This window comes from Corythoichthys intestinalis, chromosome 2 (genome assembly GCF_030265065.1).
Source record: "Corythoichthys intestinalis isolate RoL2023-P3 chromosome 2, ASM3026506v1, whole genome shotgun sequence".
Classification (NCBI taxonomy): domain Eukaryota; kingdom Metazoa; phylum Chordata; class Actinopteri; order Syngnathiformes; family Syngnathidae; genus Corythoichthys; species Corythoichthys intestinalis.
In genome coordinates this window covers 9,466,839-9,538,927 of record NC_080396.1, presented here as the reverse complement: position 1 = coordinate 9,538,927, position 72,089 = coordinate 9,466,839, and the positions used below count along the sequence as shown (strand labels likewise).

Below are 72,089 nucleotides of genomic sequence, written 5' to 3'. Positions count from 1 at the left end.
ATGTGCCAGACAGTCTAACTTCATAATGTCTGCGGCTTGTCCTGGAAGTTGACCTGTGGAACCCAGGCCGGTTTAAACCGGTCTGAATTTCATCATGATTCAAACATATTTAAAGTAAAGTAATCAATACAATAATATCTCCTTATTGCAGTTAATCATAAAGCATTTTATTGTAGCAGTTAATCATCAATACCGGAACTTTAATGTAAGCATTCATTATATTGTAAGCATTCATTAGCAAGAGTAAATATTGAATAAACCTTTTTAATGATTATTTCAACAAACACCATACCCACTGTGAAGCATGGGGGTGGAAACATAATGCTTTGGGCTGTTTTTCTGCAAAGGGACCAGGACGACTGATCTGTGTAAAGGAAAGAATGACTGGGGCCATGTATCGAGAGATTTTGAGTGAAAATCTCCTTCCATCAGCAAGGATAAGACACATTTCTGGGACATGCCCTTCAATGAAATCACATTACTGATTCTGCCATTGACACGTACACGTTGAATTTTCCTCCTGAGGCAATTATGGAACTGGTAAACTGGGCTCTGAGTTCGATGGACGGAATATTCTCTACGATGCGGCCTAACTCTGGTCAACGTCCTTGCCCAGTGACCACCTTCACGTCTGGATATGTGGAGAACGCCTGGGGTAAATGGAGGCCGCTATGCCTAACGTCCCTCCTGATAGAGGATGCTGAGGATCTGTACATCTTCGGCACGCTGCTGGCTCTAGCCTTCCTGATGCTACTGGCTGCTCTCTGGGTTCGTCGCGTCTCGATCAGGATGAAGAACCAACTCCATGACACACTGATGGTTGTTCGACGCAACGGCGACGAGTTGGCACTGTTAATCAAGGAGCAGGCAATGCTAAGTGACGCCGCTGCACGACTGGCCACAAAAATTGAAGCTGAGCTGCGTGATCATGAGAGACTCGCTCGGGAAAACCGGGCCAGAGATGATGATGACTAAGTTTCCTAAACCGGGCAAGGGACGCTGACTAGAAATCTTCTACGGTGGATACAACACATGAGAGCCTCCAAAGCACCCCAGGCCTTCACCCTTCACCTACTTGGACATGAACTGATCCTATATACTTAAATTACTATATGTGAAATCTCCATGGCAATTAATGACTTTTGAACAAAATGTGTTAAACTGTCATTGGACTGATCCAGAGCATGCTGCTTGTGCGACCTTGGTGGCTGGGGGACGGGTCCCGATAAGCTTCTGCTTTTTTCCCGTCTCCTTTGTCATGTCTATTCTCATCTTCTTTGGATAAACAAACATACGCGATGATTTCCTTCTTTCTTTTTCTCTCTCCTTTCTTGTGACATTGATTCTAATGTTGATGATGATGAAGATGATGATGATGAAGATGATGATGATGATGATCATGATGGTGATGATGACAATGACAATAAATTCAATTCATTCATTAAAATTTAACTGTGCAAGGGCATTGAAGATGAGACATGGCTGGGTCTTTCAGCATGACAATGATCCCAAACACACAGCCAGGGCAACAAAGTAGTGGCTTCGTAAGAATTATTTCAAGGTCCTGGAGTGGCCTAGCCAGTCTCCAGATCTCAACCCCATAGAAAATCTGTAGAGGGAGTTGAAAGTCCGTGTTGCCCAACGACGCCCCAAAACATCACTGCTCTAGAGGAGATCTGCATGGAGGAATAGGCCAGAATACCAGCAACAGTGTGTGAAAAGCTTGTGAAGAGTTACAGAAAACGTTTGGCCTCCGGTATTGTCAACAAAGGGTACATAACAAAGCATTAAGATGAACTTTTGGTATTGACCAAATACTTATTTTCCATCATGATTTGCAAATAAATTCTTTAAAAATCAAACAATGTGATTTTCTGTTTTTTTCCCTACATTCTGTCTCTCATGGTTGAGGTTTACCCGCACAGCCAAACTCAACAAAAAAAAAAATGAAAGCTCCTGTAAGCTGCTTTAAGACCACATAAATAAAAGGTAAAATTGAGGAGAAGTGGGTGGAGCTCAGTTCACTACATTTCTCACAGTTAATTTAACGTTAACAGTAGAAAACATTACATTATAAGCAATGTCAAAGTATTCAGAAATTCAAATTGCTGTATAAACATCAGGTCTGGTCACGATATACAGAAAGAAGTCTTTACTAGTCTTGGGTGTATGCAGAAATATTACATGTTTTATGGATAATATTTTGTACATATGTAATAGTTACTCATGTATTATTAGTGATGTGTATGTATATGTGTGTATGTGTATATATATATATATATATATATATATATATATATATATATATATATATATTGGTGTTATTATGATTACTGCAACTATTATTATTATTATTATTATCAATGTAATCATTATGATTAGTACAGCTGTTGTAGGGAAGTGACTGCATTCCTATGGAATTTTTGGAGTGAAATGGGGGTGGGACTCAAAAAGCTCGGCTTCTTCCCACTCCTTTTCGAGCTACACGTGTATGTATTGTTATAATTTTTGTTACATTCATCATGACTGTTTAATTTCTTATTGTATTTTATTTTTTCCATACTTGTTGTTTTTTGTTGTTATTGCTCGAAATAAAATCAATCAATCAATCAATCAATCAATCAATCACATACAGGAGGAATCTTCTCTCTGAGCAGCGTCCTAATTGAGTTTTGCACGTGAGCAAGTTCAAACAGTTTAATCTTATGCTAACTCTGATGCAGGTCAGACATTCAGTAGCAAAAATTAGGGGTGTGTTCCCCACTTCCACAACATTGATGTATTTTTACATTTCTTACAGCGGCTGCTACTTGCTGAAAAAAAACTTCTAATATCCTTGATATCTAACGTGTGTGTGTGTTGGGGGGTCAAGTCATCAACCAATCAAATAAGCGTTTCGGAGGGGGGAAAATGAACCGGCACATTCAGCAACTGAAAAGAGCTACATGTCCCAGATAGCAGACTGTCATTAAAAAGATTTTGGATCAACATTCCGCTATCGATCTTATATCATTGAATCAACGTCCCTTTTGCACCCTCAATGTTTTTTCAACGTTGCAATCCTTATAGAACCTAAACGTCATTTCGATTATTAATAATATTGGAACAACGCTGAATCAATGTTATGTTTTCGATCTAAAAAAGCCCGCTCATCCATAATTCAATGACTTTCAATCATTTTCAATTTTCAGAATAGTGTCTGAAAAGCTTGTGAAGAGTTACAGAAAACGTTTGGCCTCTGTTATTGCCAACAAGCGGGACATAACAAAGTATTGAGATGAACTTTTGGTATTGACCAAATACTTATTTTCCACCATGATTTGCAAATAAATTCTTTAAAAATCAAACAATGTGATTTTCTGGGTTTTTTCCCACATTCTGTCTCTCATGGTTGAGGTTTACCCATGTTGACAATTACTGGCCTCTCTCGTATATTCAAGTGGGAGAACTTGCACAATTAGTGGTTGACTAAATACTTATTCGCCCCTCTGTAAGTAGCTTTTCTTCTACACAAATCTACTCAAGTAAAAGTAAAAAGTAAAGCAATTTTTCTCAAAAAGTTACTGGACTAAATGTAACAAAGTAAATGTAAGACGTTACAACCCACCTCTGACTCATAGTCTGCCATCTTCAATATCTCTATTGCAGACATGTAAGAGTGCAGATGGAAAATCAGTGCTTAAAGAGAAATGTCGCTCTCTGACTGATGGCAACAATCCAGAGTTGGCCTTCTTTATATTCAGAAAGCATCTCGTTTTAGTGTTGGACCAGAGAAGCATGCACTTAACGTGACATTTAGAGATACTAAGATGTTCTCTCTGGAGGCCAAAGAGAGGCGGGGGTGAGGAATAACACAACCAATGGTGTTGTTGCAGGCATATGTTTTAAATGCCAGGAGGTCTGCTTTTTTTGTCAAAGAGCTTTAGCTGCAAAGATAAGAGAATAACCTGGCCTCGGGTCTTACACCTCCAGCTCTGGTACTGGAGCTCAAGCTAAATCTCTGGCTGAAATGGACTCATTTTTTCATCAGAAATGATCTCTGAAGGTTTAGGGAACAATCTTCTTAGATTGTACATTAGGGTTTCACTTATCCTTGGAAAAAAAACAAAAAACATGTTCGGGTGTATTTTGAAAAGTCACAAAATGAGGCACATTGATTTCGGACCAAAATCTCCCAAAAGTCCCAAATTTGGGTAATTTCAGGTCAGTCGTCACATGTATTGTTTTTTATTTTTTTTATTTACATTTACAGTCCCTGACAAAAGGCTTGTCGCTTATCCATTTTGTAGAAACAGTTGCTAATAACCTGACTTTTAATTCTTCAATTGGTTTCAGAAATGGCTCATATGAAAGATAAGACCCTCCCAAATGATGTTGAACGTACAAAAATAATATTTGTTTCACTGAAAAAAGATTTATCATTTAATGAAGACATAAAGGTCAAATTTGGCGAGACAAAAGTTTTGTCGCCTACAGAAAGTAGTGTGAAAATTGAACAAAAAATGTACTTTAAATACAAAAATATGTTACATAACATAAGTGAATTAAGTAGTGGGGCTGTGAGATCCAAAATTAATATTTTGTATGACTTCCATGGGTTTCGGCAAGGATTCATACAATGTATTGATGAAGTCATTCGGAACATCAAAGAAAGCAGTCTTGTATGCCTCCCAGAGTTCATCAACATTCTTGGGTTTCATCTTCCATGCTTCCTCTTTCATCCTACCCCAGACATGCTCAATGATGTTCATGTCTGGTGACTGAGCTGGCCAGTCCTGGAGGATCTTGATCTTCCTTGCCTTGAGGAACTTTGAGGTAGAGATTGAAGTATGCGATGGAGCACCATCCTGCTGCAGAATTTGTCCCTTTTTATGGTTAGGAATGTAAGAGGCAGCTAAGATTTGTTGATATTTCAGACTATTTATCTCTCGGGGTGCAGACGATTAAAAAAACCGTGTGGCATTTGCCAAGGCCCACAGCCTGTCAAAGGGATAGACGCTGGAAAAGTGGTAAAAGGTGGATTTTTTCAGATGAATCTTCCATTGAATTACACCACAAGCGCGCAATTATTGCCGGAGCTTGTATGCTTTTGTTATGCTTGCATGAGAACATTGTAGCATAGAGATATTAACCTGTTTGAGTGTGCCTTCCCATAGACTGTATCACAATATGTCCAAATATGGACTGTTATGTTCCTGTTTTCCGATATGCCCTAAATGAATACAAGGGAGGACTGTGTTTTTTTAATTTTTTTTTTTTTAATCTTCGTTCTAACCGGGACCAGTGCTCAAGGTCTCAGCTCAAAGATGTTTTTGTATGGAAAAATACCCAGGTTTGTGAGATGATGAGATCGTTTCTCAGTAAGTTTCGTTTCACGGTGGGCTTCGGCATCGCCCTTTCAACAGTATAAATGTCCAGCCTCTCTTGAACTTCTTTGTACTTTCTGGGTGATCACAGCTCCTGGCAGGGTCACATCATTTTGTACCCCCCAAGAGCTCTTGTTCATAAAGCTTTCAAAGACAATCCTTGGTTGAATGTGATTCATTTCTCATCGAGCTATCGAGTTGACACTTGTCTTGGAGTTCAAAGTTGAACTTCCCTGACAGGGGGTGTGCGAGAGATTTGCAGGGTGGAAGGCAACATATATAGTCTGAAATATCAACTAATCTTAGCTGCCTCCTACATTCCTAACTAGAGATTTCCTGATTGATCGGCATCCCGATTGATCGGGTCCGATCACGTCATTTTCAAAGTATCGGAATCGGCTAAAAAATATTTGCCATGGCTTTTTTAAATATATATATATTTTTTAATTAAATCGTTTTCTAATTGTATTTAACGTTACAGACATAATATGTTACACTCATCCAGAGTCTTAAGTTTAGGCTTAAGGTAGGGTTATCAAATTTATCCCGATAATGGCGGTAATTAATTTAAAGAAAAGATCACGTTAAATATTTAATGCAATTAATGCTTGCGTTGCACGACCCACTCACGCATTGTCGCGCTCAATCTGTAATGGCGCCGTTTTACCTATTTAGAGAGATAAAAGGCAATGTATAATGAGTAGAGTGAATTTTGGCAGCCTTGGGAGCCTTTTTTAATAGGCTAAAGCCTTAAAATCCCTCTCACTACGATTAGAAATATCAGGGGAAACAATGTGGGGAAGCAAGGTAGCAATTGATCTTTTTCTTAGCACCTTATGGTATTTCCCAACGCAGAGAAGATATATTAATTGGTAGCACTACACACAGTTGTGGTTCCACTTCCCATCATGCACTTGGGTTGAATGGCTGCAGTATCATTTACTGAAAGCTCAACAAATACCCTAATTTTCGCACTATAAGGCGCACCCGACTATAAGACGCCACCCACAAAAATTGGCATAAAAACGGCATTGTTCATAGATAAGCCACACCGGACTATAAGCCGCAGCTGTCCTCACTGTATTATGGGATATTAACACTAAAAGATATTAACCGGTAATACTTCATTTGACAGCAAAATCAAATGATTTTCATAAGACCGAATGAACCCCCATGAAGCTTTGAACCACTTGGTTGCAAAGCTTCATTGCTTCAAGAAGCTCATTTGGTCATCACTGCTCCCTTGGGCGAGACAGTCAACCTTTGCTACCACCTGCGGTCAACACTGTTGTTGTCCAACATGCCTCCTAGCATGCATTGCAGCGCGACAGATGCAAATAACTGTCAAAATTCATGTTCTGTGCTAATTATTTCTTCAGTTACTGTTCCAGTTGTTTCATTATTGCTAGTTATGGTATTTGGTAACACTATATTTGACAGTGGTGCCATAAGACTGTCATTAGACAATGATAATTATGATATGACACTGTCATGAGCATTTATGAATGCTTATAACAGATGTCATTTAGTGTTATCTGGTAAATTATCTCACTTTTGAATGTAAAAATTCAAGCTGGACATAAATAGAGTTAGTGACATCATTTGCCAGATGACACTTAATGACATTAGCATTCAGTAATGCCCATGACAGTGTCATGTCATAATTATGATGGTCTTATGACAGTCTTATGACACCGCTGTCAAATAAAGTGTTCCATTTTAACCGAAATAATTCAACAAATAAGCCGCACTGTACTATTAGCCGCAGGATTCAAAATGAAGGAAAAAAGTAGCGGCTTATAGTCCGACAATTACGGTACACTAGATGGCAATATTTAGTCACAATATACAAAGTCACAAGTCTTTCTATCCGTGGATTCCTCTCACGGAAAGAATGTTAATAATGTAAATGGCATCTTGAGGATTTATTGTCATAATAAACAAATACAGTACTTATGTACTGTAAGTTGAATGTATATATTCGTCCGAGTTTTATTCATTTTTTAAATTTATTGCTAAAATGTATATGATCGGGAAAAATTATCGGGAATGATTGGAATTGAATCGGGAGCAAAAAACAATCGGATCGGGAAATATCGGGATCGGCAGATACTCAAACTAAAACGATCGGGATCGGATCAGGAGCAAAAAAACATGATCGGAACAACCCTATTCCTAACCATAAAAAGGGACACATTCTGCAGCAGGACGGTTCTCCATTGCATACTTGAATCTCTACTTCAAAGTTCCACTAAGGCAAAGAAGATCAAGATACTCCAGGACTGGCCAGCCCAGTCACCAGACATTAACAGGATGAAAGAGGAAGCATGGAAGACGAAACCCAAGAATGTTGATGAACTCTGGGAGGCATACAAGACTGCTTTCTTTGATGTTCCTGATGACTTCATCAATAAATTGTATGAATCCTTGCCGAAACACATGGATGCAGTCCTTCAAGCCCATGTTAGTCATACAAAATATTACATTTGGATCTCACACCCCCACTACTTAATTCACTTATATTATGTAACATATTTTTGTATTTGAATTACATTTTTTGTTTAATTTTCACACTACTTTCTGTAGGCGACAAAACTTTTGGCTTGCCAAAATTTGACCTTTATGTCTTCATTAAATGATAAATCTTTTTTCAGTGAAACAAATATATTTTTGTACATTCAACATCACTTGGGAGGGTCTTAGCTTTCATATGAGCCATTTCTGAAACCAATTAAATAATTAAAAGTCAGGTTATTAGCAATTGTTTCTACAAAATGGATGAGCGACAAGACTTTCGTCAGTGACTGTATATGCTGTCTTTGATGATGCAATGTCCATTTGTTCCATTCACAAAATGTATATTCAGACTTTTTGACAATGTCCTGCTTTTTCCTTCATCTCATCTGACAGCCTGCGTGAGTGCGTTCTTCATGTGAATGCAAAACGTCATTGGTGCAGCTGGTGTGGGTGTATATGTTTATGTGCAGAGTGAGAAAAAAAATGTGTTAAAAAATTATCACGTGCATATTGACGTAGTCCACCGCGCGGAATTACGTAAAGTCCTAAAATCACCGTATGAATAGTTTGCACATGTAAATGAACTACATGTTCTATAGACTCCAAATGTCCACACCAACTCTTGTAAGAATTCCTGCAACATTTGAACAGAATAAATTGCTGTCGGGAAGCACAGCGTGTTAACGGTTAGCGCATTTCCATTGGAGTTGAGAGGTTTAATAATATTCATCCAACCGAAAGAAGATTAATTTTTCACAGGTGTAAATTTGAGTGTGAATGGTAATTTTACTCACTACAACTACATTTTGAGACTGCTTTCACAGGAACTGGAAAATGAAGGAACAGGGAGCAGCGGCTCTCCCATATGGAGGACCAAAGCTGCCAAAATTAAAAATAATTAGTAAATAAATAAAAGTGAAAATAAAAACGACTATAAATACAATAAGGTTCAGATATTTAAAATAAATGTGGAAATACATAAATAAATACAAATAAAAATGAATATACGGAGGTAATCACCAATACACGCTTCAAAATTTGCGTTTTCAGTTATTTGCGGATTTTTGAAGTACTGTACTAGTCTTTCGAAGAAAAAAAAAAAAAAATAGCATGATGTGATAAAGTTCAATATTTTCCATAATGTAATTATAAAAAATTAAACTTTCATATATTTTAGAATTATTACACACAACTGAAGTAGATGAAGCCTTTCATTGTTTTTATTTTGATTATTTTGGCAAAAAAGTAAAGAAAAACCAAAAATCCTGATCTAAAAAAAATTGGAATATTTCATCCGACCAAAAAAAAAAAAAATATATATAGTGTTTTTAATGCAAAAAAGTCAACCTTCAAATACAGTGCCCCCCATAATTATTGGCACCCCTGAAAAAGATGTGTTTTTTAGCTTCTAATATATTGGGATAATGTTTTTTAATGCATTCGTTATATATTTTATTTGTATATTAAGCCGTTTTTTGTGGTAATATGAGTCTTAACCATTTGTTAAGAGCATTGGAAAAAAACGTTAGCATTTTATAGCATTTAAGCTTACGGACTTTTGCCAAGTAAGTTAGCCAATTGTTCTTTTGTTTTACATACAGTGCCCTCCATAATTATTGGCACCCCTGAAAAGGATGTGTTTTTTAGCTTCTAATCAGGGGTCGCGTTAACCGAATATTTTCCGTCGATGACCGGTTTTTTAAAACGGTGACGGAAAAAACTGAAGTCCATCCGTCATTTTGACAGGTTGCAATTCACACCCCAGACCACAGGGTGGCGAGTGAGCATATTAATTAGCTATTGTCTCTCTTGATGCATGACGTCGTTGGCCTTTTTACTCGGAAAAATGTCAATACAACTGAGTGTTTGCCTGGCACGGCCAGACTGTTCTCCCTGTATTTTTCAAACACTGAGAGAAAAGTCTGGGACACAGCCTCTCGAGATGGTACAAAATCAATCGACAAATCAGATTTGTTTATTTGCGTGACGTGTTCTTCACGAGCAACGTCACTCTTGCGCGCCGAAAGTCGTCTCTACAACAACATGTATGGCGGGAGAGCCGAGAATATGTTCCAATCCGCGGTAAATTCAGTTTTAAATGAGCTAAAACACATCGACACGAGACATTGACAACAGTCTGTCTCGCGCTAGCCATGTTGAATAAACTCCGTTCTCCTCGTATGTTTATTTCCGCGCGCAAGACCCTCGTCCTGTCCTCGTCGGTATGCTAACTGCACGTCTGCCCGTGTTGCGCCGAAAAATAGCCGCCCCGCGTGAAATGTCCCCCCTGACGGGAACGCTTGTTTATATCGCATTATTTGAGCGTTTATTTTATTTATTCATTTGTTTATTTATTTCATTATTGAGCGCCCACACGTCACTTGTACAAACAGCTTTTTCTTACCAATCGATGGACATGGAAACGATTTTCTTGTGCCGTGAATATGTATTATTTTACTCTGCTTGAACTAATAAATGTCATACCTGTGTGATTGTCATTAGGATATGGTCGTGAAAACCTGTAGACTAATACATTTCTGTTCAAAGATGGTTATGTGGCCCAATCCAAGATTTGTTACTAAAATACAGTACTAGTATTTTGTGTAATATATTTAAAACTGATTTTACAGACGTAAATCCATTACTGTAATGCATCCATGAAAACATTTGATGTTTTCACCTCAATGAAGCGTTATAAATAAGCGTTCCCGTCAGGGGGGGACATTTCACGCGGGGCGGCTATTTTTCGGCACAACACCTGTCGCTGATTGGTGCACTTCGCTGTCTGTTTGCCTCTTGTTAAGCTTGTTCGGACAGAATATTAATTAAAAATGAATGAAAACGGAATACTATTGAATATGTCATTATTATCATTTTAAAAATATAAGTGACGGGTAAAGATAGATTATGACCGGATTTTTATGACACTGTCAGTCAAAATGACAGACAACGAAAAAGTCTAGCGCAACCTCTGCTTCTAAAAGAGAAAAATCCAACCTTCAATTCAAGTGCATTCATTCAGTGGGGAAAAAATCCCACATAAAGAAAAAAATATTTGACATCAAATAATGTGTGTCACAATTACTAGCACCCCTGGTGTTAATACTTTGTACAACCCCCTTTTGCCAGCAAAACAAGGTCTGGGGACTGAGATGGCCATGGGAGGAGCTTGATTTTGTGTCTGGTGAACCATTTCTGTGTAGATTTGGCCATATGTTTAGGGTCATTGTCTTGCTGAAAAACCCAGTGACGACCCATCTTCAGCTTTTGGGCAGAGGGCAACAGATTTTGATTTAAAATGTCCTGGTATTTCAAAGCATTCATGATGCCATGCGCCCTAACAAGGTTCCCAGGGCCTTTGGAAGCGAAACAGCCCCACAGCATCACTGACCCACCACCATACTTCACAGTGGGTATGAGGTGCTTTTCAGCATGCGCATCTTTCGCAGCACGCCAGATCCACTTAGAGTGTTTGTTGCCAAAAAAGCTCAATCTTGGTCTCATCTGACCAAAGGACACGGTCCCAGTTAAAGCCTGGGACCGTGTGTATTTTTGTGTGACACACATTATTTGATGTCAAATATTTTTTTCTTTATGTGGGATTTTTTCCCCACTGAATGAATGCACATGTATTGAAGGTTGGATTTTTCTCTTTTTTTCCATTAAGGTCCCATATTATTTGAAAAAAAACAAAAAAAAAACATTATATATTAGAAGCTAAAAAACATCTCTTTCAGGGGCGCCAATAATTATGGAGCTCACTGTAAACTCATTCGTCTTCTGGCCAACACACACCCTTCCAATATGTTTGACAACTATGCGAGTCATAGTCTCCTAAATATAAAGTGAATTATAGTGAGATGGTATTTTGTATTTGTGCATGGCTATCGACAATCAAATCCTGGCTCAACAGCCGGCAAGGCACCAAAATACTCGATAACGACACAAATAGGACATGCCGGAGAAATCTGTCTTCAAGTGTGAGTCATACCCCTCTTGAGGCCAGTTCTTTGTAATTGGGGTAGCAAAAAGACAAAGCACAAAGTTAATGCTTTGATGCGGGCTAACTCTAATCAACGAAAACTTGAATAATAACCATATACAAGACAACACGAGCCACTACCTCGTTGGGATCCATCAGAGAGAACTTGTAAATTTTCAAATTGCACAGCTATCTCATTACCACCTCTATTTGCAGCACAAAACAATGCAGACTGACTCCCTTTGGGGAATGGCCTATTTGTGGAAAATGAGTCTTCTGCAAAATAGAATGGAAGACACTTGCAAAGAGGTGGATGGAGTAGCCAAAAAATTTTACTCAAGTAGGAGTACTGTAAACATCAAAATAATATTCCTCAAGTACAATTAAAAAATAAATGGTGAAAAGAATACTCAAATAATGTGTAAATGCTCAGAATGTCTAATTTTCTTTACAAGCAAGGTTACAAATGAGTTCAACACTGGAGACGTAACCCGAATTTCCGTGTAAATCGGAATTAACACTCTATGTACCCCAGAATGCCCCCTAAATCTCAAAATAACTATTCAAAAACATCTATTACACGTCATTGTACTGTCCGTGTCAATACGTTGGAGCTACAGTGGTATGAAAAAGTATCTGAACCTTTTGGAATTTCTCACATTTCTGCATAAAATCACCATAAAATATGATCTGATCTTTGGCAAAATCACACAGATGAAAAAACAGTGTCTGCTTTAACTAAAACCACCCAAACATTTATAGGTTTTCATATTTTAATGAGGATTGTATGCAAACAATGACAGAAGGGGGGAAATAAGTAAGTGAACCATCATATTTAAATTTTTGTGGCAGCAATAACTCAACCAGACTTTGTGGCTGCAAATCAGTCCGGCACATCCATCAGGACGAATCATCAATTTATCGTCAATATATTATGAAGTCTTTGATGGAGACGCTTAGAGTCGCCCAACTAAAATAGTTTTGAATTTTATTGATTTAATGGCAGTGAATGGAAACACAATCATGGACCTGAAAAGCTCCGAAGCATCCAGTTGAATGTGTCCTAGTACATGAATATGGGAATTTTGTATTCATGAAGGCAGATGTGGAACCAAGACAGTGCCACCACAAAGCAATAACAAGATCAAGGTTAATGCAACCAAGCAGGTTTAATGTTGAACAATATAAGATATATTCCTCGAAATTTGAATGAAAAATTCTAAGATTGGGCCAGTCTTGGATTAGTGGTCTGATGATGCTGTTGGCATTAAGATAAAAACATACATTTTGGCCTGTTTAAAAATATGCTGTCCATTGTTATCAGTAACGCATTACTTTTTTCAGTAATGAGTAATCTCACGCGTTCATTTTTCTACACCAGTAATCTGATTAAAGTTAGTTTCCTTAGTGTCTCTGCGTTACTATTTTTTCATTGCTTCATAACGTATGTAGAATGAAGAATATTGTAGTCATGTACGAAGGGCATTTTGAATAGAAAATGCTAAAACAAAAGGTTCCGGGTACGTGTTTCTATAACAACCTCTTAGCCATTTCCTGTTTTGGTCTCGCGTCACATGTGTTGTGGGATTGAGAAAGGCGTGGGCCAGGCAGGTGGACATTCGAGCCGAGTGTTGAGACGTTGCGAGGGAATGTTGATCTGTGGATATCCATGAATGAAGGTGAGTATTTTTCCTTCATTCTGGAGGGTATCAGCAAAAGGTTGGACCCCCTACATGCGCGGCCGTTTTGTAGCTTTGCCATAGCAACGACGGGCAGTCATCGCTCCAAGTTGGCAAGCTTTGTTTACATCATATGCGTGTTGCACATTTATGCCGTGAGGTGATGTGTTGTAAGTCCATTTGAGTGTAAAGTGCTTAGTTGCCAACACGTTTTGTGGCCAAATTGACAGCGTGTGTGTTGAGAGGAGTACTTCCGGGTTGTGCCCACGCATCCGCGCCCGCCACCACCTTCGTGTTTATTGCACTGTACAATCCACTTGTGTGTTGTTGATTATTGTGCAGTCAGTTTGCATTGTTTTACATTAGCACTGATATGCTGTTAACAATAACCCGAAATTCATAAGTTTTGACATTAGAATTAATCTTAGAGTTAGCAGGGTTTAATTGGTCGGTGGAGTTGATTTAAATAAATTCCAAGCAGTTTGTCAGATATTTGTTAGTTTCAGGGCTCCGGAGTGGCTAAACTAGCGCAAAATTCTTATATTCCCCTTTATATTCAATCATCGGAAAGTCAATTACATGTGATGACATTTTTCTGTTGTCATTCTTATGTTGAAGTGGATGACATTTTTCTGTTGTCATTCTTATGTTGAGGTGGCAAAAGGAGAAGAATGGGTAAAAAGTAACTGATAGATTACTTTTAAAGTAACTTAGTTACTTTGATAATGAAGTAATCAGTAAAGTAACTAGATTACTTTTTTGAGGCGTAATCAATAATCAGTAATTACTTTTTCAAGTAATCTGTGACAACACTGATGCTGTCTAAATGACACTGATGCTGTCTAAATGAGAAGAAATTTGAATGGAAATTCACTTGGGTTTTAGCTTGCTAGCTTAGATAAATCGATTTTGAATTTAGAAAAAAATATATATATATATATTATCATTCCAAAGGGTTCGGTACCTTTAGCAAGGTTAAGAACCACTGATCTAGTGTAAAATCTGAGAATTTTATAGCCATGATTACTGTAATTTCCCGAGTATAACGCACACTTTTTTTCCCCAAAATCAACTTGTAAAATCATGGTGCGCATTATAAACGGGTACTTGGATGGAGACAGAAATGTTGTGTTGAAGAAACGTATGCGGCGATCCGTTGCCGACCATTACGGTACGTGACGTCACTATTTTGTTTCGGTAATACTTCACTCTGATCGGCCGCACGATTTAGTCCGTGTTAAATTCTGCTTTTTTCACTCTTCATAAAGCACAGAATTTAGTTTCTTAAACTCATTTGAGTCAACATTTATTGCAGCACCGCAAATCGGACCATAACAAACGCAACAACACAGACTTCTTATGTCTGTCAACTATATCTGTTCCTCGGGAAACTCAAACCCAGATAACAATAGTTCCTATTGTTACTGTTGTATCGACAGCGATGAGCTCTCTCGGATTTCCGACTTACGTTTTCACTTTCATTTTACCGTATCAATCCATGGAGGAAACATTTATTCATCATGATGAAACAAGCAAGTTATACAGCAGCCTTCAAAAGAAAAGTCACATCTGTTTTGTTTTCTCCTAGATTCTGGTAAATTGGAGAAGTTGTCAAATCATATTATTACCGTAAATATTGTCAGTTTATGGTAATGTTTTGAACTATCACTGTGCTATGCTTGTGCTGTTTCACCAGTCAGTAAAATGACATTTCTGTATCTGTACACGAGCTCTGTTTTCTTGTATTCTTCTATTTATTGGTGCTAAAATTAGGGTGCGTGTAATAAACGGGTACAATAATTTCCCCTAGATTTTACAAGTACATTTTGGGTGCGCGTTATACACGGGTGCGCCTTATATTCGGGAAATTACGGTATAATCCTCTAAATTTGAATGAAAAATTCTAAGATTGGGCCAGTCTTGGATTAGTGGTCTGATGATGCTGTCTGCATTAAGATAAAAACATACATTTTGGCCTGTTTAAAAACATGCTGTCTAAATGAGAAAAAATTTGAATGGAAATTCACTTGGGTTTTAGCTTGCTAGCTTAAATAAATTGATTTTAAATTTGGAAAAAAAAAATTCTAATTCCAAAGGGTTCGGTATCTTTAGCAAGGTTAAGAACCACTGATCTAGTGTAAAATCTGAGAATTTTATAGCCATTGTAAGTTTTGTTATACTTTTTTTTTTTTTTTTAAACAGAAACTTGTATTTTAGTTTGATTATATATACTTTAAAGCTGTCTTAGGTTTAGGGACAACCCTGCTACCCACTTCTGCACTTGCATATAAAGTAAATGACGACTCAGGATGAAGAACAAAAATAATTGAATTTTTAATACATTATTTGGAGATTGCGTTCAGCAAATGTTACATCCTGTCATGTTCCATAACAAGTTCTTAATAACATGCTCTTTGCTATACCGTGTCTTCATATAAATGAGTTTGGGCACAAAGAGAGGTAGACCACTAAATCCAGATAAAACCAACGTCAGAGGGCTTGAATCCTGAAAGAGGAAGCACAAGAATACAAAGTGCTTTCTTGTTAAATCCCATGCTAATGCTGTATATGTGACGTGTATTATAGTGCACTTCTTGGTACTCAAAAGATACATAAGAGAAAAAAATAATGGGTGAATCTTTGGCAGAAGACTTAATGCATTAGATCAGTAGAAGCTTTACTCGATGATGCTCTGACTATGGATAAGTGCATGTCAGTCACGTGTTCATTATCCAATAGTGTCATGAACTCCCATGAACAAACTATTGATTCTTCATTGGAAACTCTCCATGTCACTGAACGGCTAAGGCTGCTATCTCTGCTTTTGTTTCCTATCTTATCTTTTCTTTATAATTTATGCCTAATAAAACAATGCATCATATTGTTTAAAGTAATGGGAAATGGAAGCCAATAAGAATTTGGATTTAAGGCTGTATTGGCACATTTTTGGAATATAAAATACAGTTTGTGCTTGCTGTGGTTCTAAGCCAATCAAATGATTGTGTTAAATGCTTGTGACTTGATATATTCACAACCGGTTTGGCAGCAAGACAGGGACAGATGGAGGATGTTGTATCCATATTCTACGCCATTACGCGTAGAACTTGAGGCAATTCAGCGCAAATAACGGCACGTGTGTTTAGTAATCTGGTAGATGAGTCTGTGTCACTATATTTATATTGTGTATATACTGTATATACATGTGGTGGAAAACACTCAGGTGACGAAGATCTGCTCTGAGACCCCCAATTTAGCCAACTTTCAAAATTGGCCGATATGCATGTGTGATACATCATTGGAAAGCTTAAAATCTCAATTTTCTGGGGGAAGAAAAATTTTGAACAGGAGGGAATAAAAAAAAAAAAAAAAAAAGAAAAAATTGAACAGCAAAACCCTATCTGTAGGTGAAAGCACGCAAGAGCAGAATTACAGACGCCATGACTTTAACGAGATATTATCGCGTACTTACCTTGTTTCGATCCAAAAACTCCATGTAGCTTGTATAACTGAGTGTCAAGACACAGCTGTGAATGGCCACAGCAGGATTTTTTGGGGATTTTATGGGTGAAACATGGTAATATAGCAAGGGTCGCAATGCAGAAATCACAGACATCAAGGAGTGGTTGAGATTTTCTTTTTCGGATATTTACCATTTAAAGGTTTTTTTTTTTTTTTTTCAAATTTTCTTTGTTTTGATTGATACTTTATCATCTAACATATTGGAGAAAATGCGACAGAAACAAACAAACAAAAAAAAAACAATTAAGCGATACTTATGAGGTAGATATCCGTGACTTTTTTATACAGACACCATTTTTTTCATTTTAACATAATTTTTTAAAAAGTTTAAAATATGTGATGGAATAATTTTTTAAAGTCGTTTTTTTTTTTTTTTTTTTTTTTTTTTAAAAGAAATATATGGCGGAAAACACTCAGGTGACTTGAAGTTCCGCTCTGAGACCCTCAATTTGGCCAACTTTCAAAATTGTCCGATATTCATGTGTGATACATCATTGGAAAGCTTAAAATCTCAATTTTCTGGGGGATGAAATATTTTGAACAGGAGGGCATTTTCTTAAAAAAAAAAAAAAAAAAAAAAAAACATTTAAAGAGCAAAACCCTATCTGGAGGTGAGAGCATGCGAGAGCAGAATTAAAGACGCCCCGACTTTAACGAGATATTATCGCGTACTTACCTTATTTCGATCCAAAAACTGCATGTAGCATGTATCAATGAGTGTCAAGACACAGCTGTGAATGGCCAGAGCTGGATTTTTGGGGGATTTTATGGGTGAAACATGGTCATATAACAAGGGTCGCGATGCAGAAATCGCAGACATGAAGGAGTGGTTGAGATTTTTTTTTTCCAGATATTTACCTTTTAAACATTTTTCTTCTTCTTCAAATTTTCTTTGTTTGGATTGATTATTTATCATCTAACATATCGGAGAAAATGCGACAGTAACATAAAAAAAAAAAAAAAAATACAATTAAGCGATAGTTATGAGGTAGATATCCGTGAATTTTTTACAGACGCCATTTTTTTCATTGTGACATAATTTGTTTAAAAGTTTAAAATATGTGATGGAATAATTTTTTAAAGTTTTTTTTTTTTTTTAAACAAAAAATGAGACATCAATTAATGATTCTAAGCGAAAAACGACGGACATTTTGAATAATAAATATCATTAATTACCTTCGTTTTATGGCAGGGTTGTAACAAAAGCGGTTGCGCGACGTCTGTAAGCGGGGGTTTTCAGGGTGAAACGAACAAATTAAAAAGATTTTTCAATCAAAAAATAAACTAGTAGCCCGCCATTGTTGATGTCAATAATTACTTACACAATGCTCATGGGTGCTGAAGCCTATAAAATCAGTCGCACCCAAGCGCCAGCAGAGGGCGGCAAAACTCCATAAAACACAATTAACAAGTGGGCATTTCACTCTACTGACATTTAAATCTGTCTGAGCGGGACATGTGCGTAAATTGCGTCAAAAATTTTAACGTGATTAATTTAAAAAATGAATTACCGCCCGTTAACGCGATAATTTTGACAGCCCGTATATATATATATATATATATATATATATATATATATATATATATATATATATATTAGGGCTGTCAAACGATTAAAATTTTTAATTGAGTTAATTACAGCTTAAAAATTAATTAATCGTAATTAATCGCAATTAATCGCAATTCAAACCATCTATAAAATATGCCATATTTTTCTGTAAATTATTGTTGGAATGGAAACATAAGACACAAGATGGATATATACATTCAACATACGGTACATAAGTACTGTATTTGTTTATTATAACAATAAATCAACAAGATGGCATTACCATTATTAACATTCTGTTAAAGCGATCCATGGATGGAAAGACTTGTAGTTCTTAAAAGAAAAATGTTAGTAAAAGTTATAGAAATGTTATATTAAAACCCCTCTTAATGTTTTCGTTTTAATAAAATTTGTAAAATTTCCAATCAAAAAATAAACTAGTAGCCCGCCATTGTTGATGTCAATAATTACTTACACAATGCTCATGGGTGCTGAAGCCTATAAAATCAGTCGCACCCAAGCGCCAGCAGAGGGCGACAAAACTCCGAAAAACACAACAAGTACAGATTTCACTGTGCTGTCATTTTAATCTGTTTGAGCGGGGCATTTGTGCGTCAATTGCGTCAAATATTTTAACGTGAGTAATTTAAAAAATGAATTACCGCCCGTTAACGCGATAATTTTGACAGCCCTAATGTATATATATATATATATATATATATATTTTTTTTTAATCACAATAAATAATGAAATTAACCCTGAACGGGCTGATTAGAGCATTTACTGTAATATGGTTATTAGAACCATATTTGCAAATCAATGCTAAATGAGAGCACTCCAATGCTGCAGTGTCTCTTAAATGCGAAAACAATCATGAAATGGTTTCACTTACGGATTTTACTTTGAAATTATTTCCAATCGGATGCTTGTACTGACCCACTTCCGCTTTACCGGCTCACACTTTCTGTGACAGTACTAATACATGTGCATATTCCATTTTCGTCAGTACTTGCGAGCGCAGTCGCACACAAACGTCACGCAGATGAGCGCATGAAATACTTAAATTGATGAAGTGGACGTAAAGAGAGCAATGTACGTGAAATTTCTTCTCAACGTGACACCGTCAAGTTTCACCAGCGAAGCTGCGCGAGTGTCGGCATCGCTCACCTGCTGGCGGGACTTCTGCTAACGTGACCGCCCAGCATGCCAGACGCTCGGGAGGAGGATTACGTCTCGCTTGTGTCCGAGGAGTGACAGTTCCACCATGGAGGAGAAGTTCAGTCGACTCATCTTCATCCCCATCGCGGCCGTGCTCTGCTTCATGATCGGCTACCAGTACGTGTGTCCCGCGGAGAGTAACACCTGCTACTTTCGACGTGAAGAGAGTCGCCTTTTCGAACAGTATCCATCCATCCTCCACACCGGAGAGCAGCCGGAGGAGGACCTCGCCGCCAAGACCCCGTTCAGATTTAACTTCACGGAGCGCGACCTGGACAGGCACGTGGACTTTGACATCCGAGGAGATGACGTGATGGCGTTCCTGCACATCCAAAAGACCGGAGGAACCACGTTCGGGCGACACCTGGTGAAGAACATCCAGCTGGAGCAGCCCTGCGAATGCACGCCCGGCCAGAGGAAATGCACGTGTCACCGGCCCGGGAAAAGCGAGTCGTGGCTCTTCTCACGCTTCTCCACTGGTTGGAGTTGCGGCTTGCACGCAGACTGGACGGAGCTAACTAGCTGCGTCCCAGTGGTGATGAACAAGCGGGATAAAAAGAGTTCACGAAAGAGAAAAAGGTGAGATGTGCCGATTTCACTGGATACTAGAGGTGGGCAAGGGCGTAGGTTTGCATAGGGACGGTAGGGACGTAACACTACCAGCTTTTCAGGACCCTCGAATTGTCCCCACCAAATTTTAAGCAACCTTATTAGCATTATATGAGTTCAGTCATAAAGGCCATTTAGATTGTGTTCCCATATGTTGTAAGCAGGGCTGAACGTTTCTAGAATTTCTTGCAGGAACTCCCTGACGTGAAGGTCGCCACGAAGCCAGAAATTGTTATTTATTTATTTATTAGGGGTGTGGGGGGGGGGGACCTACTGAAACTACTGAAATGCAAAGAAAACTGTTTTGGCACAATTATTTCTATAACACATACAAAAACTGATTTTCATTCAAAATTGTATTTTTTCAATGATTTGCAAAAAAGTTAACAAAAACAGCAATAACACCAAGCTCCATATCGTAATTTTTATTTTCCCTCATTTCCTCACATACTAAATGCCAAATCTCAATTTTAACTAAGAACATATGATGCATATTAAAATTGAAGTCAATGCAAACACTTTTGCTTTATTTATTATTTTTTTAAATAATACAAATATAAGTAATTCAGAAAAATACAAATGACTTATATTAAGCTGAGTGAAATGGAATATATTTTGAAGATCGTGCATTGATTTTTTTAAATCATTAGGAAATGACTAAGTAGCCTAACATAAATGAACAAATATAAGTCCAAAGTGCACATTGTCAGCTAAGATGTTCTGAACCTCCCCATAAGAGCAAATAAAACTAAATATGATAAATAAGCCTCCTCAACTCTTTCCTTGCTCTTAAAGATTTGATCCATTTTCTGTTGCATTTCCCTTTTTTTGTCGCATCAATTCAACAAACTTTTTTCTGTTTTGTTGCTATTCCAGAAAACATGCACAATTGAACCAATCAGAGCTAACTATCTTTGCTGATCACATGTCAGTATGTCAGCCAATTGCTGCGTGCATTGGCGCATTGACGTGACTCATCATCATCAGACTCAAATAACTGCAGCAGCTAGGGAAACCTCCATGCCGTCCGTGAAATAAAATAAATATCAGTGAAAACGGATTACGCTACACAAGCACTTGATTATGCTTGTTGTTAACACGTGGGTATGTAAATCTGATGTTGGTAGATTGTTTTATTCTTAGAGTTGAAATGCATGTGTGGCAGCTTAGCATTTTTTGTTTTGTTTTTTTACATAAGTTTTTTTTTTTTTTTTTACATAACGTTTTGACAGTTGCCGTCATATTTTTGGAATCAAAGCACCATGTACCGGAACAGCATTCCGGCCCTGAATCTTATACCGGAACTGCGTCCCTGCCCTGAATCTTATACCGGAACTGCGTTCCTGACTGTTCTGTCCCACTTTCACCCCCGCTTACAACCAGGGGTGATTCCAAAAATATGACGGCAAATGTAAAAATAAAAAAAGGCTAAGCTGCCACACATGCATTTCATCTCCAAGAAGAAAACAATCTACCAACATCAGATTGACATACACAAGTGTTAACAACTAGCATAATAAAGAGCTTGTGTAGCGTAATCCGTTTCCACCCATATTTATTATTCATTTTATTCCACGGACGGAATGGAGGTTTCCCCATCTGCTGCAGTTATCTGAGTCTGACGATGATGAGTCATGTCAATGTGCGAATGCAAAGCAAAATGCCTGGACTCATTTATCCGTTCAATTGGCTGACATAATGACATGTGATCAGCAGAAATAGTTAGCTGTGATTGGTTCAAATGTGCATGTTTTCTGAAACAGCAATTAAAAAAAAAAAAAAAAAAAAAAAAAGGGCAATGCGACAGAAAATGGATCAAATCTTTAAGAGCAAGGAAAGAGTTAAGGTGGCTTATTTATCATATTTAGTTTTATTTGCTCATATGGGTAGGTTTAGAACATCATACTGTCGATGTGCACTTTGGACTTATATTTGTTCATTTATGTTAGGCTACTTATTCATTTCCTTATGTTTTAAAAAAAAAAGTCAATGTTTGTGCGATTTTCAAAATATATTCCATTTCACTCCGCATAATATAAGTCATTTGTACTTATTTTTCTGAATGTATGTTACTTCAATATTTATTATTTTAAAAAAAAGAAAGCAAAAGTAAATGTTCACATTAACTTCAATTTTAAGATACATCATATGTTCTTAAGTAGTTAAAATAGAGATTTGGTATGTGAGGAAATGAGGGAAAATAAAAATTTGGAGATGGAGGTTGGGGTTACTGCTGTTTTGGTTACCTTTTATTTTGCAAATCATTTTAAAAATACAATTTTGAATGAAAATCAGTTTTTGTATGTGTTATAGAAATAACCGTACCAAAAACAGTTTCTTTGCATTTCAGTAGTTTTAGGAGGTTTGACCCCCCCAAAAAATGAAACTAAAATAAATTAAATAAATAAATAAAATTTCTGGCTCCGTGGCGAACTTCACGTTGGGGAGTTCTGGCAAGAAATTCTAGCCACTTTCACCCCTGGTTGTAATGATAGAACAGACCCTACCATTAGTAAGTGAATTATTTTCATTATGTTCAGACTTACATTTATCCCTTTTCATTTGCTGAATGGTCCACCCCCTGCCCCCCAAACGCACATTTGATTGGCTGATTACTTGACTAGAGGTGGGTAGAGTAGCCAAAAAATTCACAGGAAGAGTAGTGTTGCTTCTAAATAATATTACTCAAGCAAAAGTAGTCATCCAAAAAAATTATTCAAGTACAAGTAAAAAAAAGTGTTCGTTGAAAATAATACTCAAGTAACTAGAAACTGCAATTTCTGGAGAAATTACTCTGGATCTTTGCTCTATGGTGATACAGATCTTAACCCCGCCAGGTTGGCTTGGGGACATTTCAGGGACAATATCAGGTCACATCCTGTTGATTTGGGGACATTTTTTGTTTTTGCCATTGAAAATGAATGGGAAAAAATTTGGACGTCCATGGACGTCAATGGCAGCACCCTCCATAAGCGTCAATGGAATCGGGGACATTTGTGAGACACTCCGTATTGATATCTGGTCATTTCCTGTTTATCTGGGGATTTTTTTTTTTCTTTGATAATGAAAGGGAAGATTTTTGGACGTCCATGGACGTCAATGGTATCGACTTACAGAGGCGTCAATGGAATCCAAGTACATTAGCATCAATAGAATGAAAAAACATGATTAAATGTCATTGAAAATGAATGGGAAACAATTTGGACGTCCATGGACGTCAATGGCAGCACCCTCCATAAGCGTCAGTGATTTTGGGGACATTTGGGGGACACGTCCTGTTGATATCTGGTCATTCCCTGTTGATTTGGGGACATTTTTTTTTACCCATTGAAAATGAACAGGAAAAAAATTTGACGTCCATGGCCGTCAGTGACATCGACTTACAGATGCGTCAATGGAATCCAAGTACATTAGCATTAATAGATTTGATATACATGGCCGTCAATGGCAACAATGCAATGTAAATTCTTTTGGAAATCCCATTGAAAGTGAATGGGACATTTCCCATTAAAAATGAATGGAAACAGAAGTTTTTGGCAAATTTCCGGGGAATAATTCTGTGTATAACATTTATGCCCCTCACCGTCCTGAAATTTTTAATGGCCAGATTGTGTGATTTGGTCAAAAATTGTTGGACTAGATACATTTTGAAACTTTTTTTTTTCTCATTAAAAATGAATTGGCAAGTTTTTGTCAAATTTCTGGGGAACCATAAAATTTTTCCAAATTCTGTATACAGCTTTTATGCCCCTCACCATCCTGGATTTTGTGATACCTAAATTATGTAATGTGGTCAAAAATTGTAGGACTACATACATTTTGAAAATTGATTTTTTTTTTTTTTCTTTTTTCGGAAAATTGCCGTTTTCGGAGCAACGGATATTTTTCGGAGCCGTTTGAAAAATTCCCTGGGGCGCGCAAAAATTCCGGACGTGTCGATACTTGACCCTCAAGCGGGTCGTGCTGTGCGGCGTGCCGAAGAAATCCCATTCAAAAAAAAAAAAAAAACAGAATAACACTACCTGGGTCTTTTTTAAAGACTCAGATAATGAGTAACATTGTGAGTAACTGCTTACAATGTTTGTTTTGGTATATTTTTTTCCTCAGCACAATTTGATTGATATGAACTGTTATTATTACTATATTATATTATTATTATTATAAGCTATTACATGACCATATTAAGCCAAAATAATGACAAAAAAATCCTCCAATTCAGACCAGAACAACAATATGAAATAAAGAGCGCGAGTGCCCTCTAGTGGAGAAAAATACATTGTTAACTCTGATTGGTATAATGGAGTCATGTGCTTGTTTCGACATCTCACTGGTGAAACTGAGATGGCCACTGTTGGCATCTCTGGCAATAATAAAGTCAATATGTAGAATGAAGACGAAAAATGTAACGACTCTAGTGTAGGCCAAAGTAGTGGAGTAAGAGTAGTGTTTCTTTACAAACTTACTCAAGTAAAAAGTATTGTTTGGTAAAACTACTCTAACAATGACATTTTTCGAGAAGAAGTTAGTCAAGTAAATGTAACTGAGTAAATATAACGCGTTACTACCCACTCCTGGACTTGACACAACCTGCCTCCTCCACTCCCTTCGAAAACGAGGGATATTTGAAGTGTTTTTTCGGCGAGCAGCAGTGGCCAGCTTGCTGGCCGCTAATGTAAAAATGCGTCAATGTTTCGGAAGTGGGGGACACACCACTAATTTTACTAAAGAAAGTCTGACTAGCATCAGAGTTAGCATAACATTAAACTGTGTGGACATACTAATATGCAAAACTACTGCAGTCAGGCCAGCCTCCACAAAGAAAAACAAAGTCAAGCTAGTTGACCCTCATTTGGATCTTTGTTTGCATTAAGTGCATTACAATAATGCAACGCATTGGTTTCAGAGTGGAAGTCCCTTTATTTAAAAAAAAAAAAAAAAAAAAAATTGAAAATTAGTTTTTTTTTTTGTTCCCATCATTCTTGGGGGGAATTCTAAATCAGGCTGCTTAGGACAGCTATACTTTTCGCCAAGATCGTCGTCCATTGAATTTAGTACTCCCGGCGGTATCGTGCCAATGTATTTACCCTCGTCAAAAATTGATCCCCTGGTGGAGCCACTGCGCTTAACGTATTTGCTTGATTTCTATGTGTTGGTGATGTAGTTATCTATGAGGTTTTAAAATATGGCCCATTCATCCCCAAAAAACAAACAGAAAAAAACCCCACCTTTTTTTCTGTCGTATAACATAACATATGTACTGAACATAAAAAAAGGCAAGGTTTTACTGTTTTACTGTAGGATGACCTATAACTGTTATTACTGCAATTCAAGTCCTGTATAGAATTTCTCCAATCCAAAATATACAGTCCCTGACAAAAGTCTTGTGGCTTATCCATTTTGCAGAAACAATTGCTAATAACCTGACTTTTAATTATTCAATTGGTTTCAGAAATGGCTCATATGAAAGCTAAGACCCTCCCAAACGATGTTGAATGCACAAAAATAGATTTGTTTCACAGAAAAAAGATTTATCATTTAATGAAGACATAAAGATCAAATTTTGGCAAGACAAAAGTTTTGTCACCTACAGAAAGTAGTGTGAAAAGTGAACAAAAATGTACTTCAAATTCAAAAATTTGATACATAACATAAGCGAATTAAGTAGTGGTGCTGTGAGATCCAAATTTGGTACGTGTGCTTTTAGTACAAGTACCATAATTTTCACACTATAAGTTGCACCTGACTATAAGCCGCCACCCACTAAATTTGACACAAAAATGACATTTGTACATGGATCAGCCACACTGGACTATAAGCCGCAGCCATCCTCACGGTATTATGGGATATTTACACCAAATGATATTAACCGGTTGTGAGAGAATTTTATTCATGCTTAAAACACAACCATTATACATTATATTTTGTATGCTTTTGATGACTTGCATTAGAAGATTGAGCATCATTGTTACATTAATCTGTTGAGTGTAGCCTTGACTGAATCACAGTATGCCCAAATATGGACTGTTATTTTCCTGTTGTTTTCCAATATGCCCTGAATGAATACAATGTCGCAACTGTGGCTTATCAAACTTCATCCTGGCCACACTGACTGGTGATTCAAGGTTATAGTTTAAGGTGGTTTTCCCCTATGAGAGATGGTTTTCTGTAACTTGAGATGTTTTTACTAAGTTTTCGGTTTCGTTTCTATGGTGTCAACCCATAAATAGAGGCATGCCCTGTATTTCTCTTTTGTCCACATGCGGAGAGGCGCTTTGTGCACTACTCCGCGTCTGTACCCGAGAGCTCTTGTACATAAAGAAAATCAATCCATGGCTGGGGTCGTATTTATTTCTCTAATCTAGCTATCGAGGTAACACTTGTCTTGGAGTTCAAACTTGAGCTTCCCTGACACCGGTAACACTTTATTTGACAGCGGAATCATACGACTGTCAAAAGACCAAATGAACCACCATGACGCTTTGAACCAATTGGCTGCAAAGCTTCATTGCTTCAAGAAGCTTCATTTGGCCATCACTGCTCCCTTAGGGGGAGACATTCAGCCTCTGCTGCCACCTGCTGTCAACACTGTTGTTGTCCAACATGCCTCCTAGAATGCATTGCACCGCTACAGATGTAAATAACAATCAAAATTCATGTTCTGTGCTAATTATTTCTTCAGTTACTGTTCCAGTTGTTTCATTAATTGCTGTTTATGGTATTTGGCAACACTTTATTTGACAATGGACCAGAAGACTGTTGTCAGACAATCCTAATTATGACATGAGACAGTCATGAGCATTAACGAATGCCTATAACAGATGTCATTTAGTGTTATCCGGCAAATTATCTCACTTTTGAATGGATGTAAAAGATCCGAGCTGGACATAAATGGAGTCATTTTCAAAGTATCGGAATCGTCAAAAAAATATCGGACATGCCTTTTTTTAATATATATATATATATTTTTTAATCGTATTCTAATTGTATTTAACGTTACAGACATAATATGTTACACTCTTCCAGAGTCTTTAGTTTAAGCTTAAGGTTGGGTTATCAAATTTATCGCGTTAACGGCGAGAATGAATATTTTTTAAATTTATCACGTTACAATATTTAACGCAATTAACGCATGCACTGCACGACCCACTCACACATTGTCGCATTCAATCTATAATAGCGCCGTTTTACCCATACAGTATATAGAGCTAAAAGGCAGCGTAAAATGAGTAGAGAGAATTTTGACAGCCATTGGAGCCTTTTTTAAAATGGCTAAAGCCTTACTATCCCTCTCCCAACGATTAGAATAATCGTGGGAAGCAATGTGGAGAAGAAAGGTAGTAGTTGATCTTTTTCATAACACCCTATGTTATTTCCCAACACAGAGAAGATATATCAATTGGTACCACGACGCACGCGCACAGTCATGGTTGCACTTCCCATAATGCATTTGGGCAGAAGTTAAATGGCTACAGTATCATTTACTGAAAGCTCAACAAATACATTAGATGGCAATATTTAGTCACAATATACAAAGTCACATTTATCCTTTAAAAATTTCAAGTCTTTCTATCTGTGGATCCCTCTCACAGAAAGAATGTTAATAATGTAAATGCCATCATGAGGATTTATTGTCATAATAAACAAATACAGTACTTTTGTACTGTATGATGAATGTACGTATATATTAGTCCGAGTGTTATTCATTTTTTCTTAATGCATTGCCAAAATGTATATGATCAGGAAAAATTATCGGGAATAATTGGAATTGAATCGGGAGCAAAAAAAAAGCAATTGGATCGGGAAATATCGGGATCGGCAGATACTCAAACTAAAACGATCGGGATTGGATCGGGAGCAAAAAAACATGATCGGAACAACCCTATTAGTAACATAATTTGCTGGATGACACTTAATGACATCTGTCATAAGCATTCAGTAATGCCCATGATAGTGTCAGGTCATAATTATGACGGTCTTATGACGCCGCTGTTAATTAAAGTGTTACCTATTACCCAAATACATCAACATATAAGCTGCACTGGACTATAAGCCGGAGGATTCAAAATGAAGGAAAAAAGTAGCGGTTTATTGTCTGAAATTTACGGTACACATAAGTTCTCGTGTCTGTAGTATATGTAAACATTCTTGCATATGCATATCCTTGTCTTATTTCGGCAACTTCAGTTTACAAAGCCTTCAGACCTCTGGCAACCTGGACGAAGACAAAGAACGTAACTCATAATTAAACAAGGAACCCCAAAAATATTTTTTACGGGCTGACAATCGACTTTTAAAATGCGAAAATCTCGGTGTAACCAGAACCGTGTAAGAAGTATTTTAAAGAAAAATAATACGAAAATCAACATGATCCAGCTTATTCTTACTCTTAGCAAGCAGTGTTATACTAATGATGTATACTACCAACACATCACACCTTGCTGAGCTGGTTAAGATGCAGGACTAAGAAGCTTGCCACATTTCATATTGTCGAATAAATTACCCATAGGCTTCCGAGCAAAACTTTCAAGATGCCAGTTCATCAGTAGGTCTGTTTCAATTTGCTGTAATTACAGAAACCAAAGAGGTAAGCCCCACAAAGTTAATCACTTAAGCAGGGCTGGGTGCTCTGAGGTGTGCCGTCTGCACGTTAAAGGTTCAGAAAGTAAATCTCCATATGTTACTCGGAGCGTTAAAAAGGGGTCACAGAGGAGGTCGGTCTTTTCAAGGATACTTCCTTTCGAGAGTCCACTTAAATGAACCTTCAGGCGCCTAGATTGAATTGGACGCGCTTTGAATCAGCACGCCATCAGTCAATACATGTCAGTTTGACATAATGGACTCTAGAAAATCTGGCACTGTGTGTTTTCTAAATGGCAGTTGCCTCGCTAAGTGGTCAGCTTGGGAATCGCTCAAAGGAAAATCAGTATTCTCTAGTTTAAATGGCACCGCCTGCAGTATTGTAATGCACTGATTGTATCTGCAGTGTGATTTGTTACGCTTGGGTCTTTCAGTTGTTGAACAACGGAACCACAATTCCAGTGTTGCAGTTTACGATACATGATTTTAACAGACTTGATGGCATGTCAGATATAATATATCTATGTATAGTATTCACAGAGTATGTGTTGTTGTAGTTAGTAAAAAAAAAAAAAAAAATGTATATACAGTGGGGAGAACAAGTATTTGATACACTGCCAATGGGAAAACCCATTGGCAGTGTATAAAATACTTGTTCTTCCCACTGTGTTTGTATATATGTGTATATATATATACATATTAGGGCTGTTCAAACGATTAAAATGTTTAATCGAGTTAATTACAGCTTAAAAATTAATTTATCTTAATTAATCGCAATTCAAACCATCTATAATATCTGCCATATTTTTCTGTAAATTATTGTTGGAATGGAAAGATAAGACACAAGATGGATATATACATTCAACATACGGTACATAAGTACTGTATTTGTTTATTATAACAATAAATCAACAAAATGGCATTAACATTATTAACATTCTGTTAAAGCGATCCATGGATAGAAAGAATTGTAGTTCTTAAAAGATAAATGTGAGTACAAGTTATAGAAATTTTATATTAAAACCCCTCATAATGTTTACGTTTTAATAACATTTGTAAAATTTTCAAGCAAAAAAATAAACTAGTAGCTGGCCATTGTTGATTTCAATAATTACACAATGCTCATCGTTCTGAAACCCATAAAATCAGTCGCACACAAGAGCCAGCAGAGGGCGACAAAACACCAAAAAACACAAGTAACAAATGGTAATGACACTGTGCTGTCATTTTAATCTGTTTGAGCGGGGCATGTGCGTTAATTGCGTCAAATATTTTAACGTGATTAATTTAAAAAATTAATTACCGCCCGTTAACGTGATCATTTTGACAGCCCTAATATATACATATATATACTGTATGTATAAATTAAAAAAAACACTCATTGATGGCAATTGACATCGAATCTGTTTGGACTGTTGATTGGACTTCTATTGCCGTCAATGGCAGTAAAGTGTTAAGCTCTGCAGATGTTCGTTGAAGTTTGGTAAACTTGTTAGCATGTTCTTTATGCTATAGTAATATGAATAACTCTTCATGGCTATGGCCACGTTCGCGTTCTGCCTTTCGCAATGTGTGTTCGATTGTATTATTGACTTTTTCATATTGAAATGCATGCTTTAGTTTGTGACGCTTTCACGCCCACATGAGGGCGCACTCGCACTTGTTTACATGAAGAAAACCGCTCACACGCCAGAAGAAGAATGAAAGCTACTCAGCTTGAGTGAGTGGGCGAGTTAGCGAGAGAGAAACACGGCTGCGAACCTACGTTCATTGTTTATGCTTGTAAAATATCTCTACAGAGGCAACGCCTGTGTGTATCATCTTTTCTGTTGTTGTTGTGTGTTTTCCACCCGCAGTTGTGTGGTTATTTGAACGATGTGCTAATGCTAGCGAACGCATGCTATCTGTTTGTGTCATTGCTGTAACAGCAGCTAATTATCATTTATTTACGTTGATGCGAACCTGTTTGGTATCGAGGACGAAATTGATTCCGCAAATTACACGGACGTCAAGCATCGTCATTTGGGAGTTTAGCTCGCTGTAGAGCCAGGACCGAGCCGTAGCATCCTGGTGAGGACAGTATATTCGCATTTCATTGTTCATGCACTGTACACTTATTCAGCATGTTGTTCTCTGTTGTATTTTTATATTAAATTGCCTTTCAAGATGATAGATCTGTTCTATGTGTTGGATTTTATCAAGTAAATGTCCCCCAAAATGCGACTTATTTTTATTTTTTTTCTCTTCGTTGGGCATTTTATGGCTGGTGCGACTTATACTCAGGTGCGACTTGTAGTCCGAAAAATACGGTACTCGTGATTGTTCATTATGTGTTATTTATTAGGAGAAAGCAGCGAGCAGGAAGGGGTTATGGGTGGACAGGGAGGTACGGAAGCATACAGAAGAGGAAAAGAACAAACAACAACCGGAAATACAATACACGCTTATGCTACCTATGAACATAGTGGTGCTATCGTTAGCTTAAGCCTGTCGCAATATGCATTATGCAATAAGTCAATTTATCGCAAGGTCAATAAAAAAGGGGGTGGTAATTTTCCCAGTTGTGACTTATCACTGCGTCTGCGCGTACGTGCGTGAATGCATGCATTTGTTCGTGCGCGTTTACATGTGCTTCGTGCACTTGGCACACGTGCGTGTTGATTGCACGTGAGGCTTCAGTTCCTTTCACAGATGTTTATTGGTCATCAACACGCTGTAGAAGTAAACTTCAGACATACAAAAAAAGGAAACATCTATATTAAACCATAGACTTCATAATGTATTGATGGGACGCGGGGCCGATAAATAAGGGGCCTGCACTGTTGGCGAGGCCGTCAAAGCTGACCGAGTGGAATCACAGACAAAGAGCTTTTTTCGTTGAAAATTCTGTGAATAAATGCTTAAATCCCTGAATTCTTTATAGATACGGGCGTAAAACAGTCTCGATTCTTGGTTAAAAGCAAAAAAAAAAAACGTGCAGTCAGCATGTATTTTACGTAAATATGTCAAATTACAATGCTAGTCTGTTAGTGAATGTAGCTAGAGGCCGACTTATGTAAACAGAGCTTTTCCCATGCAAATTCTTGTGAATAAATGTGTAAATCCCCGAATTCTTTATAGATATGGACATAAGACAGTCTTGATTCTTGGTTAAAAGCAAAAAAACCATGTGCATTTATTTTACATAAATGTGTCGAAGTACAATGCTAGTCTGTTAGTGAATGTAGCTAGTCTTATGTAAACAGAGCTTTTCCGGTGAAAATTCTTGCGAATAAATGCTTAAATCGCCGAATTCCTTATAAATATGGACGTAAAACAGTCTTGATTCTTGATTAAAAGTAAAAAAAAAAAAAACTAGGGCTGTCAAAATTATCGCGTTAACGCGCGGTAATTAATTTTTTAAATTAATCACGTTAAAATATTTGACGCAATTAACGCACATGACCCGCTCAGACAGTATTCTGCCTTTTGGTAAGTTTTACAGCAAGGCTTTTTGTGCTGTCTAACAGCGAACTCTTGTGGTCGCTTTGCGACATGGTTTATTGTTTTCTTGCCAGTTCAATATGGCTGCACGACGTCTCGGGCTGATGCCTACGTTGTAATGTTGTGCAGAGCTTTTCCCGTGCAAATTCTTGTGAATAAATGTGTAAATCCCCGAATTCTTTATAGATATGGACATAAGGCAGTCTTGATTCTTGGTTAAAAGCAAAAAAAAACCTTGTGCATTTATTTTACATAAATATGTCGAAGTACAATGCTAGTCTGTTAGTGAATGTAGCTAGTCTTATGTAAACAGAGCTTTTCCAGTGAAAATTCTTGCGAATAAATGCTTAAATCCCCGAATTCCTCATAAATATGGACGTAAAACAGACTTGATTCTTGATTAAAAGTTAAAAAAAAAAAACTAGGGCTGTCAAAATTATCGCGTTAACGCGCGGTAATTAATTTTTTAAATTAATCACGTTAAAATATTTGACGCAATTAACGCACATGTCCCGCTCAGACAGTATTCTGCCTTTTGGTAAGTTTTACAGCAAGGCTTTTTGTGCTAACAGCGAACTCTTGTGGTCGCTTTGCGACATGGTTTATTGTTTTCTTGCCAGTTCAATATGGCTGCACGACGTCTCGGGCTGACGCCTACGTTGTAATGTTGTGCTTATTTGATCCTTGGACAAGATTTGTCCCTAAGTATGGTTGTTGTAAAGAATGTACATATTATGTTAGTAAGCGAAATGTTATATTTTTTGTATGAGACGCTTTTTGTTTTTGTTTAGTGAACCTGTATGGCGTGCTAAGCTAACGTAAAGCTTGTAATGCTAATGCAATGCTTGTGTACTTTTTTTTTTGTAGTTTTACGACGGTCTAAAGAGGACAATGGTTTGAGGCCATTTTATTAATAAATCAGATGAAAAAGGAAGAAGTCTGATTATTAAGTTGTCGTTCACTAGCTGTCTAGCTTTGGAAAAAGTAGACGCTTCGGAGTGAGGACAGCATAGACAGATTTAAATGACAGTAGAGTGAAATGCCCACTACAGTCCTTATGTACCGTATGTTGATTGTATATATCCATCTTGTGTCTTATCTTTCCATTCCAACAATTTATTTTACAGAATATATATATATATAATTTACAGAAAAATATGGCATATTTTATAGATGGTTTGAATTGCAATTAATTGCGATTAATTACGATTAATTAATTTTTAAGCTGTAATTAACTCGATTAAAAATTGTAATCGTTTGACAGCACTAAAAAAAAAACGTAAGTGTTTTACGGAAATATTGCGAAGTATGATGCCAATGCAGTAGCGGCTAATTTCTCCCATTGATTTGTTTCACAGCGTTTCAAAATACATGCATGGTACGAAAAATATAATAATTACTTTGAATCCTTGAACAAATCAATCCTGAGACATTTCTTACTTTCTCAACAGAAATCCGGCATTAGATCGCTGCGCGTGCGTGTTTGTGAATAGCTCCTCTTGATGTGGGCAGCCCCCCACTTGAAGGCGATGTGCAGTGCATGCCTGATCTGACCCATCAATACCATAATAAAGTCTATAATTAAACATTGTAAAACGTCAGCATTGCTACATTGAGACAAATGGAAAAAAGGCAATACACTAACCACTTTAACCTGCTATAAAACATTGGCAGTCATCTGTAAAACGCAAAATTGCAGTTAAAAGGTGACACTTTAAACATGAAAACTCACTGGTTTACAACATTTACAAACAATGCAAACAAAAAGAAAAAAACCTATTACTGACACCATGCATGACAAAAAAAAGTGCACTTTGTTTTTTAACGGAGTGTAAAGCATAGATGCATGGATTGGACGTCTGCCTCCGTAAATGGCAGACAATGAGTTAAGCAGTGTCTGACCAACCTTCAACTGAGCATGTAGAAATTTTGCAATAAATATTAAAGTATATATTTAAAAAAAATAATAAAATAAAAAATAAAAAAGCTGTATCGCTGCAGTATTGGCATTGGCCTGCCTGGTCTTGGAATTGGTATCGGGAGCCAAAAAACGGTATCAGAGCAACACTAACCACTAGGTAGAAAAATATTATAAATAAAGGAAATCTGGTGAAAGATCAGTTACAACCCTTCCAGTTCAATAACAGCCAAGGACTTAAAAAAAAAGGGATGTGAAAACTCACAGAAACTACGACTGTAATTGTTATGTACTTCCTCAATGCTTCTTGAGAATGACGGGTGTTCTACTTCTACTTATACTTGTTTAATTCTAATTTTGGTAAATTCCTAATACAGTATCAGCTATGTTTTTTGTATTGTAACCATACATTGGGTGAATTTAACAAGTTCATGAATAGAATGTATACTTTAAAAAGCAGCTGGATGCCTGTTCCTACATGCCATCAACTGCTCAATATGTTATATTGTGTTCTGTACAACACTGTCTTTTGAAGCATGAGAGTTGAACTCTTACTCACCGTTGTGTCAGAGGGAGTTTACAGCATATGTCGTTATTAGTCACCTTTTGTGGGTAGATAGGTGTACAGTAACTGACGCCACTGTTTATTTTTGGAAAACATGGACACAGGTACATTTGAGTGATTTTATAGCCAGAGGTCGGTAGACTAGCCCAAAACTGTACTCAAGTAAGAACAGTATTACTTCAAAATAATAGAATAATACTACAAAAGTAAACGTAGCCATTCAAAAATTTCACTCAAGTACAAAACACAAATAATATATGCATATGATACAAAAGTATTCAGTGAAAAAAATCCTCAATTAATGAGTAGCTACAATGTCAGATTTTTTTGTTTTTAAAATATGCTATATTTTTTCTCAGCACAACGTCATTTATATGACCAGCTACTTTAATATTGTGCTATAACCTTATATTACATCACATGACCGTATTAGGGCCAAAACATAAACAACAATAACTGAATTCCGACTAGAAAATGAGCATAAGTGCCTTCTGGAGAAAACATATTTCCTACCATGAAATTAAACATTTTTGATTTTTTTTTTATTTTCATGGTCAATAGCCCGACGTAATAATACGACTTATTCTTGTACTATTTTCCATCCATCCATCCATCCATCCATCCATCCATCCATCCATCCATCCATCCATCCATCCATCCATCCATCCATCCATCCATCCATCCATCCATCCATCCATCCATCCATCCATCCATCCATCCATCCATCCATCCATCCATCCATCATCTACTGCTTAATCTGGGGTCGGATCACGGGAACAGCAAAAGACAGACGTAATTTATTGTTTTACTTACCTTTTTGACTGGTTAGAGGACCAGCGAGGCACTCACCTATGCAACTCGGCACTTGTATTCCATCTGGTCGTACAGCCGCCTTTGCATGATATAGTTGTGTTGCAAATGTTGCACTGAGCGGACTGGCATAGGCGAATCTACTATTCAGGCGAAGTAGGCGATCGCCTTAGGCCCCCAACCAGCTGCCCTTGCACCAACGAGCAAGGGCTTGACCGGGGCCAGCAGCACCCCCAACTATTCGTCATGTATAATTATGTTAGCATACCAAACAAACAAAAAAAACAAAAAAGAAAGCCATTTGAATGCTGCATTTATATTCTCTCCCCCACACACACGCACCACAATGAACTGTTCCACAACGACGGACTGAGTATCAGTCGCTTAGCTTCATTTAGCACCGTTTAGCTTCGCTTAGCTCCGTTTAGCACCGCTTAGCTGTTCGTTAGCTTCACTTAGCTCTCCCGCGTTTTTCACGCCACTAAGCTCGCTATTTTTACAGCTCACTTGCTACTTTGCACGTCGGCTATCGTTTATTTTGAACACACGAGCAAACGTGCTCTCCATGAGAGCCAAAGTGCAGTGAGGGAGAAGTTGAGAACAGGCCGCTAATGCCTCTTTTAACTTTCTTCTTCTTCACACTGAACATAAAATACACGACAGCACACCCTGTGGTGAAACAATGCAGTACAGTTCCAATCAGTCATAGAATAACACTCAACAGCTGGTTAACAGCATTTGCTAACGAAAAAAAAAATCTATTAGTGACATCACAAGCAATGACGAAGAATGTTTTTTTAACGGAGTGTAAAGCTTTCGGTTAGCGGTTTGGCGAACGTACCTCCGGTGAACGTTTCAAAATAAAAGCACATATTGTTCGTCATATAAATAACGATTTCTGGAGTTAATCCCACAAACTTCAGAATTAATATTATAATATGTAGAGTAAATGCTACAGAATACAGATTCTACACTAGGAATAACTTTCAAATGACACTGTTTATGACAAATATGATTGGCAATGAATAATTATTATAATTATTATACTACTATTATATATCGTAGTATACTATAATAATAATGCTAGAATTTTTTTAAAGAATTGTTTTGAACAATGTTGGAAAGGCAAAGTCAGTGTTCTGAATCTGTTTACTTTCCATTCTTTTGCACTAGTAAATGCTATCAGCATTTAACCTCATTGTTTATTTGTGATTAATTATTGTTATTTACATGATTATTTGTACTTTAATAAAGAATTAAAGTGTTCCAAAATGGTTTTGTGAATTAATAAGCGTCAACAAAAATTTAATTGTTAAATTAGTTAAAAAAAACAAAACAAAAAGAACATTATTAGATTAGTCGACTAATCGTAAAACTAGTTGGCTGACTTATCAGGAGAAAATTTGTCGTTCAGGATAGCCCTAGTGTACTGGAACATATTTCCTCCACACCCTTCTCGCCTTTTTAATCCCTGACCCATGAAGAGGGCCCCTGGATATGTTCGCCTTAGGCCCCAAAATTTCCAAGTCCGCCACTGCGGACTGGTCTTTTTTTTTTTTCTTTTTGTAAAGTTGAGCCAAACGCCGCTGCATCGTGTCCATGGTTGTAATCAAATTGCAGTGCACAAACAAGCGCTTCTTGTGGCTTCTTCTTCAAGGTTTTCAGCAGCAATTTTTTCCGCTCGGCGGTCAGGGCATCGAAACATGGAATCGAAATTTAAAAATTGGAACGGTTCCGGGACCATCGGAGTGTTAGAACCGGTCCCATCGATGACCGATGCCTGACCCTAGTTACTACCCACCTCTGCCGATAGGTTTGCCAAAAGTATCGAAGTATTTGATTGTAAAAGTATTAATACTCAGTTATTTGATTTTGAACGGAGAAAATTGTTATCATGAGGTAAAAATGATTTTGCACGACTCATGGATGGATGGATGGGATGGATAGATGGATGGCATACCTGTCAACCTGAGGCCGTTGGCAATCTTACAAATAGTGAAGTATGCCCTTACATGATAGGGATTTCTTTGTGTCGATCGGAAACTATCAGTCAGAACGAACCAAATTCACGTGTGGAGTCCCTCAAGGGTCAATTCTTGGACCACTCTTATTTAACATCTATATGCTTCCGTTAGCTCAGATAATGGAACAGTATGACATCTCATATCACGCCTATGGAGATGACACACAACTGTACATTTCTGTGTCCCCACATGATTATAGTCCCTTAGTCTCCCTGAGCAAATGCATTCATCAAATCAATGAATGGATGTGCCAGAATTTTCTCCAGTTAAATGTGGAGAAGACAGAGGTGATCATTTTTGGGCCAAAAAAGGAAAGGTCAAAGATAAGCGGCCAACTTAGCACAATGTCACTTACAGCTACAAATCAAGTCAGAAACCTTGGCGTAATTATTGACTCAGACCTAAAATTTGATAGCCATCTAAAGTCCGTCACTAAATCCGCTGATTACCACCTAAAAAATATAACCAGAATTAAGGGGCTTCTGACTCAACAAGACATGGAAAAACTTATGCATGCATTCATTTTCAGCAGATTGGACTACTGCAACGGTATATTTACAGGTCTTGATAAAAAATCAGTCAGGAAGCTGCAGCTAGTACAGAATGCTGCAGCCAGAGTCCTCACAAATACAAGGAAGCTGGACCACATTACACCGGTTTTGAAATCGCTACACTGGCTTCCAGTGAGTCAAAGGATAGACTATAAAATACTACTGCTCGTCTACAAAACACTTAATGGCCTTGGACCAAAATACATGCTTGACTTGTTAGATTCCTATGAGACATCTAGACCCCTAAGGTCGTCTGGAACCGCTCTTCTCCATGTTCCAAGAACAAGAACCAAGCAGGGTGAGGCAGCATTTAGTTATTATGCTCCTCACCTCTGGAACAAGTTACCCGGACGTCTGAAGTATGCTCAAACTGTTAGCTCCTTTAAATCAGGGCTAAAAACGCTTTTGTTTAGCACTGCATATCCATAACTGTCTATATAATTCAATCTATCTGCTTTCGATTCCTCTTGTGCTTATCTCCATTGCTGATTTCAATTATTATTATTAGTAGTAGTTTTTGTTTTATTTTTATTTATTTATTTTTATTCTGTGATTAAATGCGATCTTTTGCCTTGGTTTTTACATTGTGTTGATTTAAATGTGATTTTTATGGTCTTCATGTGATGTAAAGCACTTTGAATTGCCTTGTGTTGAATTGTGCTATATAAATAAATTTGCCTTGCCTTGCCTTACAAATTGGTGACTAATCTTACAACGTCATATATACCGTGCAATATGAAACAAAAATAAAACTCAATTCTAAAATAATATGAATTTATTGGTAATATTGTAACAAATAATCTTGTGCAATCATTGTACAATCAATATCTTCAGCTACATCATGATTATTAAAATTTAACAGTGACTCTTGTTATAATCGTATGTAGCACTTTTGGCAATTTCTATCATGTCTTTTGATGGCTGCACTTCAGCTCGCAATTCAGTTTGACTTGAAGGTAGTTCGTTAGTGTGTCTAATTATAAATTAAAAAGGTCAGTTGATAAAATGAATTTACCAATGCAATCTTTGAGTCAGGGAACATTTCTTTTGCTAATTCTGAGAAGTGATCAGCAATAGTTGCGGGCAAATTGTGTTCGGCAACAAATAGGCAGAATAAAACTTCGCTTTCGTCACTTTTCATTCTCCAGACTTCATCTTTATGACCAGTGTTGTTAATCTTACTTTTAAAAAGTAATTAATTACGGTTACAAATTAATTCTCCCAAAAAGTAATTGAGTTAGTAAGAGTAATTAGGTACTTAGCAAAAAAACTGGTGTTACCGTTCCTGTTTTTTTTTTTTTCATTAAAAAAAAAAAAAACATAGTAACCTTTGCGATGTTTGGAAGTCATTTAATGTTGTGAATCAACCGTTGAAGTTGTTAAAATTGCTCCCATTTTTGCATTAGTTCCTTTCTGTCTACTTTCGACATGTGAAAGTTTTAAAACTGTTTCATCATTTAAAGACAGATTCAAGTCTAGATTTTGCAGATTTAGGAGTACTCAGGTTAGCTAGGAAGGTTCACTACAACAGAGCCTTTCTGAGAAGTCTACTGCTTTAAAATGGCGGCTGTTTACTAACGCCGCCAAGTCTGTCATTTTGTATGTAGCTCTATATGCATGGGATATCTAGGCGTAGATTGTATGCTATCGGCTACAGTCAGGAAATATTGGAGCCACCTAGCCTTGCATCGCGTTTGCTACAGCGTCACAACACTCTTCTCCTTGTCTCTGACTTTTCTCGCGTCATTCAACCAACGTAGTAACGCATAGTAACGCAGATTGTCTCGTTGCCGAAACGGTGACAAAATCCGAACGGAGAAAAAAAAACTGTAATGCACGAAAAACATACAGATTTTGAACGTACGACGTACACATTTAAAAATCAGTGCTCACTCGTACAAATTACGCCGAAACCGTACAACTTGACAGGTATGGGATGGATGGGGAACACCAAAGTTTTGTCGTAAATACACTTTATTTCCTCATTAAAAGAGGAGAAAAGAGCATCCTTAAAAGTCTTGTTTTTGCGAGTGGGACGAGAAGAGTCATAGTCCAATCAGCAAAGATCGTCCAATTCTCATGAGTGATAACATCTTTATTTATCTTGGGGGAAATTAGCAGTAAAATTTTAAAAAACTAAAATCTCGATCAAAAAATCTCCCTCAGGAAATGATGAATTACTGTCCAGATTTTATTGTTGTAAAGGGCAAATAAATGTTGCCATTTGTGATTGTAGCAAATGTAGAAAATGACATCATTAAGAGTGAATTCCATTCAGTTTTGCCCCAATATTTGTTGTAATTCTTCTGAATAATTGCTGGGGATTTGATTTGGGAAAATATCAAATAAAAATCATTGTTAAAGCTTATACAAAATCTATCCCTTGCATCCGGACCTTGTGACACTGAGCCGTGTCTTGAGTCGTTGTGAGAAATGTAAGATATTGAGAGGATCTTGGTAATCTCCACACTCCTTAGGGGGATTAGGGGCACTCCAAGTCAGATTTTATTATACAAGGAAAGAGGAAGGGGGCGATTAATCCGCAAATCCACTCGAGTAGATTGAAGTTTATAGTCTTTATTTTAATATTATTTTGGCTAACTTTTGGGAGGAACACCTTCTCCCTTGATAAATTATTGTCCGATACGTAGACTGTGCGGATGGTTTGAGCGACAGTACAATAGATTTTCAAAGCTGCGGCACAAAATGCACCTCGCTCCAGCCGTCTTTCAGTCATTCCTTTATTCGCGTTGGCTGAAGTGACCTTTACTGACTCACATTTCTCTTTTCTGTATCTGGACTGTACGTATAGACATGGAGGACATCCAGTCAGACACCTCACAGGGATGCAAGATTAAGATGTGAAGCAAAGGTTAAGGCTAAGACTCTAAAGCTACATAAGCCTGGGCGATGCGAGTGTAGATATCCTCGTGAATGCTATACAAAACAGGCAAATTGACTCTGGGAATGAAATGAGAACACCTTTTTTTTCTATGGAATCAGAGAAATAACTACTGAAAATGAGGAAACTAAGCCTGAGAACCGAAACAGGGCTGCAGCTACAGTCCCTGACAAAAGTCTTGTCGCTTACCCATTTTGTAGAAACAATTGCTAATAACCTGACTTTTAATTTTTCAATTGGTTGCAGAAATGGCTCATATGAAAGCTAAGAGCCTCCCAAATGATGTTGAATGTACAAAAATATATTTGTTTCACAGAAAAAAGATTTATCATTTAATGAAGACATAAAGGCAGGGATGAAAGTGGTTAGAATTTCTTGCCGGAACTCCCCGACGTGAAGGTCGCCACGGAGCCAGAAATGTTATTTATTTATTTATTGATTGATTTGGGGGGATAAAAAAAATTACTGAAATGCAAAGAAAACTTGTGAAGAAACATAATGTCATGGCTCTCTTGAGTTTCCAGTTATTTCTACAACTCTGATTTTTCTCCAATAGAGTGATTGGAACAGATACTTCTTTGTCACAAAAAACATTCATGAAGTTTGGTTCTTTTATGACTTTATTATGGGTTAACAGAAAAAGTGATCAAATCTGCTGGGTCAAAAATATACATACAGCAACACGAATTAGCAATTTCTTGTGAGTGATTATTGACTTGAACAATCATTGACTTGAACAAGTCAGGAAAGTCACTTGGAGCCATTTCAAAGCAGCTGCAGGTCCCAAGAGCAACAGTGCAAACAATTGTTTGTAAGTATAAAGTGCATGGCACTGTTTTGTCACTGCCACGATCAGGAAGAAAACGCAAGCTATCACCTGCTGCTGAGAGAAAATTGGTCAAGAGGGTGAAGATTCAACCGAGAATCACCAAAAAGCAGATCTGCCAAGAATTAGAAGCTGCTGGAACACAGGTGTCAGTGTCCACAGTCAAGCGTGTTTTGCAACTCCATGGACTGAGAGGCTGCCATGCAAGAAGGAAGCCCTTGCTCCAAAAGCGGCACCTTAAGGCTCGACTGAAGTTTGCTGCTGATCACATGGACAAAGATAAGACCTTCTGGAGAAAAGTTCTGTGGTCAGACGAAACAAAAATCCAGCTGTTTGGCCACAATGCCCAGCAATATGTTTGGAGGAGAAAAGGTGAGGCCTTTAACCCCAAGTACACCATGCCTACCGTAAAGCACGGTGGTGGTAGTATTATGCTGTGGGGCTGTTTTGCTGCCAATGGAACTGGTGCTTTACAGAGAGTAAATGGGATAATGAAGAAGGAGGATTACCTTCAAATTCTTCAAGATAACCTAAAGTCATCAGCCCGAAGATTGGGTCTTGGGCACAGTTGGGTGTTCCAACAGGACAATGACCCCAAACACACATCAAAGTGGTAATGGAATGGCTAAATCAGGCTAGATTTAAGGTTTTCGAATGGCCTTCCCAAAGTCCTGACTTAAACCCCATTGAGAACTTGTGGACAATGCTGAATAAACAAGTCCATGTCAGAAAGCCATCAAATTTAACTGAACTGCAGCAATTCTGTCAAGAGGAGTGGTCAAAGATTCAACCAGAAGCTTGTGGATGGCTACCAAAAGCGCCTAATTGAAGTGAAAATGGCCAAGGGACATGTTACCAAATATTGGTGCTGCTGTATGTATATTTTTGACCCAGCAGATTTGATCACTTTTTTCTGTTCACCCATAATAAAGTCATAAAAGAACCAAACTTCATGAATGTTTTTTGTGACAAAGAAGTATCCGTTCCAATCACTCTATCAGAGAAAAAGTTGTAGAGTTGTAGAAATAACTGGAAACTCAAGAGAGCCATGACATTATGTTCTTCACAAGTGTATGTAAACTTTTGACCACAACTGTACATACAAAAACCGATTTTCATTCAAAATTGTATTTTTTAAATGAGTTGCAAAATAAAAGTGAACAAAAACAGCTATAACCCCAACCTCCATCTCCTAATTTTTATTTTCCCTCATTTTCGCACATACTAAATGCCAAATCTTAATTTTAACTACTGAAGAACATAGGATGTATATTAAAATTGAAGTTAATTTAAAGTGCATGTGACACGAAAAAGCATGTTTATTTCCTAATACACGTGGTATTTTATGCTCCTGAATGATATGGACTGCTTGGATGTGTGTGGAAGCGATCGCTATATTTATTTAGTTTTTTGAATCCCGCGCCATGAAAATGTGTGATTTCAGGCTTCGGTCTTGCATTGAGGAGGAGGGCGCTGTGACGTGTACGGTAGAAGGCGTCCTCTTCACTATACAGCGTACTGTTGTGTATGAGGACGAAGGATTCAGCTGATTTTGCGGATTAATACGTTTATTTTTCGCATCACGCCAGCCAAACGGCTGCAGAAAAATCATTCCCTAACCCTATGAGGGAGAGGCGTATGCGCCTTTTTGGAGTTTCAAAAGGTTCCCATTCACCGTGGATATTGGCCAATACAAGCCCGACTACTGTGGGACCATTAGACTTACGAGGAAGTGAGTAAACGTCTTGTTTAGTATTATGTCAAATATTAATACAGCTATTACAAAGTAAACACTACAAACCTTTAAATAAAGGACTACTTATGTTTGATCATTGATAGGCATGTAAAAAGCTCTCCTCATGCACATTAGCAGCACGTTAGCTGCACAACAACTGCAGCCACCCTCCTCCGGGGAACGAACTGTAAATTGCTCTCCGCCGGGCGGTTTGCCGATCCGCGAAGACCATCAACAACCCAGTCGTCATGTCAAATAATCCAGGCTAGTTTTGTGTTTTCCACTTCGAAGACTTTGAAACATCACTCATTTCGGGTTAGCATGTCGGCTAGCTGTCACGCCTTTTGGTTTGTTTACATTCTCCGAAGCCGGGAAGGGAAATGACATACGTATGTCCGACTTAGGTGTCATAAAATATCGTTCGGGAGGTGCGACAGTAAAGGTGAAGTCGACAGTTTTGACCATTATGGAGTAATTTTGCCATGTCGTCCGAAATAAGTGCATTTTTATGATTTCATATTCCATTTAGCACAAGACTGTTATTTGTCATGACCATGCCATTTATTTAGCAATTGGGGAAAATACTTGGATAAAAAGAATATCCTGTAAAAATATTGAAGTAAAGAGACAGTAACAATGACATTTTGCAGCTCTCTTCGTCGCGTTTTCCTCGTTGTGAATAGTTCCCCCTCGACGGGCTGACTGGTCCTTCTCAAGCCATTTATATAGCTATTGGGGAAAAATACTTGGATAAAAAGAATATCCTGTAAAAATATTGGAGTAGAGAGACTGAAACAATGACATTTTGCGGCTCTCTTCATCGCGTTTTCCTCGTTCTGAATAATTCCCCCTCAATGGGCTGAATAGTAAAACCGATGAGCCCAGTCTACCGCTGACGTCATCCACCTGTTGGGGACGCTAAAGCCCTGTAATGGTAGGCGTGGCTAACCGGCAGATTAAAAGACTAATTTTTTCGTCATCTGCGCTTTGCTAAATTGTTGTATATAGTCAAATCGTCTCAAAATATGATTCTAATTCACATAATAATGCCGTTTAAGACTTTTTTTCCCCTGTCGTATGCGCTGTAAACATTTACTCTTACTTTTTTTTTTTTTAATAATAAAGATAGATATAACAACAATACATTCAAAAAATAAGTACAAATGACTTATATTATGCAGAGTGAAATGGAATATATTTTTAAGATCGCGCAAACATTGACTTTTTTAAATTAAAAGGAAATGAATAAGTAGCCTAACATAAATGAACAAACATAAGTTCAAAGTGCACATTGACAGCTAAGATGTTCTGAAGCTCCCCATCAGAGCAAATAAAACTAAATATGATAAATAAACCACTTCAACGCTTTCCTTGTTCTTAAAGATTTGCTCCATTTTCTGTTGCATTGCCCCTTTTTTTTTTTTTTTTTTTTGCTGTTTCAGAAAACATGCACATTTGAACCAATCAGAGCTAACTATCTCTGGTGATCACGTCTGTATGTCAGCCAAATGAACGGATAAATGAGTCCAGGCGTTTTGCTTTGCTACGTGCATTCGCACATTAACGTGACTCGTCATCATCAAACTCAGATAACTACAGCAGCTGGGGAAACCCCCATGCCATCCGTGGAATGAAATAAATAATAAATATCGGTGGAAACTGATTACGCTACACAAGCAATTTATTATGCTTGTTGTTAACAGTTGTGTATGTAAATCTGATTGTTGTAGATTTTCTTCTTGGAGATGAAATGCATGTGTAGCAGCTTTGTATTAAAAAAAATTTTTTTTTACATAGCGTTTTGACAGTTGCCGTCATATTTTCGGAATCAAAGCACCGTATACCGGAACAACGTTCTGGCCCTGAATCTTATACCGGAACTGTATTCTGGCCCTGATTCTTATACCGGAACTGCGTTCCAGCCCTGAATCTTAAACCGGAACTGCGTTCCTGACCGTTCCCGTCCACCTTCACCCCTGCATAAAGGTCAAACTTTGGCAAGACAAAAGTTTTGTCGCCTACAGAAAGTTGTGTGAAAATTGAACAAAAAATGTACTTCAAATACAGAAATATGTTACATAACATAACCAAATTAAGTAGTGATTCTATGAGATCCAAATGTAATATTTTGTATGACTTTCATGGGCTTCGGCAAGGATTCATACAATTTATTGATGAAGTCATCAGGAACGTCAAAGAAAGCAGTCTTGCATGCCTCCCAGAGTTCATCAACATTCTTGGGTTTCGTCTTCCATGCTTCCTCTTTCATCCTACACCAGACATGCTCAATGATGTTCATGTCTGGTGACTGGGCTGGCCAGTCCTGAAGGATCTTGATCTTCTTTGCCTTGAGGAACTTTGAGGTAGAGATTGAAGTATGTGATGGAGCACCATCCTGCTGCAGAATTTGTCTCTTTTTATGGTCAGGAATGAAAGAGGCAACTAAGATTTGTTAATATTTCAGACTATTTATGTTGCCCTCCACCCCACAGATCTCTCACACACCCAAATACTGGATGTAACCCCAGACCATGATTTTGCTATCACCAAACTTCACTCCAGTAGGTCTCCTGCAATATTTCAAGTGACTGTGGTATAACTCAATGGAAGATTAATCTGAAAAATCCACCTTTTTTCCACTTTTCCAGCGTCCGTCCTTTTGACAGGCTGTGGGCCTTGGCAAATGCCACACGGTTTTTTAAATTGTGTGCACCCTGAGAGATCTGCAGGGTGAAATATCAACAAATCTTAGGGTCTTAGCTTTCATATGAGCCATTTCTGAAACCACTTAAAAGATTAAAAGTCAGGTTATTAGCAATTGTTTCTACAAAATGGATAAGCGACAAGACTTTTGTCAGGGACTTTATTGATTATTTGAGTAATCGATTAATCTATCAATTAGTGAGTTCGAGTAGTTGAGTAATCGGATTAGGAATTTAACGCATTGCTGAATAAATTCTAGGAGATGTAAAACAAAGGCTTGATAAAAGTGCACTTTCAAAGGAGCATAAAATGTGATTACAAAATAAAATGACTGAGGCAGACATGTGGCCCCTGTATCATAAAAATCCTACAACCGCCACTGGCTACTAATATATTACTCTATCAATTTCAAGAAGAAAAGCAAATTCCAGTTGAGAACTTTTTCATGGGAGGAACCTTTAAAATATATAAGGCTTCTGATTGGACGATGGCGCTTATCCAGGCTTCGTTGTAATGGTGGGTGAATTAGCAGGACAAATATAGATCTTTTGTTGTCAATTGCTTTTACTCTTTTTCAAGGCTGTTGACATGGTGAAAGGGAGGCAGTTGGATTGAACGAAAGTCAATTAGTCATGCCTACAGATTGAGACCCATTGATAGTGTCTGCTATGTTGGCTGATCTGAGTTGACATTTTCCAATGCTTTTAGCGTGTGAGAACACCATACACTAAAATAACAACACAAAAACGTTGGGTATTTCGTAGTGCTTTGGATTAAGGTCCGAGTTGTAAGCATTATAGGAGTTAATAAGTATTAATAATTCCTACATATGATGCTTATCAACAATAATATTTGTTTATAAGTTTACATAACAGGTCATAATAGGCTTAATGTCAGGAAATCAGAGATCGATAAGTACTATAATTTAACGGTTAGCACGCGAATGCGCGTTAGCATTTTGTGTGTGTGTTTTATTAAATATTGTGGTAAATGTCTCAGTGTTTACATGTTGTAGCATGTGAACATTGTTGTCGTTTGTTATTTCAGTTTTATACCTTCTTGAGCCAACTGAATAGTGATTAAAAAGTAAAACATCATCAACCAGTGTCATCTTTAGAGGAGATAGCTATCACTAAAAAAAATGGGGTGTTGAACTGACATAAAAAAATTATGGATAGAATTTGCACCTGATAATATTGCTTTCCTTCAGCATTTAGCAATTGTGTCCTTTTAACATAAAGCACACGTCTCGCCAACATTAGGCACTTATGCTGCGCGAACATAACGCACTCTTGTTGAGCCAACATAAGGCACTCATGGTCACCCCAAAATACATGTTGAACCGACATTAAAGAAACACATAATTTCCTCCTGATTAAATTGCTTTCCTTCAGTATTAAGCAGTTGTGTTCTTTCAACATAAAGCACACAAGTTGAACCAACATTAGGCACAACTACCGCTGTCAAATTTACCATGTTAACAGGCGGTAATTAAATTTTTTTAATTAATCACGTTAATATATTTAACGCATGCACGGAACGACCCACTCATGCATTGCCGCAAACAGACTACAATGGCGCCGTTCTGCTCACATATAGAGTTTAGAGGCAGTGACAAGTGAGTGGAATGAATGCAGGCATTCATTTGGACCATGCATTTATTATCTAAAGCTTTGACGTGTCTTCCACAACAATACTAACTGTTGAGGCGAGCAATGTGGGGAAGACTAACAGGAATTGCTCTTTTTCTTAGCACCCTACATTGTACACAACACTGAGACGATATAGTATTTGCAGCCGCTACACACAGTCATGGTTACCCACTACCCATCATGCATATGGGCAGAACAGTTTTGTCACTACATTATCTTTTACTGAAAGCTCAACAAATACACTACATGGCAATATTTAGTCACAATATACAAACTCACATTTATCCTTTAACAATCTATCAGTGGATCCCTTTCACAGAAAGAATGTTAATAATGTTAATGCCATCTTGTGGCTTTATTGTTATAATAAACAAATACAGTACTTATGTACAGTATGTTGAATGTATATATCCGTATTGTCTTATCTTTCCATTCCAACAATAATTTACAGAAAAATATGGCATATTTTAGAGATGGTTTGAATTGCGATTAATTATGATGAATTAATTTCTAAGCTGTGATTAACTCGATTCAAAATTTTAATCGTTTGACAGCCCTAATTTTAACGTAAATGGCCGTCAATGGCATCAATTTACATATGCCTCAATGGAATCCAGTACATTGGCATCAGTAGTAGCGACATTCATGATAGTCAATGGCATGGACGTACATACTGTAGCTGTCAGTGGTATTGACTTAGGTGCCACTTCAATGTCAATGGGCTGTAATGGTAAGTGGTCAAAAATCACAACCACCTATGTTTTCCTGTCATTGAAAATGAAGGGAAAATGTTTGCCATTAAAAATGAATGGAATTCCGGTCATTTTGATATTGAAACGGTGCCGTTCGTTCAAACGATTTGGAGTCTCCACTGCACCGAAAAAATGTGGATAATAAGATAAAAATAAAGTTGAGGAATTTTACGAGCTGGGCCTTTGCCTTTAAAAGTCCCGTCTAATAAAACATCTCTTATCACATACAAAATAATAATTCAATGGTGACGGTACCAATGAGGTGTACCTTACTTTTTCAGGGAGATGGCAATCCTACTTTTAAATCTCGCGAGAAATCACGAGACTATTGCAATTAGTTGGAAAGACACATTAACATTGTGTTGCATCAACAATATCTAATCAAGCTCCTCATTCACTGTTCATGTTTATGTAGAGACTGCATGACTCAATCATGCTCACCTTGGAAACATGATGGTTTCTTGCTGAAAATGCACACTGTCTTTTAGTAAACTTTACAACCTGCCTGATTCATTTTTTTGAGTGTGCAGCGGGGAAGTTTTGAGGGCAGAATAGTCATGTACAGGAGCCTTTTCATATAGCTGCTAAATCAACACCAAACAATTGGGGTTCGTGCTTTTGCCAACTTGCAATCGCGCTTTAGGAATTGGGGATCGTGTTGTGGCAGTTTGCATTCGTGCTTTTTTCTTTTGCAAAGCGTTTGCAATTTGGATTCGTGCTTTTTTTCTATTTGCAAAGTGTTTGGACTTTGCATTTCGCCTGACACCTCTCGGCCACCATAGACAGCCATTCCATCTTAAAATAACCACATTTCTTTTGTACTTTGGCTTGATGAGTGTATAATCGCTGCCCATTCCTTTCGCCATGATTAGGGGTTTAGCATTTGCGTCTCTACTCCGCTGCGCATATTTTGGCTAGCTAACCTGCAAGGCACCCATGGGCTGCGTAGCATAAGTGAAGTGAACTGTGTCACATTATTGGCTAGACACCTGTTGATCATTGAGTTACATTAAAAAAATGGTACAGAAAACCTTCCGTAAATCAGCACAGGAGTCGAGCTCACTTTTCACTCTTTATTTTTCCCCAAACCCACCCAGGTCATGGACCTCACAACTGTATTCAATCGTGGCGTAGTAACCACACAATGGGAGCGTCGCGTTGCCGTATCGAACGCACCAGTAGGAGTGCCGTGCTGTGGCGCCGACAGTAGTCCTAGTGACACTAAAATAAGTTTCTGTTGAATTTTATTTTGTGCGCTGCATCGATTTTCATGTGTGCTGAGTTTGTGCAAGCAGTGCGCGATTGGGCACGCGCGCAGCTTAGCGGGAACATTGGTTACCGGGGCCCCCCTCTGGAGCCAGGCCTGGAGATGTGGCTCGAAGGCAAGTGTCTGGTGACCAAGCCTGTATCCATGGGGTCCGGCCAGGCACAGCCATAAAAGGAAACGTGGGTCCCCCCTTCCCATGGGCTCACCACCTCTGGGACGGGCCAAAGGAGTCGGGTGCGCAGTGAGATGGGCGGCAGCCAAAGGCGGAGGCCATGGCAGTCCAACCCTCAGCTAGGGAAGCTAACTCTTGGGACATGGAATGTCACCTCTCTGGCGGGGAAAGAGCCCGAGCTGGTGTGTGAGGCAGAGAAGTTCCGACTAGATATAGTCTGACTCACCTTCACACACAGTTTGGGTTCTGGTACCATTCCTCTTGAGAGGGGTTTGGCTCTCTTCCACTCTGGAGTTGCCGAGGATGAGAGATGCAGAACAGGTGTGGGCAAACTTATTGCCCCCTAGCTTGGCGACTGTAAAGGTTTACCCCGGTAGATGAGAGGGTAACCTCTCTCCGCCCCTGGGTGGCGGAACGGGTTCTGACTGTTGTTTGTGCCTATGCACCAAACAGCAGCTCAGTGGACCAACCCTTTTTGGAGTCCTTGGAAAGTGTGCTGAAGAGCGTTCCTTCTGGGGAGTCCCTTGTTCTGCTGGGGCACTTCAAAACTCATCTGGGCAATGACAGTGAGACCAGGGGGGCATGATTTTGAGGAACGCCCTCCCCGATCAGAAACCAAGCGGTGTTCTGTTAGTGGACTTCTGTGCTCGTCGCGGATTGTCTATAACGAACACCATGTTAAACAGAGGGGTGTTCATCTGTGCACTTGGCACCAGGACCTCCTAGACCGCAGTTCGATGTTCAACTTTCTAGTCATATCATCGGATTTGCAGCCGCATGTTTTGGACACTTGGGTGAAGAGAGGGGCGGAGCTGTCAACAGTTCACCACCTGGTGGTGTGTTGGCTCCGATGGCAGGGGAAGCTGCTAGACATACATGGCAGACCCAAATATTTTGTGAGGGTCTTCTGGGAACGTCTGGCAGAATTCCGAGCCACCACAGCTGGCTTCTCACCCTGTTAGTATTTCAATTTTAAATAAATACAGTGGGGCAAATAAGTATTTAGTCAACCACTAATTGTGCAAGTTCTCCCACTTGAAAATATTGGAGAGGCCTGTAATTGTCAACATGGGTAAACCTCAACCATGAGAGACAGAATGTGGAAAAAAACATTGTTTGATTTTAAAAGAATTTATTTGCGAATCATGGTGATAAATAAGTATTTGGTCAATACCAAAAGTTCATCTCAATACTTTGTTAACTTTGTTATGTACCCTTTGTTGGCAATAACGGAGGTCAAACGTTTTCTGTAACTCTTCACAAGCTTTTCACACACTGTTGCTGGTATTTTGGCCCATTCCTCCATGCAGATCTCCTCTAAAGCAGGGACGTTTTGGGGCTGTCGTTGGGCAACACAGACTTTCAACTCCCTCCACAGATTTTCTATGGGGTTGAGATCTGGAGACTGGCTAGGCCACTCCAAGACCTTGAAATGCTTCTTACGAAGCCACTCCTTTGTTGCCCTGGCTGTGTGTTGTCCTGCTGAAAGACCCATGAAAGACCCAGCCACGTCTCATCTTCAACGCCCTTGCTGATGGAAGGAGATTTTCACTCAAAATCTCTCGATACATGGCCCCACTCATTCTTTCCTTTACATAGATCAGTCGTCCTGGTCCCTTTGTAGAAAAACAGTCCTAAGCATGATGTTTCCACCCCCATGCTTCACAGTGGGTATGGTGTTCTTCGGATGCAATTCAGTATTATTTCTCCTCCAAACACGAGAACCTGTGTTTCTACCAAAACGTTCCATTTTGGTTTCATCTGACCATAACACATTCTCCCAGTCCTCTTCTGGATCATCCAAATGCTCTCTAGCTAACCGCAGACGGGCCTGGACGTGTACTGACTTCAGCAGGGGGACACGTCTGGCAGTGCAGGATTTGAGTCCCTGGCGGTGCATTGTGTTACTATAGTAGCCTTTGTTACTGTGGTCCCAGCTCTCTGTAGGTCATTCACTATAGGTCCCCCCGTGTGATTCTGGGATGTTTGCTCACCGTTCCTATTATCATTTTGACGCCACGGGGTGAGATCTTGCATGGAGTCCCAGATCGAAGGAGATTATCAGTGGTCTTGTATGTCTTCCATTTTCTAATAATTGCTCCCACAGTTGAGGTCTACAATTTTGTGTCTGGTGTCCTTCGACAGCTCTTTGGTCTTGGGCATAGTGGAGTTTGGAGTGTGACTGACTGAGGTTGTGGACAGGTTTCTTTTATACCGATAATGAGGTAAAACAGGTGCCATTAATACAGGTAACGTAATTAGTACAGGTAAATACAGTGGAGCCTCGTTAGACCTCGTTAGAAGAAGTTAGACCTCTTTGACAGCCAGATATATACTTTTTTTTCTCCACATTCTGTCTCTCGTGGTTGAGGTTTACCAATGTTGACAATTACAGGCCTCTCTAATCTTTTTAAGTAGGAGAACTTGCACAATTGGTGGTTGACTAAATACTTATTTGACCCACTGTATTTCAGCCTACTTTTAGTTTTACAAGATTTCAGTTCATCACTGCAGCTATTCCAGAGTGTATTTCCCTTCATTAAGACACAGTGAAATTTCATATTTGTTCTAACTTTTCTTTTATAAAGATAAAACTAGTTCCTCAGAGGTCATGTTTTAATTTATCTCGCAATTGGAACTATTGGATGCTTTTTGGTAACTGTTGAGCTTTCATTTTAGATACATACTGTACCTTGAATTGTTTTAAACCATTGTTCTAACCAAATCCTTAAATTGTACAGTAATAATAGTGATAAAGAGTTGGTTTGTTGGTTTGTGTCCTGTTTGTCCTGTTCTTGTACAAGCATTTCTGTACATTTATTAGTGAATCTGAAGTACTTTGTTTTGCAGTTGCTTCAAGGCTGACCAGAAGTTATCAACAGGATGAGATGAAATAGCGTTCAACTTTTCATTTAGTTTCTGCGTCTGACAACCAGAAGGTCACTTGATCTTTGTGTACAATTTCTTTTCCTTTTTTAACTATGTTGTTTAGAAAACTACTGAGCGCTGACTCCCTGCTTCACCTCAACGGTGCTGTGGTAATCACTCAACTCGAGTAAATAATGGAGGCTGAGTTCAAAAACGATATAGCCTTGCAGAGTTCATCTTTTACGGAGATGAACTCTGGAGGTGGTAGATTGTGTGATCAGTAGAAGAAAATGACAAACAACCTGCACTGGCTATCTGACTTCATTGCGAGTCGAAAGAAACACAAGTCACATTGCGTTTCTGCTCAACACCTTCATGCACTCACTCATCTCACTCTTTAGCTGCAGACATTTGAACTATGGTTTCCATCCCCAATTTTGTTTTGACGTGTTTACAGCAAGCGCTACGGAAAATATCCATCCATCCTTGTCTACAAAATAGGTTGAGAATGCCGCTAACCCTTTCAAAATGTTTCTTAAATAATTGATGGTAGCTTTGCATATAATACAAAAGTTACCATCTATAATATTCCTTTGTTTTTTTCTATGGCATACAGTGGAGCAAATAAGTAGTCAATCACCAACTGTGCAAGTTCTCCTACTTGAAAAGATTAGAGAGGCCTGTAATTGTCAACATGGGTAAACCTCAACCATGAGAGACAGAATGTGGGGGGGAAAAAAAGCAGAAAATCACATTGTTTGAGTTTTAAAGAATTTATTTCCAAATTACAGTAGAAAATAAGTATTTGGTCACCTACAAACAAGCAAGATTTCTGGCTGCCAAAGATGTCTAACTTCTTCTAACGAGGTCTAACGAGGCTCCACTCGTTACCTGTATTTACAACTGTTTTAACTCATTATTGGTATAAAAGACACCTGTCCACAATCTCAGTCAGTCACACTCCAAACTCCATGGCCAAGACCAAAGAGCTGTTGAAGGACACCAGAGACAAAATTGTAGACCTGCACCAGGCTGGGAAGACTGAATCTGCAATAGGTAAAACACTTGGTGTAAAGAAATCAACTGTGGGAGGGAGCAATTATTAGAAAATGGAAGACATACAAGACCACTGATAATATCCCTCAATCTGGGGCTCCATGCAAGCTCTCACCCCGTGGCGTCAAAATGATAACAGGAACGGTGAGCAAAAATCCCAGAACCACACGAGAGCTGGGACCACAGTAATAAAGGCTACTATCAGTAACACAATGCGCCGCCAGGGACTCAAATCCTGCACTGCCAGACGTGTCCCCCTGCTGAAGCCAGTACATGTCCAGGCCTCTCTGCAGTTCGCTAGAGAGCATTTGGATGATCCAGAAGAGGACTGGGAGAATGTGTTATGGTCAGATTAAACCAAAATAGAACTTTTTGGTCGAAACACAGGTTCTCGTGTTTGGAGGAGAAAGAATACTGAATTGCATCCGAAGAACACCATACCCACTGTGAAGCATGGAGGTGGAAACATCATGCTTTTGGGGCTGTTTTTCTGCAATGGGATCAGGACGACTGATCTGCGTAAAGGAAAGAATGAATGGGGCCATGTGTGTCGAGAGATTTTGAGTGAAAATGTCCTTCCATCAGCAAGGGCATTGAAGATGAGACGTGACTGGGTCTTTCAGCATGACAATGATCCCAAACACACAGCCAGGGCAACAAAGGAGTGGCTTCGTAAGAAGCATTTCAAGGTCCTGGAGTGGCCTAGCCAATCTACAGATCTCAACCCCATAGAAAATCTGTGGAGTGAGTTGAAAGTCCGTGTTGCCCAACGACAGCCCCAAAACATCACTACTCTCGAGGAGATCTGCATGGAGGAATGGGCCAAAATACCAGCAACAGTGTGTGAAAAGCTTGTGGAGAGTTACAGAAAACGTTTGGATTCCGTTATTGCCAACAAAGGGTACATAACAAAGTATTGATATGAACGTTTGGTATTGACGAAATACTTATTTTCCACCATGATTTGCAAATAAATTCTTTAAAAATCAAACAATGTGATTTACTGATTTTTTCCCCACATTCCTTCTCTCATGGTTGAGGTTTACCCATGTTGGCAATTACAGGCCTCTCTAATATTTTCAAGTGGGAGAACTTGCACAATTAGTGGTTGACTAAATACTTATTTGCCCCACTGTATACTGTACATGCTAAAAACGTATGGTTCGGCCAAAATATGCCACAAACATACCCATTCATTTTTAATAGGCAAAATTTCTAATGGTCCTATTCGCCATTCATTTCAATGGCACAAAAACTTAAATTCACTCTTAATATAAACTCAACAGGAAGTGACCCGATATACGAACCATGGCAGCAAAGTTGCATTTTCTAGGTTGCATACATTTCTTTGGTGGTTTCTGCTACTTTGTCTCCAAAAGTACATTTTTCAGAAAATGCCATTTGTTCAACCAAACTTAATGGAAGGAAACTGAGAAAAAGCTCTTATGCAGTAAAAGCTGAAAGTAGCAACACTTGAAGAATGACTCAACTGTTGTTTACACTTGTATAAGAGATTTAACAAGCACCCCACTTTCTCTTTCTCTCCCTGTACAAGTTGAGCATGTCTTTATGTGGTCAGAAGCAGCACTAATATAGAAAAAAAAAACATTATTAAAAAAAAAAAAAGATGAAAATGAATCAATATATAAAAACGGAATATTTACATTAGTGTCTAAAAAAGAAACAATTATCGTATTTTCCCCACTATAAGGCTCACCTAAAAGACTTCAATTTTCTGAAAAGCAGAGAGTGCGCCTTATAATCCTATGCACCTTATATATGAATCAAAATTGGTTAATCATGGCAGATGTATAATGTAACCCCAACCACTACTACTGCGCCTTATATAGGCAGTTATGCAGTTATGGTAGTTATGCTTCTGCGGCAGACCTACGCCGTCAAAACAGACCCGATTTACGACCCTCCGCCATAGCCTGATGTGCACCTCCACATATTCCTGACTGGGCGATGCAAGTCAATGCATGGTGGCGTGACACAAATGGACCTTGATTGGTCCGATCGGACTGTTGTTTCCGGTTCAGCATGAAATCACCGCCATTTTCAAACATTGTTGTCCTACACGCAAAAATGGACCAAGCCGACGAGAGTATCATCGAAGAGGTCCGCAAGTACGACAACCTCTACAATGTCTCGTCAAGACATTATAAAGATTGCCAAACGGCAAGCAATTCGTGGAAGGAGATTGCTGAAAATACGGGGCTGGAGGTCAACGATTGCATAAAAAAAATGGAAGAACCTCCAAGACAAGGATGTGTGTGTTGGGAAGCGAATGGCCACACGTAGCGGTGACAGTTGGCCAAAAACTGCCAGCTTTTTATCACTTTGTCGTATTTTTGGTTGGTGCACTTCATCATTTGTTGTGTACGTATGCTTGCTGTGAGTCTGTGTCTTTTTTACATTTTACACTTCAAGTATATCAAGAATAAAGCGCAGGTTTGGTGTCAAAAGAGTCTTGATGTTTAATTTTCAACAGCTCACACACTTGATACATCATCAGCGATTGAGAGTGCCTCGGTGCTTTTATGATAACGCGTTTATCCGTCAAGGCTTCCAACGCAGTTAGGGAAGTTTCGTTTTAATAAAATTTGTAAAATTTTCAATCGAAAAATAAACTAGTAGCTCGCCATTGTTGACGTCGCCGAGCGGTGACGTCACAGCCGTTCTTCCACAGTGTCATTAACTACGTAAGGTAGTAATTGAAATACACCACAAGGGCAAGTTTTAAATTAATTAGAGATCTAGCCAAGTTTTTCTAGTGCGTTTTGCCCCTCGACTGATGTCGTAGTTTCCGGGTTCATTGTACCATTTGAGTGTTGACTTCACAACGTACGAGACCTCTGATAGTTATTATATTGTGACAAAATATTGCCATCTAGTGTATTTGTTGAGCTAAACGAAATGTTTGAATAGAGTTTGACCAAGTCTGAGTAAGTTTTATGTGTATTTTACATAGCTATATTGATTGGGAATGCCAGTTCTCTTTGCATTGAGCGCTTTTCTTTTTGTGAACATTATTTTTTTTGGGAGAGATGGGAATATTATTTTTGTTGTGCTTTCAATAAATTATACTGTAGTGACTTAACTGTTCCGCCCAAATGCATGTGGGGAAATTGGGCAACCATGACTGTCAGTGGTGGCTGCAAATGGTATATGTTTCGCATTGTGTTCAAAGAAGCGTGTTAAGGAAAAGATCTGTCATTCTTTCCCATGCCGCTCGCCACAATTGTTATGATTGTTGTGAAAGAGTTGCCAAAGCTTATGATAATAAAAGCCGCAGCCCCAATGAATGCCTGTATCCACTCGCTTTTCTCTGCCTCTTAGCTCTCAATGAACAAAAAATATCGCCATTGTAGTCTGTTTGCGGCAATGCAGTAGGGGGTCATTCCGCGCATGTGTTATGTGCGTTAAATATTTGAATGTGATTAACTAAATTAATTAATTACTGCCCGTTAATGCGTTCAATTTGACAGCCCTATATACCATATAAAATAAAAAATATGTAAAATATATGTATATGTATATATATATATATATGTGTATTTATATAATATAAAATCAAATGTATATAATATATATAAATTAGGCATGGATGATATTGGAACGACATTGGAAAAAAACTATCATTGCGATTTTTGGGGGGTTTGCGATACATTGCGATATTATATTGCGATATTAAAACTACAAGAATTTTCACCAGATAACTTGAATAGCTCTGTTTGGCCTGGATGATATTGGAAAAAAAACAACATTGCAATATATTTGTAATTCATATGAGTGAGTCCACTCAAATTCACTCACACTGCCGAGAACAGCCTCTAGTTACTGAAGATTGATTAAACGATGATTAACATGTTTGTACCTTAATCGTAGAGCTACAGACCCTTCACTCGCCAGATCAAAGCTACAAACCTGTCAATCATCATTAACTTTAAGTAGCAAACTCCAGCTGCAATGCTGACCAAGAAATGCATCAGGAGGGAGAGCGAGAGGCTGTACTAGCATGAAGCAGAAAAACATGAATATATTTTTAAAATAAAAACCCGATCTTTTTCACCCGATTCCAATCCTCAGAAAAATGGTGCGATTGGCCCAATATCCGATCACGTGATTCGATCGGGACAACCCTAGATTGGACATCGTCAATGGCAGCCAGTGGCTGCGTTCCAATCACGGTTTGAGTTGCCCTCGCTCACTTGCCCTGAGCACTTGCTATGATGTCACACACTTGGAGGCCACTTGGAGGGCGGAGGGAAAGTGGGCGGAGGGGGAGCAAAAGACATAAATGGAACGGACCTGCCGTCGTTCACTCACAGGCAAGAAAATCATGGAACAACCACAAGGTGTTGGATTAGCGCTAATCAATGGCGCCTCCAAAATTCTTCATAGAGGTGGCCAAATGGGGCCACTTAAAACCTTGGGGTGATACACCAAAAAATAAAAGCCATCATTTCAGGTTTTTATATGTTGTAGTAGTAAACAGGCCAGTACAAAATTGTCAGAAAGACTTCAAGACACACCTTCTGATATACTTTTGTTGATTGTGTTATATTGTATACTATTATATTGTCTTAATGTACATAGTCCATAATAGTCAGGGGTGAAAGTGGCTAGAATTTCTTACCGGAACTCCCCGACGTGAAGGTCGCCACGGAGCCAGAAATTTTATTTATTTTTTTCTTTCATTTTTTTTTTTTTTTTTGGGGGGGGGGTCAAACCTCTTAAACTACTGACATGCAAAGAAAACTGTTTTAGCACAGTTATTTCTATAACTCATACAAAAACTTATTTTCATTCAAAATCCATCTCCTAATTTTTATTTTCCCTCATTTCCTCACATACTAAATGCCAAATCCCAATTTTAACTACTTAAGAACATAGGATATATATTAAAATTAATGTAAACATTTACTTTTTTTAATAATAAAGATAAAAGTAACATACATTTAGAAAAAATAAGTACAAATTACTTTTTACTTTTTATTATGAAGAATGAAATGGAATACATTTTGAAGATCGCGCATTGACTTTTTTAAATCATAAGGAAATGAATAAGTAGCCTAAAATAAATGAACAAACATAAGTCCAAAGTGCACATTGACAGCTAAGATGTTCCGAACCTCCCCATCAGAGCAAATAAAACTCAACATGACGAATAAGCCTCCTCAACTCTTTAGTTGCTCTTAAAGATTTGATCCATATTATGTTGCATTGCCTTTTTTGTCGAATCAATTCAACAAGCTTCCTTTTTTTTTTTTTGCTGTTCCAGAAAACATGCACATTTGAACCAATCATAGCTAACCATCTCTGCTGATCACATGTCAATATGTCAGCCAATTGAATGGATACTTGAGTCCAGGCGTTTTGCTATGCTGCATGCATTCGCACATTGACATGACTCATCATCGTCAGACTCAGATAACTGCAGCAGCTGAGGAAACATCCATACCGTCCGTGGAATAAAATAAATAATAAATATTGGAGCTTTTAAATATTGGATCTTGAAGCTTAAATGCATGTGTGGCAGCCAAGCATTTTAGGAACAGCATTCCGGCCCTGAATCTTATACCAGAACAGCATTCCGGCCCTGAATCTTATACTGGAACTGCGTTCTGGCCCTGAATCTTATACCGGAACTGCGTTCCTGACCGTTCTGGCCCACTTTCACCCCTGATAATAGTCCAGTCAACATTTTGAGTTCCACAGCTACTACAATCTGACATTACACTGGCGAGTGCGGTGTCCAACAAATTCATTGGGGGGAGCCGCGGCCAGGCCTGGCCACCCCCTGGTGGCACCGTTATTCCACATCGCACAAAATATACTGCGACTCATGTAATAAGCCGGACAAGTATTCCGCACTTGATGGCAATACGTTGGTACCTGGGAATGATCAGAATTATTAGTTTTGTATCAAATTTTATTTAGCCAATTCATTATTTATTTATTTATTTGTCTATACCTTACAATCTGTAAACAGATTTGTTGTTGAAATACATTTAACTTACATATTGGAAGTTTAGTTTCAGTCCCTCCCAACACAATTTGATTGATAGACCATTCCTTTCGTTAAAAGGAAAAGCGAAAAGTCGAGCGAAATAGAAACGTCAATGACAAAAATTGTCAGTTTTTTCCTTTTCTTTACTGACAAAAATGAAAGTCAATAGAAAAGTAACTTTACCCTTTATTTATTCATTTATTTCTCTTTATCTTTTTTTCTTTATTCACGTGTTTTTTTATGTTGGCACTCCTGTGATTCCATCCGTTCTGCCATAACTGCTACATACAGTCTAATTTATTTCTATATATTAACAACAATGATAAATTTTACAATTCCGAAGGCAGTTTGGTATCACATTCAAGCACTGTGCTGGCTCCGCCATTCATTTTCTTCTTCTTTGGTGGTAAATAGACACGAGCCAACGGTATTTGAGCTTCGTTATCACCACCGCATGGACATGTTTTCCGTGTACCACTGCAATGAATTGTGGAATACAGGGAGCTCTGGAGTGACCATCGTTTTTCACTGAATCACTGAGCCCTCTGAGGGTCCATCTCACCAAGTTCACTTCGCTGTTTTGGGAATGGGGTACCGCACGGTACACGTCACTTCCGCTCATTAATATTTATGACGTTAGCTTCTGTGGCTCTGCTGTTAGCTAAGAGAGGACAAGCTCTTGTTTGTCCCTAATAGGAAATGAATAGGAATAGTGTACGAAGGAGATGTTTACAGAGCTAAACCTAACAATTCTGTCCGAAATTGATGTCCCTGGTGCCAAATTCACTGGTAAAGATGTGGAAGAACATACAAATGTTCAGTTGAAGAGATGGCTGGAGTGTTGACGGCTGAAAAATATGGAAAAAAACGAGCCGACCTAAGCTTAGCCTTAGCTTTTTTTATCGACACCTTTTTCTTACGCCACTGACAATGACATTCTCCTGTTCCAACAATCTATCATTTACCAACATAAGCCCCATCTTTTTTATACATTATATCTTCTGGTTGTCTTACGTCTCTGACCGTTCTTTTGGGGGACATTGCTGTTTTGTGTCGCGATCGCAAATGCTACTCGTTGACAGCCAACGAACACTTCATTTTTTCATTAATAACAAATCTTAATTCAATTAATTTATTTACACTTCCCCCTTACTAAAGTTGTTTCTTTACAACAGAAAAGGTAACAATGGTGGCAGTCAGATACCACTTTAATTTTTTTTCAGGTCATTCATTGTCAGACAGAAGCAGCACAACAAAACGCCACGCAGCACTACAAAACGCCACGCAAAAAAAATGTCAAAAATCAAAATGGCTTACCTCTTGGCCCAAACAAAAATGTTTACTCCATATGAAATGTGAACGGCTTCACTTTGCTGGCGTTAAACTGGTCTTTTAGACGTCCGCGCCATAGTACTGTAGCATAGTAGCTGCAGTCTTCACATTTCTTCCTCCGAGTTTTTGGTTCGGGAAGAGTATGAAGAAAACATCCTTTATATGTCGTAATGTTTAGAGTCATTTCAAGTTCCATAGTAGCAGTGAATAATCGGCATGTCATTTTTTGAAAGATTACCGGAGAAAAAAGTCCGAAAAATAATAGTTTGCATGCGAGGGCGTGTATATAATGTCCTACTTCCGCTTTACGATGCGACGTCACGGTCTAAAAATAGCATGCGTGCGGAAGTAGAGTAGAAGTGGGACATTTTAGACCCGCCCTCGCATAGAAGTAGGGATGGGAATCGAAATCCGATTCCAATTCGGAACCGGTTCCGAGTGTTTCGAGGCCTCGACATCACCATGAAAAAGCCTTAACGATCCCTTTAACGATTCCTAAAGACGTGTATTGCGTCGTGACGTGTGTTGTTGTCCAGACGCATCAAACTAGCATGGCGCTAAGAACCACTCGCTCCAAAGTTTGACTACACTTCACCAGGAAAGAGTGTGAAAATGAAAGGTTACGACGGGTAAGCACGAGCATTGCAGCCATAAACATAACAATGACAGCACGTAGGTTCAAACGCTCGAAAGTGTGTCTTCACTTCACGAGGAAAAATTACAACAAAGCGACTTGCAGTCATTGCAAGGGGAGGGAATACGACTGCGCTGTCCTCACAGAGAGGCTAAGGCTCATTCCTGGCTATTAAAAAAAAAAAAAAAAAGTCCCGGCTATACAGCTAGCTAAACTCCCAAATGACGATGCAGAAGACGTTGGTATAATTTGCTGACTTTATTCAACCATCACTTGAAGAATGAAACTAAGAATAGAAATGAAACAAATCAATTTCGTCCCCAATAACAAACAGGTTTGCATCAAAGTAAATCAGCGATGATTAGCTGCTAATAACAGTATGGTTAGCATTCGTTCGCTAGCATTAGCACATCGTTCAAACCACTACAAAACTGGATTTAAGTGTCCGATCGCGAGTGGAAACACAACAACAACAACACAAAAGATGATACATACAGGCGTTGCCTCTGTAGATATTAACATTAACAAAGAATGTAGGCTCGTAGAAGTGTTTCCCTCTCTCACTCACTTGGATGCGGCATTTCTTCTTTGGGTGTATGCGCGCTCCAGGAGTCCTCAAACTGCGGCCCGCGGCCCAAATACGGCCCGCCTCCACATTTGGTCCGGCCATTTTGAATTTATTATTTTTTTTCTCAATCGTGTTATTTATTTTCTGGCCTTTTCCTTGAAGAATTCAGAGAGGGTTATTTGGTTATTATCTATTTAATTAATAGTGTTTTTATTATTAATTATTATTATTATTATAAAGAATCCCGAAAGGGTTATTTGATTGTGGCTTTCTGAAAAACAATAATTTTTTACATTTATGCACTTCTGCAATCGTCACACTTTTTCTGTAACAAACTGACCCCGGCCCCTCATCAGAGAAGGGAAAGGTTATGTGGCCCTCACAGGAAAAAGTTTGGGGACCCCTGCTTTAACACATATTCCCAAAGGCAGAACAAAAACCTATCTGCCTATATATACCAATATTTTTTATTTCTATTAGATAAATGTTTCAGTAAAATGTTACACATTCTTGTGTATTTGCCACTTATTGCCACAGTTAACATTGAGGCTTTGGGCCTCTTTTGATCTCGTTGTGAATTTATAAGGTTGTGACTTCTGATTAAACAAACTCGATGCCAATCAAAACGTTTGTTCTTTTCCCCCAAATTAGAATCGATAAAGAATCGAATCGTTAAGCAATATCGATAATGGAATCGGAATCGTAAAAATCCTATCAATTCCCATCCCTACATAGAAGCAATGGAAAATGTGCTACTTTTCTCTGGTAATCTTTCAAAAACGAGCATGCTGATTAGGGGTGTGACAAAAAATCAAAATGGTGATATATCGTGATACTTTGTATCCCAAAAGGTTATCGATATGCTCCTGCCAAGAATCGAGATGTCATTTTAAAAAGGTGTCGATGTCTAAAAAGGAACCAAGAAGTTGCTACCAAAATCTTCTACATATTACCCAGATAGCAGACCGATATTGAACAAACATTGATTTTCCATCAAAATCATCAGTATGGTTAACATCAAAATTTTCGACGTCAAGTGATGTTGAAACAACGTTGTTCTATAGTATGTCAGGCGATGGTTGGGTTAACATTGTTTTATAGTTGATGAACTAATGTTGGCAAATAGTTGATATTATGATTGACCAAGAAATATGATTGAAAAGTCATTGAATTATGGATGAGCGGGCGTTTTGGTCGAAAACATAACATTGATTTAGCGTTGTTCCAATATTATTAATAATCGAAATGACGTTTAGGTTTTGTAAGGATTTTAACGTTGAAACAACATTAATTGAGGGTGCAATAGTGACGTTGATTCAACAGCGGAATGTTGATCCAACATCTTTTCAACGTCGGTCTACTATCTGGGTAGTGTCCGTTAACTCTAAGGCTGCATTAACGGTGCTCGACGCCCAATCCATTTAGGCTGGGAACGTTCGTTCATTCGAAACCAGAGCATTCAAAGTCATTCTGCCCTATTTTCAGGGCATTTACAGGTCACTTGCTTTTTATTTTAGGGCATTTACAGGTCATTTCCTGTTGAGTTTGAGTCCCTGCCTATTCATATGAGTGATTCCCAGGTCACTTCCTGTTCTGTAACTCAAAATAAACAGGAAGTGACCCATAAAATACCCCAAAATCAACAGGAAATAACTAAAAAGCAACAGGTAAATGACCTTAAATGACCCCAAATTACCTCATTGCCTGGCATTGGCTGCCACTGACGGCCATTGACGTTCAATCCGTTTGAAGTGGGAGGGATGGCAGCCATTCGCTGCCACCCTCCCAGTTCAAATGGTTTGGACATCTACTAGTGATAAACTCATTCCAATTCACAGCAGAAGCTTGTTTTCCGTTTATTAGCTTTGTTTGTGAGCTTTGTATCGCAAATCGTATCGTATCGTGAGGTACCATGAGGTTCCCACTCCTAATGCTGATCACACATTGCTTTTTTGGAACTTGTAGAAACGACTCTAGACATTACAACATATGAAGGATGTTTTCTTCATACGTTTCCCGAAACTAAAAACTCTGAGGAGAAAATGTGAAGACTGAATCAACTTGCGCGGACTTTTAACGCCAGCTCGGCAGTAAACATTTATGCAGTAAACATTTCGTTGGGTTGGCATTGTCTTTCAGAGGACAAAGAGGTAAGCCATTTTGATATTTCTAACTTATTTTTTGGCGTGACTTGCCGGGTGCTGCTTCTGTCTGACAATGAATGACCTAAGAAGAATTAAAATGGTATCTGACTGCCACTGTTACATTTCCTGTTGTAAAAAAAAACAACTTTAGTAAGGGGGAAGTGTAAATAAGTTATAGAATTAAGATTTGTTAACAATGGAAAAAATTAAAAGTGTTCGTTGGCTGTCGCCGAGTAGCATTTGCGATCGCTACACAAAGCTAACTAAATTACCCCCAAGAACGGTAAGAGACGTAGGACAACCAGAGGATATATAAGAAAGACAGGGCTGATGGTAAAGGATAGCTTGTTGAAACAGGAGAATGTCATTGTCAGTCGTGTCGATAAAAAAGCGAAGGCTATGCTTAGGTCGGCTCGTTTTTTTTTCGTCTTTTTCAGCCTTCGACACTCAAGCCATCTCTTTAACTGAACATTTTTATGTTCTTCCACATCTTTGCCAGTGAATTTGGCACTAGGCACGTCATTTTCGGAGAGAATTGGTAGGTTTAGCTCTGTAAACATCTCCTTCGTACACGATTTCCATTCATTTCCTATTAGGGACAACCGGTGGCTTGTCCCTACTTAGCAACAGTAGCTAATGTCATGAATTCTAATGAACGGAAGTGACGTGTTGCTTGCGGTACGCCATTGGAACGGCCCTTAAGATGGCGGTGGGGATTACCCCAGGGGGGCGGTGGCTAGGGCAAGTGAGTGAGGGCTCATTTAAACCGCGATTGAAACGCAGCCATGGTGTTCTCTATTAAGGGTTGAACTAAATACCCAAAGAAATAGAAGAGCACATAATACCATACAGTACTTAATTTAATCCCTTATTTTTTGTCTTCTATGCAGGAATTTCTACTACATCACCATGCTACGTGACCCTGTGTCCCGATACCTTAGCGAGTGGAAGCACGTACAACGCGGCGCCACCTGGAAAACCGCCCTCCATATGTGCGACGGCCGTCCGGCCACTGAGGATGAACTACCCGCCTGCTACAGCGGCGAGGACTGGACTGGCGTGACCCTGGCGGATTTCATGAATTGCCCCTCCAACCTGGCCAACAACCGGCAAGTGCGTATGCTAGCCGACCTCAGTCTGGTAGGCTGCTACAACATGTCGTCCATGAACGAGCTGGAACGAGGCCGCGTGCTGCTCGCTAGCGCCAAGGCGAACCTTCTCAACATGGCCTTCTACGGTCTGACGGAGTACCAACGTAAGACGCAGCACTTATTCGAGCGGACGTTCAACCTGCGTTTCATTCGGCCTTTCACGCAAATCAACAGCACGCGTGCCGCTAGCGTGGGTATCGACAAGAAAGCGCAGTGGCGCATCGAGGGCTTGAACGCCCTCGATATGGAGCTCTACGAATACGCCAAGGAGCTTTTCCTTCGTCGCTACCAGTACAACCGTCAAAAGCAGCATCAGGAGGAGCGTCTCCGGCGGCGACAGGAGAGGCAGCGGCTGCACAGGACCTACCTGGCAGAGTTGCTGAGATTAGGCGGAGGGGAAGACGAAATGGAAGATATGAAGTTCCTTACCACTACAGAGGACTATAACAGTCAGGTTGTGCGATGGTGAGAAGGACAAAACATTAACCAAATTGGTCCGTGTACATTTCGGTTATTTTTCTTCTAATTTCAGAAAAAGGAAAATGGAAAACAAGCCTATTTCCAATCGTGCGTGTCAACAAAAACGGGGAATAAATCGCCTTCTGTTTCCCGATTCAGACATTTGTAAAAAAAAAAAAAAAAAAAAAAAAAAAAACAGAAAACAAACCGTTAGCAATTGTTCCCTTATAAGTTTATTTAACGCTATTTGGCAAATAAGATTTTAAAGCAACACTAGGTAACTTTTCAACCTTTATAAAATATTTTCATAACATTTGTGATGATGTATTCACTGACAACTAGGGTTGTTCCGATCATGTTTTTTTTGCTCCCGACCCGATCGTTTTATTTTGAGTATCTGCCGATCCCGATATTTCCCGATCCGATTGGTTTTTTTTGCTCCCGATTCAATTCCAATCATTCCCGATAATTTTTCCCGATCATATACATTTTGGCAATGCATTAAGAAAAAAATGAATAAAACTCGGACGAATATATACATTCAACATACATTACATAAGTACTGTATTTGTTTATTATGACAATAAATCCTCAAGATGGCATTTACATTATTAACATTCTTTCTGTGAGAGGGATCCACGGATAGAAAGACTTGTGACTTTGTATATTGTGACTAAATATTGCCTTCTAGTGTATTTGTTGAGCTTTCAGTAAATGATACTGCACCCATTCAAACCAAATGCATGATGGGAAGTGGAACCATGACTGTGCGTAGTGCTACCAATTGATATATCTTCTCTGCGTTGGGAAATAACGTAAGGTGTTAAGAAAAAGATTAATTGCTACCTTGCTTCCCCACATTGCTCCCCATGATATTTTCAATCGTAGGGAGAGGGATTGTAAGGCTTTAGCAAATTAAAAATGGTTCCAAAGGCTGCTAAAATTCACTCTATTCATTTTGCGCTGCCTTTTGTATCTCTATATAGGTAAAACGGCGCCATTACAGATTGAGCGCGACAATGCGTGAGTGGGTCGTGCAGCGCATGCATTATTTGCGTTAAATATTTTAACGTGATATATTTTTATAAAAATTTATTACTGCCGTTACTGGAATAAATTTGATAACCCTACCTTAAGCCTAAACTAAAGACTCTGGCTGAGTGTAACATATTATGTCTGTAACGTTAAATACAATTAGAAAACGATTTAATTAAAAAATATATATATTAAAAAAAGGCATGGCCGATATTTTTTTGCCGATTCCGATACTTTGAAAATGACGTGATCGGACATGCCGATCGATCTGGACATCTCTAATTGTTAAACTAGCTAACAATGCGGCAGAGTAAGAAGCAGAAGAAGAAAGTCTTCTGTGTCACAGAAAAACAAATAATGGTTGTATTTGTTGTTGTTCGATTTGTTTTCTGTTATTGTGGAGTCTGTGGACGACGATTCATTTCCCGTTTTTTTTCCCGACACACATAACAACAAAAAAGTTATCTTTTTCCCAAAATCGGAAGAAAAAACGATTGGCCGAAAGGTAACACGGACTGAAACTGACTCTGAATCCCTCCTTTTGCCGTCAATCTGCCAAATTCTGTCTCCCTTTGTTGGCTGGCCAAAAGGTGTCTTAATATTTATGATGGATGTATTTGTAACATTTTGTATGTGTTGTTTCTTAAGGCTATTTTTGGCACTGCAGTTGTGAAACGCGTTTTATTTTAATGAACAAAGCAAAATGTTTTGTACGTTTGGCTTATTGTTAGAAGAAACTGGCTAAAGGGTTCCTTTGTGTAATACTCTAGCAATGTTGACTATTGAAAAATTGTATTTATGTTGTGGCTAGGTCAGAAAATCAAAGCACAAACTTGGCTGTAGTCTTTCTTTTCACTCGCTCATTGACCTCCTCCAGTGGAATGCAATCAGAGCGGTTCCTTTGCAAAAATTGTGTCAATAAAAATATATAGCATCCTTGAGAGTAAATTTCTTCTTGTTTGGTTTCTATTCTCACTTTGTAGAAACAGCTAGCTTGGTAAATGCATCTGCAAAGGCTTTCAATGAATGCTTTTTCATTGTTTTTTTCCTGTTGTATATTTTGTTTTCCTCCATAATCTAAAAATCACAGAATTAATCAGATGGTCTCTCAACACAATCGACCAAATTTCCTCAGCAAGAAGATAGAGCCCACCTGCCCTGACAAACAGAGGTGTTCAGTAACAAGGCAGTGGCGCCTCCAGAATTTTTTCATAGGGGTGGCCAGATGGAGCCACTTAAAATCTTGGGGTGGCACACCAAAACTAAAAGCCATAATTTCAGGTTTTCATTATATTATTGCAGTAAAAAGGTCAGGGGAAAACTATCAGAAAGACTTAAGGACTCGGCTACTGATATACTTTGGTGTATTGTGTAATATTTGATGTTACTAATGATTTAATAAGCATAGTCCATAACTGTCCAGTCAACATTTTGAGTTCTACAACAATTCTATTTTATTGTGTTATGTATATGTTAGACATAAGGTGTACATTTAACAAAACAAAATACCGTAATTTCTGGACTATAAGGCGCACCTGACTATAAGCCGCCACCCACCAAGTTTGAAAAGAAAACGGCATTTGTTCATAGATAAGCCGCAGCTGTCCTTACTGTATTATGGCATATGTACACCAAAAGATATTACAGGGTACCCGCGGGTTATTAAAAGTATTAAAAAAGCATTGAATTTAGTTTTCCATTATTAAAGGTATTAAAAGTATTAAATTAGCTGTCGTAAGTCTGGAATTTTTTCACCGTGGTTTTAATTTTCAAGAACATCAGTGCAACCTAAATTATATCCGTGACGAACACGACACGTAGAATTTTTACGATGCACTGCACCTCGTGGGTGCGCGCCGTTAGCATTATTAGCATCAACGTCACAACAGCAGGCAATCGCACAGTACTGTGTGCTAATGCAAGGAACTGCTCAGATGCCTTAGTTGTTATGTTCGACGAAAGCCTCAACAAGACAACCAAGTCCAAACAGTTGGACCAGCATGTGAGGTATTGGATCGGCGACCAAGTCGCATCCAGATACTTTGGGTCGCAGTTTATGGGTCATGCGAAGTTGCCTGGTACACCAGACTCACCGCTGTTCCAGCGATTGAGTCTGGCCACCATTCACGCGGATACAATTTCCAGGGCGGAGCAAGCCACAGCAAACAGACAGCGGAGTGGACCAATCAGTGACAGGCAGACGTGACATTAGTAAAATGACGAGGGAAGGACGAGAGACTTGCACGCGGAAGTAAACATACGAAGAGAGTGGAGTTTATTCAACATGGCAAGCGCGAGACATACTGTTGTCAATGACTCGTGTCGATGTGTTTTTGGTCATCTAAAATGGATTTTACCGTGGTTTGGAACATATTCTCGGCTCTCCCGTTCACCATCTGTGTTGGAGACGACTTTCGACGCGCAAGAGTGACGTTGCTCGTTAAGAACACGTCACGCAAATAAACAAATCTGATTTGTCGATTGATTTTGTACCTGCTCGAGAGGCCGTTAATGGGCTGGTTCCCAGACTATACTCTCAGTGTTTGGAAAAATACAGGGAGAATAGTTTGGCAGAGCCAGGCAACATGCGAAGGCAGTGGACCTGCTTAACATTTCAAAGTAAGTTGCCAATTTCTCCAATTAAAATGTGTTAGATGCAATAATGTATTTCTGCACAGTTTGCCTTTCGAATGAATGTGAATTTCGCAGTTTTAACCCAAGAGTTAGCCATGTTCAATGGGGTATTGGCAGGTGCACTAGCCTTAGCATGGATAAACCGGAGTCGTAGATTCACCATTCACTCTCAGATACACAACACGGTTGACACTGTCTATTATTGGAACGAGTGCGGAGTAACGTTGATCTGAATAACATAGCATGGTGATAGGCAAATTATATTGTAGGTGATAGTAAAACACCTCCTGGTATATTTAAATGTTTTTCTTGATTAAATAAGAGTATGGATTTTCTCTATCTGATTAAAAGAAATGTCTTCAAATAGCTAACAAAGGATTAACATGTGTTTTGTATACTTCTTGTAATGTGATTAGGAAAAAAACGATTACCAAGGGAAATGGTCATGTGTAACTTTTTTATTTTGTGGTCATTAATGGTAAACTACTGCCATTTAGTGGCTGTTTTTTAAACTTTCACTGCCAATTGCAAGCACTTTACAGTTAAGGTGGCCAATTTAACAATCCTTAACTTGGTCCTCTTAAAAGGGAAACCTGTTGTATTGCAAATGTAATTTCTGAAGTTGCTTTACAATAATAGTGTAAAATACATTTTATCCGGGGGAAAAAAATTCTGAAAGACCTTATATTTAAATGTGTTTTAATTGTATCTTCAATAAATGTGCATTCTTTTGTCAAACACACTTAGTAATTGAGGTTAAATTTGATGTTCAGTGCTTTATTTTTTTAATATGATTCAATATTATTATTATATTATTATACAATTATTATTAATATCTAAATAATGGGTGCGAGAAAAGTATTAATTTTCAGTTGAAATGGCATTAAAAAGGTCTTAAAAGTCTTGAATTTAGATTTATCAATCCTGGGGGGACCCTGTATTAACCGGTAACACTTTATTAGACAGCTGCATCATAAGACTGTCATAATACTAAATGAACCACCATCAAGCTTTGAACCAATTGGCTACAAAGCTTAATTGCTTCAAGAAGCTTCATTTGGCTATCACTGCTCCCTTGGGGAAGACAGTCAACCTCTGCTGCCACTTGCTGTCAACACTATTGTTGTACAACATGCCTCCTAGCATGCATTGCAGCGCTACAGATGTAAATAATAATTAAAATTCATGGTCTGTTCTAATTATTTCTTCAGTTACTCTTCCAGTTGTTTCATTAAGTGGTATTTGGTAACACTTTATTTGACAGTGGCGCCATAAAACTGTCATAAGACCATCATAATTATGACATGGCACTGCCATTAGCATTAATGAATGCTTCTGACAGATGTCATTTTGTGTCATCCGGCAAATTGTCTCACTTTTGAATAGATGTAAAAGATCCGAGCTGGACACAAATGGAGTGTTGGTGACAAAATGTTCTGGATGATAATTAATGACATTCATTCATTCATTAATGTCCTTGATAGTGTCATCATCATCATGTCATAATTATGACGGTCTTATGGCAGTTTTATGACACTGCTGTCCCAATTAAATCAATATAAAAGTCGCACTGGACTATAAGGATTCAAAAGTAGGGGGGAAAGTAGCGACTTATAGTCCAAAAATTACGGTAATTACTGGGGAAAAGCAGGTGCTGGCATAATTGAACTTGGAATTAAATGCATAACTGATGCTACAACAATTTAACGATAGACTGGCAAGCGGGGTGACCAATGGGGTGGCCAACAAACCCCCTGGGGGCGCCACTGTAACAAGGCTGTAACAAAATATCAAAATGGGTGATATATCGTGATAC

The 72,089-nt window shown here is 38.5% G+C and overlaps 1 protein-coding gene across 1 annotated transcript; it reads left to right on the top strand.

Annotated features, from left to right (window-relative positions):
* The first annotated feature begins 19,587 nt into the window (after positions 1–19,587).
* Positions 19,588–68,575, top strand: LOC130912163 (heparan-sulfate 6-O-sulfotransferase 3-B-like). Its single transcript, XM_057830039.1, has 2 exons — positions 19,588–20,409; positions 65,885–68,575. Exons 1-2 carry the CDS (start codon positions 19,877–19,879, stop codon positions 66,612–66,614), a joined length of 1,263 nt encoding a protein of 420 aa, XP_057686022.1. The 5' UTR covers positions 19,588–19,876; the 3' UTR covers positions 66,615–68,575.
* The last annotated feature ends 3,514 nt before the right edge of the window (positions 68,576–72,089 follow it).

Excerpts from the sequence above, each read along its gene's own strand:
- LOC130912163 (XM_057830039.1), top strand. The coding sequence starts at position 19,877 with ATGGAGGAGAAGTTCAGTCGACTCATCTTCATCCCCATCGCGGCCGTG. Across the intron at positions 20,410-65,884 it reads AGTTCACGAAAGAGAAAAAG|GAATTTCTACTACATCACCA; the intron begins GTGAGATGTGCC and ends TCTTCTATGCAG.